We start from the raw sequence: 60,948 nt of genomic DNA on the forward strand, positions 1-60,948 counted from the left end.
CCCTGACACTGATGTCTTTTTTCTTTATGAACTTATTTATGGACATCCAAACAGACTTAGACTCTCAGATCACCCATCTCAATTATTAGCAAAAATATATCTATGTCCTGGTTTCAGCCAAATTATTGCATTGTTTATGCAAATTATACTAATTACAAATGGTTGCATGATTTAGTTATGGCAAGATAATACATTTCTGGATATGGAAATAATAAACATAGACTTTATGTCTATACAGCCATTTCCTGGTTTCAGCTTATTTATTACATAATTTATGCTAATTATGGTGATGTCAAAGGGGTTGCATGATTTAGTTATGATACGGTAATAATGTCTGGACATGTAAACATAGACTTAGAGTCTATGAGAGTATGAGATAATCTCTAAATTGAAAAAGTCAAAAATGCAGCACTTTCTTGATTTCTTAATCTAATTTGGGTTGGAACAAATCAGAGGTGATAGTAGACACCTTTATGAACACATTTGTGAAGAAAGCTATTGGTAAGCATTTATTTTCCAGATTGGTAAAAAATGTGGGTAACTTTGCCTAACTAAGTGGACTCTTGTTATCCGGTTGTAGCAATGCTAATGGGAAAGTTTTTTCAAATAAGCTTTGCTTTAACCATGCCGGCCCTGCAAATGTGTTGAGGTGTCCCTGAGCAAAACGCTGAATCCCTAACTGTACCAGTTAGGGATATACCAGTTGAAGTCACTTGAACAAACATGGCAGACCAGTGGTGTGGTCCTTTAATCTTCACATCTCTGCAATTTATTCCACACAGAGATCAGCATCATGCAAGAAGCATTTAGGGTGAGGTCCAGTGAGGTTGGTATTATTGTACACTAGCAGACACAGAGACTCCATTATAGGCAATGGAGTCTCTCACCCACAGCGCCAAGGTGCCACTGGTCAAGAGCCAATGATGAGCATAAAGTGGGTGTTACTATTGTTTCCTGGCTCTGTGTTCATCCTCCATGTGTCGTCACTCAAGGTCAGACAGAGCATAAAGGGGAGGAGCTTGGATAGGTCACACATGACTGATAGAGATATAACAACGTGATAGAAATATTGTAATGTGTGACAGACCCCCCCCCCCACACACACACACACACACACACACACACACACACGCACACATTATGCATAACATCAGAATATACTGTATACCATATAAATATATATTTCTCCTTTTTTTCTGACGTTGTAGCTCGTTTCTCTTCATCCTTTTTAATTGTATTATTTATAACTTTTTTATTTGTTTCATTTCCACACTATTGAGGTAAGTTCAGAGCACAAGTATGTCACTATACCTGCAATGTTGCTTCTTGCTGTTTGCTGTGCATGTGATAATAAATGCACCACGCACACTGAACCTTCAATGTGGCGTATATGAACGATATGAACAGTGAAGTGTAACGACAAATTGACAGCAATGTATCGCAATAGCTTAAGTAAGTCAGCGCTGTATAAAATCAACAGCTGGAGGTGATATTAATGGGTAACTATGAATGACTGATACTAAACTATTATGTCCCCAATCAATGTCCTGCTGTGACTGGACACACCCCCTGTGAAGCAATAATACATATTGCCTTTCAGCCCGGTTCAGGGGATGGAAAAAGACTTGTACTGTGTCCAAGATAGTGTACCTGTTGTTCAATTCTCCCATTCCTTCCAGTATCATGAGACACTCAGCTGTCAAAGATGGAGCCAAAATTAGTGTTGGCGGACCTCTGTGTGTGTGTGTGTGTGTGTGTGTGTGTGTGTGTGTGTGTGTGTGTGTGTGTGTGTGTGTGTGTGTGTGTGTGTGTGTGTGTGTGTGTGTGTGTGTGTGTGCACGTGTGTGTGTGTGTGTGTGTGTGTGTGCGCGCGCGCGCGCGCGCGTGTGTGTGTGTCAGAAACCCCTCTTACTCAATGTCAAAACACACACACACACACACACACACGCACGCGCACGCACACGCACACGCACACGCACACGCACACGCAGCAGCGGTCTGACTGTTCAGTCAAACAAGGGCTTCAGATCAGCCCAAACCTTGGTGGACTGGGCCAAGATGTCTGCCCTTGATTATAATCCTCACTGAGTGCATTCTACTTACTGAGATTCAAATTAGGCAACGTCTCAACATCTTATACAACAAGTCTTTAGAAATAGTTGTTCAGAGTTCAGAATGAGCATGAAAGAAAGGGGATGGTGGAGCATCTGAAAAGTTTCAATTTCTGACAGTGGTTGGATTTTTTTTTTAAATAATTTGCCATATTGAAAACGCAGACACTTACAGACTTGTGTTGAATTTCAAAACAAAGCTCAATACGTGAATTTGCTTGTACCAACCTCACATGTGTGTGTGTGTTCTTCTGCACCGCTTGCAACATGGTAGCAAACAGCTGCTGAATGAAGAGTATCCCATTTTTAAAGATACTACGTGGTTTAACGTTTCTGCGGCGGCACTGTCTCAGCAACCTGATCGCCCATGAGGATGTGCCTTCTGAGGATGACAGCTGAGAAGTCCGTCGACGCCTTGGTGGGCCCTCATCAGTCAAATCGCTGCCGCCATCGAGGCGTGAGTGGCTGGCCTGCAGCATGACACATGGAAGAGAGCACGGCCTCTGCTAGTCTCTCAGACCACTTCATTACAATTCAAATTCAGTTCATAAGATTATTGTGCCAGTTTAACCACTTTCAACCTATTTTTGGCATTTTGTAACAAATGTTTGGAAATAGCAAAAATAACAGATCTATAAGCTTCACAACACATCACGATGCAACGTGTTGTGAACTTGTAGATCAGCTATTTTTGCTATTTTGTTATTTATTTTAGTTTTTAGTTTTTTTCAATCCATTTCGCAATACGAGGACCATGCAACCAGAGGCTACGGCTATTTGGGGGTCTTTTCATGGAAAGGGTTAAGGGTTAAGGGTTAGGGTGAACCAATGACTCAACTGACCAGGGACCCTGTACAACTGCCAGGTCAGCAATTACATAAGAACTAGTAGTCTGTGCCACAGTATGACTCTCGTGTTAACTAAGCGTGTGCTATTGTATATATCAGTGGTTCTCAACCTGTGGGTCGGGACTCCCTGGTGGGGACCCACACACAGGATTGATTGAGGGGTCCCGAGATGACAATTTAAGGATGACCATTTTAATACCTAATACCTAAAAAAAAAAAAAAAAAAAAGAGAAAAGAAATGAAAAAAGACTGCATCAAAAGTAATCAACTATACCATAAAAACTGTTCAAACATTTTATCCGTGGAACCGAGTCAAACTAAATGTAATGCCTCGATCAGCTCAACTGCAATTCCAAGTGTTTGTCAGGGTGGGGCTGGGGGGTTCGGGTCCCCAGTTCAAGTATGAACCACTGGACCATGCAACCAACCTCAAACACTGTAATGTACTTTTACTTTCCCTGTGCATCCTAGGTCAGGGGTCTTCAACGTTTTCAGGCCAAGGACCCCTAGCTGAGAGAGAGATGAAGCAGGCCCCCCTACTCTATATTGTATAAAATTGTGTTTCAGATTAACGTTTTTTTTTACTTAGTCTGCTCTTTTTTCCCTCTACACCTGTAGCCTCTTTGCCAAAAATAGCCGATCTAAGCTCTCAACGCCTCGCAGCGCGAGGCGTTGAGAGCTTGTAGATCTACTATTTTCGGCTAATGTTCCCCTCAGAAAAGGAATTCTAGGGTTCAAGTGGTTAATGTAAAAAAACTAAATCCCATCACACAAAGATTTGGCGGACCCCCTATAGTAGCTCTGAGGACCCCCTGTTGAAGACCCCTGTCCTAGGTGATCTACTATAAGTTTGTTGTCAAAAGTAAGGTCAGAGTTGTATACTGGCAAGTTGGCATAGAAAGGAAATAGCTGTAACACTGTCCCAGATACAGACTTGTTGAGGCCATAATTCAATTTGAGGGAACGGTTACATTTCATGTACCTCAGCACTACTGCTATAAATATTTGACATTGGTTGATGTTCTTACAATGATCTCCTATTTATTCCCCTGACCTGTAGTTGTTTTCTGTTTGTTAGTTTGTTCATTTTCTTTTCCATTGCGTAAGCTTTTTAAATATATGTTTTTAGAGTTGAGCAGAATAGAGCATTCGTTGTCAACCATTTAAATTTCATGTCAAGGACCCCCACATTAATATTAAGATTTTGTGCCAGTGATCTGTTGTTAAAATGTTCCAAAAATATTCCAAGCTCATGACGCATTGCGACGCATTGTGAGCTTGTAGATCGGACATTTTCAAATTGCCAAATAGTGTTGAAGTGGTTAAAACGATGTTGACGCTATATTAACTAATTGTGCTGGGGACCCCACTTTGAGAACCACTGGAATAGAGAATGAAGAATCACGGCAATCACTTCATGTTATACTTTCCTTGTGACTAGGCTTCAATTCAAACACACTATCTTCATGATCAGGGCATGACAGCATGGCCAACATGTCTTACATTTCAAAACAACTTAACTGCAGGTTCTAGTTATGTCACAGATATTGTAATGATGCAATTCATTATACACATATGTATTGGATGTTACAACGCTATAGGCTAATACAGGCTCTATTACATATTGATGTATGTAGACATTAGAAGAGGGACCGCAGTCTGGTCAACCACAACTACACACACGCACAGGACATACATTTAGGCCAAAGTCAAAGCTATTTATAAGACTGCGACTATGGCCTAAATCACTAATACTTGATTTTTTAGGTCAGATCCTGGGAATATTCCCACACTGTATCTAAATATGTCAAAGAAGGACTTTGTCCATCTCTGAGCTTTGATAAGTGGTACACAAATATCTGGTGAGTATAAAAATGGACCTGTAAGGGTTTTACAGTGTAGCCCATGAGGTTATACCTGTCTCAACAGGATATATTTAATGTATTTTTTGGGTCATGCTGAGGTCTTATTATGCCTGAGGTGGCCTTATGCGACATAAATTGAGCTTCAGAGATGGGCTTGAGATCCTTTTTATTTATGCCGTAAGTAGTGTAGCTCTAGGGTGTTTTATGTATTGTTGTACGGTCTGTATTTGTTGTTATGCATTGTTTGTCTCAGACCAAGGACCACAATGGAAATAAGTCTCACGACTTTGTTGTGTTTATATCCTTGACGCTTCTCTGATAAATCTACACGCTCCAAGCTGTGAGCTTGTAAATCTGCTGTTTTCAAAGCATTTTTACACATTTGGAAACTTGTGAAAGGGAACATTCTGCAAAATGAGTACTTTTACTTTCAGTACTTAAGTATATTTCAATAAAAATACTTTTGTACTTTTACTCAAGCACATTTTGAATACTGGACTTTTTACTGATACTTTAAGTAAAAAATGTGAGTACTTTTTCCACCACTGCATCTAATAAATAAAATAAAATAAAATAAAAACTTTGTCTGGGCTCACATGTTGTGAAAACATAGACTCCACCTAAGCCGAAACAAAAAGACACATTTTCACCACTTTGGTAATGCACTGATGGGATATGGTTATGTGCATCCATATTGATTACTCTCTTACACTCTTCCGCTGTGTTTAGGGGTGAGGAGGACAAGCTGTGTGACACTGATGTCTGTTAATGATTCCACTGGATTGCCCGGAGTTACAAGCTCTTTGCGTGTACATGCTTTACCCTCCAGTCTGATGATGGCATCCCGTGCCGAACATAGCACATCTACTACAAGCACAACACGCTTGCTTGCCAGGCATGGTGAGCTTGTAGATCGACTGTTTTTGTGGTGCGACACCATCATACAAAAGAGTATAAAGTATTCCATCTGTCAGCAATGGATCATAGCCATTATGCAGACAAATATGGGATTTGTTATCCCTCAGAGAATATACTGTATCAAAATATGAGAGGTGAGATCAATTCCCTTTCATGAGAGAACTAAACAACATGCCCCCACATTCCTACAGTATGTGGGTGAACAATCCAACATCTCATTCTCACTAAACCTTCATCATATGCACTATCATTGCTTATGCTTGCATTAAACCGCTCTGCAAAGTCTCCGTTAGTGTACAAATGGACCCGTAAGCGATTTTGCAGTGCAAGCTAGACTTTATAGGGAAATCATCAGAGAGACATCAATCGGCATTATTGATGCAGGATTTGCTGGCCTGTGCTCTCAGACTCAACATGAGCTGTCAATATATTTATCATTATGAGTCCAGAGCACACAGAATACACACCACTGACACCAGCCATTCAGTTATAGACTTGGATTTTGGCTGTGTGACATTGCTTAATGCCAGAGGATCTGGTGATCTGGTATTGAATGATACATAGCTTGTATAATAACATTCACTGATGTATGTGAAATCAAAGACATTCCAAACATCAGAGAAGAATGTGAACTAATTTAATCAATACTTGTCTTGATGGTAATTAAAGGAAAATGTTTATGAATAATTTAGAATGTGAAAGGAGGAAGTCATCTATTTCATCCCAGACTGAGCTTTGTGGCGGTTTCATTGGCAAATGTGGAAAAAGCCCTCGGGCTGCACCCTCTCCATATGTGTACAACCAAATCGCATCGGCTCACTGCCTCCCTACTGGCTGGTCTGATCAATAGAGTACCCCACTGCCTCTCCCACTGGCAGATCCCAGCCAGGGATGGAAACTATCTTCATTCACTGACAAAATGTGTCATAGTGCAAAGAAGACACTTGGTTTCTGAGTGTTTCTGAGTGATTTGACTTTGCACGGAATCTACCCACGCTGGCACTGGTAGCACAACAACAAAACGCTACTATAGATAATTCTGCTTCACTTAACGGTAATGCATTATAGTCAAACATTTTCACAAATAACAAGAATAGCCCTGGTAGAAGCTCACAACATGTTGCATGGCGGCGTGTTGTGAGCTTGTAAGTTGGCCATTTTTGCCATGCGACACGTCGTATCACATAGTATATAAAATATCTTCAGAAAGCCGGGGTTACTGTGGTTAACACCCCTTCTTGACAATGTCAGTCACTGATATAGTCCGAGGGTCTCTGTTGGCTTTCGCAAAAGTGGGGTGAGAGAGGGGTGAATAACAGTAAATGGTGGCTTGAGTTTTGACAGCGAGCAGCTTGGAATTTGGGCCACAGACCCAAAAGGACCAGCACATGTGACTGTAGCTAAAACACTGATTTGGGTATGTGCTCCAACGCTTCGAATGTCATACAGTTTAGTCCAAAACACAACATCCTTGTTAAAAAGAAGGAAAAAAGGAAAAAAACTCATTGTGCAGAGATTGCTTGATGGATTTGGATGCATATAAATGTGGTGTTAATATCGACTCATTCAACTTCGTAAAGTTTCTGAGATTTTGTTTTATTGAAAAAAAACAGAAAAGGACATAAAACTGTCTTCAACAACTGCAATATCCATATAAGGTATCTGCATTATAATTTACAAAACATAAAAAAAAAAAACATCTGTACAATCTTTTGTTGGTGTAGGAAGGTTGGAAGACCATGGTAGAAAAATAAAGACCTATAGACCGGTGTAGCATTACTATGAGAACAAGAGAACAGATTTGACGGATTCATCTTCATCTGTGTAAACCTGCCATCACCATATGAATCATCTGACATCACCAAGCAATATTTCCTCACCAAGAGAAGCAATATAGTGTTCTGGCTTCCACTGAAATGATCATGTAAGCAAGAATTAAGGTTAAGGTGAAACCTGGGGCAACGGAGTGATGCAATTCAGTTTAAAAAATGCCCTGTAAAAAAAAACAAAATAAAGCCCACATCAAATGGATTGTCTCTGTTCAGGATTTTTGCCTGGCAGTGGCACTGAACAAATATTCAGAGGATCTAATGTTATTTTAATAAGACAGCCTGGGCCCATTCAGAAATGACAAACTGCCATCTTCACAAGACCTTTGTGGAGCAACAAGGTTAGTTGCCAAGCCTAAAACACTGAATAGACAGTAGTAGACTATTACTGTAAGTCAAATACAGAACTTGAATGTTTCGACAGCCTACTACTGTTGAACGAGGAAGAGTTTGTCAAATCAACAACAACTAACATATGAGTTATGGTTGTCTCATTTATATACATTTGGCTTTAATTAATAACAAAGCTTCCATTTTTATGGGGATTTTTTTTTCTTTTTAGGAAGAAAGTGCACCATAGCTTTGGATCACACACTTAACAAATCATGCTCATCTACTGTTGGAATAAATAATAACATAGGTTGTATGTACCATCATATTTAAACTGGATACTTTAAAAGACAAATAATACATTTTGGCTCCTAGATTTCATTCTAACCATACAATATGTAACTTAGCAGCACTTGTCATCCACATTCATATCCAGATCAAGGCTTCTCTTCCTGAGACACTGACTGCTGTCACATTATGCCAGTGAACCATATTATTGCACTATAGAACCTGGACACTTGAAGTGCATTCTGTAAATCAAATCATTGCTTATACTCTCTCCTCATATATTGCACCGTGTGCCGGGTCGATACCGAACCTCAGGTTTGCCTCCATTGGGGCTGAAAATTGTGTTAAGGCTCATATTTCAAAAGCTACACTCCTACACAAGGAAAAGATGGTTTAAACAGCATAGTCTACAGTATATGTGCTAAAAATCTTTGCAACAAGACCATTTCTCACATACACACGTGCGCACACACGCACATAATTGCAATACACAAAAAAACATTTACTGTATCAAAGACCAGAGAATTTGCTTTGCTAGGAGACCAGCTCATCAATATGACGTCTGCCTGTATAGTTACTTTTGTTGGGAGTTTAACAAGCAAACTCTTGTAGGCTATGTCAAACAGAGATAGTTTACTTCTGAACGTGGAGCAGGTACGCTTCCTCTGGTTGCCTGCAAGACACAGCATTAAGTTTAAAAAACTGACTAAGATGCACGTTCTTGCATCTGAGAAACGCACGTATACAATATGTGCAGCTGAGTCAAGCCTTGAATTTTAATTTTGTTTGTTTGTCTATCCTCACTTTTGTGGGTTTTTATTTTTTACTTAGAGATCGTTTACTCATGATTAAAGAAAGACTAAATTCTACTTGCATTTGAAAAACAAAACTCTTTTGAGATATGTACCTTTTAATGCAAGTTGAATTTGGCATTCTTTCCTCTTTTAATCTTATGCTATGACTTCTCGTTTTGACTAACCAAAGCTACTATTTCCTTTTGCCGTGTGGTAAATTGAACCCACTGTAGGTTAAACTGGAATAGTAATATCCAATACCTTCTATTCATAACACTCTCATGCTAAAGTGGCCTTTAATTACTCCAGGTAATCACTGAGCTACTTCCAAAATGATGCCGCAAACAGGACGTTTGAATGTTCTAAATTTGATTTGTGCTAGTACATTCATACTGATATCTTATCTCTCTCTTTTAACAGACATTGTTTCTTTGAATGCATGCACTGTACTGTAGCTACTCTATTGACAGAGACGGAAAGCATACTATATATGCACATACTGTGTAAGAGCCATGCTACTTAATCTATCTTTTTCTCACAGCCCCATTAGACAAAGGAGATATGACCTCCCATCGGCTGATTCATCACCATTTATCTTTATCACCATAAATAATAGATCATATTGGTATTTCCGCGTAGCTTTTGTTCCTGAGCTTCTGCATAGAGAATTTCCCACTCTAATCACAGTCGTATAGAAACTGTCATGCGGCAATAACAACAGCAATCAGGAGAAACGTTCACGGTAACAGTAACATACCCTGTGGTAGTATTCAACTCCCTCAAGAGAGCGCACTGTCAAATTTCAGATTCTATTCTCAAGGGCCTTGTCTCTGAGCTCACTGAGTCCTCATGGTCAGAGTCAGATTCCAAGTCTATGTTTGTGTCCTCGGGCATGGCTCTCTCAATTACGCAGTTCTCAATGTCCCGTGCCTCCCTGTTTTCCTCTTCATCAAACTCTTCGTCCAACTCCACTTTCTCCAGAGCCACCTCGTTCTCATAACAGAAAGAGTTCCTCACACTGGAGGCGTTGGACTTTTTCTCAGCTAATTCCCTGGCACTGCAGTGGGGAGTGCTGGGCACCTCGTAGGTATTGTTAAAGCGAGAGTAGTCCACCTTGTAGTAGTTCTTCTCCTCGAAAAGCACAGGCTCAAAGCGGTAACCCCAAAGGATCTCACTGGCCACGTATGAACTCCGACACTGGGTGGTCATGGCCGTAGCCTCGACCATGCCCTCCAGGATCACCACAATCTCAAAATCCGATGTTTCCAGGTCCTGTTTGTTCATCTCATAAAAGGGGCTATCCTCATCGATCTCGTGGATGATAGTAATGGGGGACACCAAGAAGATCCTGTCAACGCCGTTGTCAAAACCCACGTCGATGTCCGCTTGATCCAGGGGGATGAATTCCCCTTCAGGCGTGGTGCGTGACTTCATCAGCTGGGCCCGGACGTGCGCCTCAACCAGGTGGCTCTTCCTCAGGTTCCCCACACGCCACATCAAACACAGTTTGCCGTCCCTCATCGCCACCGTGGCATAGTGGCTAAACACCAGGGTCTCGTTTCTCTTCTTGGGTTTGGCCATCTTGGCCATCACGGCACCAATGATAAAGGCATCAATGATGCAACCCACGATGCTCTGGAAGACCACCATGAAGACTGCAATGGGGCAGTCCTCTGTGACATAGCGGTAACCATAACCGATGGTCGTCTGGGTCTCCACCGAGAAGAGGAAGGCGGCGGTGAAGCTGTCGACGTTGGACACGCACATCTGCGTCTCGTTCCCCAAGTCCCCGTAGGAGAGCGCCACGATCCAGAACATGAAACCGAAGAACAGCCAGGACATCAGGAAGGAAAGGCAGAAGACGAGCAGCATCCAGCGCCAGCGGATGTCCACGCAGGTGGTGAAGATGTCCGCCAAGTACCGCTGGCCCTTCTCGCTCATGTTGATAAACTGCACGTTGCAGTGTCCGTCCTTCAGGACGAAGCGGTTCTGGGGCTGGTGCTGGTGTGTGTGCACCTTATTGACATTGCCATTGCCGTAGCCATTCGGGACGGCAATGGTGGCCAGTTTTATTCTATCCTCCTCTGAGGATACAATGCTGTAACGGTGGCTTCGCACGCTCCCCATTATCTCTGCCTGGGAGGGCTGGGCCGCTTCCGCTTTGGAAAACAGCCTGAGTTTTTGGTAGAAACGTTGGAGAAACAGTTTTGAACGATAGCAGGGACCAAACTCAAGCAGAAAATTTGCAGGACAGGACACAGTCCTTCAGGGGACAGTGGACACTGGACCTGGGCTGCTCCAGGATTATGCACTTTAGGCGAGGGCTGATCAGTCCTCTGTCATGGGTGCTTTGGACCTCATCAGTGAAGTGGGCTGTGGAAATTACAGACAGAAAGAAAGGCTGTGTTAAACTAATTGCCAGAAACCAGAGCAAAGATCAGTGCCATGTGGGTGTGTGGTTACCTGCTGTCTAAATAATGCATTGAACACTCAAGAGATGCCTGCGTAATTCTTGCACATGTAGTTGAAAATACTGTACACAGCACATGGAGAAAATATGCAAAATCTTTTGAAGGTGCATTTGGCTTTCATTATTGGATTCAAAATATCTAACCAAGCACGCTGTCGCTGACAATGTAGGAAATTATGTTTATCCTGCTTAATGTAAGTATTAATTAAAGCAGGCTGTCCATGGGGAACTGAGTCAAATTACAGATCAAGTTCATGTTAATCCAGTCGGAGGCAGGAAAAGGATATGTCTATGCAATGGGTCTTTCTTCTGTAGATGCAAAGAGGATTGAAAACAATAATTACAGTTGCTCTCTATGAAATTCTGCATGTATCCATTATTAAACATTAAGCATATCAAGTATTATGAACATTTTCATACTATTGCACAGTAACACCTGTACACATGCAAAGCCAAATCAAATTCAATATATTATACAACTTGTAATCATTTTCTACAGCTATTTAGAAGGGATGGTCATTATCTATGAAAACGACAGTAACCTTCCATATTGTATGTAAGAGCGCCAAGGACAGCTATAATTATTATAAAGGCTATTGACTTGAAGTGGCCTGAGTACAGGCCATTAAAATACACCACCACAGGCGAGTCTACAATGGGCTGACATAAGGCCAGACATATTCTCCTATACTGCCAAAACAACTGTCTCTATTTTGTCTCTCAACTGTCACAGAGAGAAAGGTCAGGAAGGGAGTTTGAAATGACCGCAAGTCAATTCTGTCATCATGTTAAGTAGGACGCACTGTGAGTACAGATGGAGGGTAGACCCTGTCCTGTTGTCTTGATGTGATGTTTAGAGTTTGGGGGCGGCCGTAGCTTAGTAGTAGGCAGTCTGGTAAACACAAGGTCACCAGTTCGCCTCCCAGCCCCGGTCTATGTGTCAGAGTGTCCCTGCCCTGAGCAAGACACTTAACCCCTAATTGCTCCCCCTTGAGCACTCACCATAACCATCTGAGTATAGCCATCAGCTGGGGGTGAAGCTGAAACTGAATTTCCCCTTCGGGATTATAAGGTATCCAAAATCCAACCCCTCCAAAAGGTACATCTCAAAAAGCACATTTGTGTGGTGTGAATGTTCTAAGTTGACCATATTCTGTTATTTCATTAGGATCTGTTCTAAGAGAAACCAAAAGTCATTTGGCTCGAACATGCATCTTAATCCAGAGGGACATCATCTTTGTTTTTCTCATCTAATGATGTCACAGCTGTAGGTCAACTAGGAATAGTAACTTGCTACACCACTGCTGGGACTGTGGGGCTTCATTCATGCACTTTGTTCATATGTGCAGAGCCTGTCTATTAATAAATATAGCCAGGCTTAACAGCTTTGAATTGCATTCGCAAATGCTTTTATCAAGAACTACAGTACCAGTACTTAAAGATAGATCGGCTATTTTCTAAATATGATATACGAGGAAATGTAAATCAGGCTTAAGTTAATACTAAGTCACACACATTCTCTCCAGAGTGAGGAATAATTGTTGACATTGTTGTTGATGTTGAATTATTATTATCTCTCAGGGGAAATTGATCTAAGACATAGGCCTACCCAGGCTGAAGTTTAGTTAAATGCTATTTGGCCTGATTCATGGAACTAGAATGATCAACGTACTGAAACATGACTGTGGCTGATGATCAACACAACTGCACATCTTTGATGAATCCAGTCATACTAAACCATATAGGATCGTGCATAAGAGCAGTGGTGGAAAGTAACTAATTACATTTACTGAAGTACTGTTATGTACAATTTTGAGGTAGTTTTACTTTACTTGACTATTTCCAAGTTTACTTTGTAGTTACTTTGTAGATTTGAATTATTATTACAAAACATATATTAACCACTTCAGCCCTATTTAAACTTTGGCTATTTGAAAATAGACGATCTACAAGCTCACAACACGTCGCATCGCGACGCGTTGTGAGCTTGTAGATCTACTATTTTCAAAAGATTTTAATACATTTTATACATAGGATACCTTGGACATTCTGCATAATGAGTACTTTTACTTTTGGTACTTTAAGTATATTTGCCAATACTTTTGTACTTTTACTTGTAACAGAGTGTTCCTACATTGCAGAATTGATACTTTTACTTAAGTAAAAAATTGTTTTACTTTTTCCACCACTGCATGAGGGTAAACAACAACATTAGCCCCAAACTCAAGAAATATGTATAGACCCTTGTTCACTAATAGTATTGTATTTATATTTATTTATATGTTTGGGAGGACTTGCACCTATGGCCAGACACCATTTTTTGTGTGTGATCACACATAACATATGTTTCCACTACAGGCCAACGTTTACATAGGCTGCATAGACCTGTGATTGTTTGTTTTGCTTGTGTGCTCATTTACAACTAACAGCTGAGGGAGATGGAAACTGGTTACATAAAGCTGCTCCATTTTTTATTACACAGATCAATAACTCCCAGCAGCCTGTCATCATGACCCATCAAAGCATAATCCTGAATGCTCTATCTATCTATCTAACTATAACTGATGCAGATCATATTTTGTTACAGTTACAGAACATGTTGAGGTGATTTAAAAAAATAAATAGATATGAGATGGAATTGTTGCATGTAATTGTTACTGTGGACCTATAAGCATAAAGTCACCATTACTTAAATTCTGCATGAGGTGCAGGACACTATATAGTTTCTGCACTCTATTGTAACAGGTGCATGATACAGGCTTACAGTCTGTTTTGCATTTTAATTATTAAATAATAATTATAATTATAACACATATTATTATCATAATCATTACAATTGTGTTGTTGTTGTTGTTGTTATATTATTAATTGCAATATTATTATTATCATAATTATTATCATCATTATTATTATTATCATTATTAGGCTATTATTATTATTATTGTTGTTGTTGTTGTTGTTGTAAATTGAGTTTGTAGCCTTTAACTCAGCAGAGACAAATCTCAAAGCACTTCACTAATAAGAAGACATTATTATATTACTATATTTAATGATGAATAATTTTGTGCACCTGCAACAGAAATAGCTTTGTTTTAGAACAGATTTCATATTTATAGTGGCTGAACAATGATTAACAAATAAACAAATACGAACAGGTCGTTTGAACACGAGCATCCATCCATGTCATTAAGCCTACTGTGTAAATTGCATCTTACCTGTAGGTCCTATAGCATTACATCTGCCGTCGCTTTATTGCAATATTTCCCATTCATCAGATAATATCCAAACTGAGTCCCCTGTCTCTCTCATGGTGTTTTGGTCGCACACAGATTAACATCAGACTTTACACATTGTGCAGTAAGTATAAGTAACCATGTGCAGCTACTGTGTGAAACAGATAGGTTGGGTAACTGGGTTGTAAGGGACGCACTTTAAACACACATGTTCCCACCACCGCCCCCTATCGCACTAACCGGCCAATTATAAGCCACACGCACCTCTTGTTTAAAGGGTCTGAGCGGATGACGCGAGAAAGCCAAGCCCATACCTAGCCATGGATCACTCCACGGTCGTCTGTCACGACCGTCATGGATGAACTTTAACCGGGTGTTTGTACTTTCTCCATTTACGGCCCGCACATCTACATGCACTTTCATATTTCAAATATAAAGTGCTGACCCTATGGCCACGGATGTTACAATTCTGTTCGGGTTCACAAAAGTACACATGGCTTCTGTATTGTTCAATAAAAAGCATTTTAATCCAATTGGTGGCCATTTTCTCATAGTTAGTTGAGTTATACTCTATCAGTTATAATATATCAGAGTGCAGTACACCTTCAAACCGATAGGGTCACTGGAGGAAATACGGAGAAAATGACCACTGATCAGATTAAAATGTTTTTTTTATTTAACAATACGGAAGATACAGGTATTTTTTAGGGCCCGTACATAATTTTAGCATCCATGGCCATAGAGTAAGCACTTTATATTTGAAATGTGAACGTTTATGTAGATGTACGGTCTGTGAATGTAAAAAAGGGCAAACACCAGGTTGAAGTTCATCCACGACTGTCATGATATGACAGTCATGTTTCAGGGCTAAGCCCCTACCCTGCTGCTGGAGGATGCGAAACAATAATAGACAGCTAGTGTAATAATGATGTAACTCACTTCAGCCCTATACATTTCGGCCAAAGGAAAATAGCCAGTCTACAAGCTCACAATTCGTTGGAATGGGACGCATATTGTGAGCTTGTAGATCTGCTATTTTCAAAAGATTTTAAACATTTTAGAAAAGATGAGAAACGGGACATTGTGCATAATGAGTACTTTCCTTTTGGTACTTTAAGTACCTTTTGATACCAATACTTTTGTAGCCTACTTTTACTTAAGTCAATTTTGAATTGTAACAGAGTATTTCTACATTGCGGTATTGATACTTTTACTTAAGTAAAACATTTGAGACTTTTTCCACCACTGTTATTAACTATTAAATAGCCTTGCAGTCAGTGTATATCACAACTGGTATTGTGCGGTAACTGACTACCAAGTAGTACTGTATGCAGCTCAGCTGTGAATAATAAGTGAACACAGGGTGGCGATCTAGAGCTAGAACTATTACAGTGAACTGAAGTGGGGTCCTTGTGGGGGTAATTCTAGGTTTCTCAGTGCCAACCAATTTCACTGAATTAACTTGAATTAACTTATTATAATAAAAAAATATTATAATACAGATGATTCACTATTATCAATCGATTTCTCAAGTACAATTATGATATTTAGACATTTTTAAGTTAATCATAACTTACAATATCAGGGTCCTGACTCCCGAGGACAGAATCGAAAATTGAAATGGGGTCCATGACCTAATTAAAGTCAGTTTGGGATACATTTATTAATAAAATAACCTAACAATAACTGTCAATAACAGTGTGACCATGGGCCTGAAACCATGATCATTGACTAAGACTAAGATACACATCAGCTTAACAACATCTAAAAGTAAATAAATAAATGGAAAAATGAAGTGTGGCATATAATTTACCAATGGAACAGGAACAAATAAAATATGCATCAATTACCTGATTCAACATACTGGATAAAGAATAAGGATGGCATATCATTGATCTTTTTGAATATAGAGAGTTGTCAGAATTAAACGCATTTTCTCTACTGATTACTTTCAGTTGCTAGACCTCTTCCCCTACTGCCTCTGTGTAAATGCGTGTTTGTTCAGTAACAGGCGTCTCCCCCTCTCCAGCTTTACTAAACAGAAAATATACTTTCAGGTTAGATACCAATTTCTTCCAATCAGGAGAGAGACCAAGATTGTGAAATGATGTACTGTCTGACAATGATACTGACATGCTGACCATGAAACTGACATGATAGCCTACTGACCATGATACTGACATGATACTGACATGATACTAACCATGATACTGACATGAAACTGACATTATACTGACCATGATACTGACGTGATACTGACCATGATACTGACATGATACTGAAATTATACTGACCATGATACTGACATGATACTGACCATGGTACTGACTTTAGTACTGCCATTATACAGACCAATCCTACAATAAACCACTGACTTTTGGATTTTATGTGTTTAGGGACTATAGGAAGGAGGGAGTCCATATGATTGTGTTGCTCCTGGTGACCCCTAGTCCGGGTCGTAACAATAGACATGACTTCAGAATCTGAAATTCAATCTTTCTATGTTACCCAGTGTTATTAGTGCTTTCGCTTTGTGTTACACACTCTACATACATTTCCCACCAGGAAGTGATATGAACACTTTAATCAAGTTAGGGAAATAAAAAATCAGGGGCACCAAAATAATGTGAAATGGTGTGCAACAGGCTTTGAGGTATTATGTTTTCTCTTGTTTGGATGTGTCAGGTGTTTGTTACCAAATCAGCGGTGACGTGTATATAAACCCTGATGAGCAAAGCCACCAAAGAACTCTCAGAGGAGGCAGAGAAAGCAAGTCGCTGGCTCTGGCTGAGACAACGAGACAAGACAAAATACAACATCAAAATAAGTTGAGCTGCAGGGGGTGTCAGGGAGACGTCCCTGTTCACTGCCCCGCCACCAGGAGATGTTCTGGATAAGGGGCGAAACATCCATGAACGGTGGTCCCCAGCTGATGACCCTGCAGCAAAACTGCACTTTGGTATGCGGTCAGGTTTAGGCCTGGCTCAGGGAAGAGGACGCCCCTGCCATGCATAGTCCACCATGGGCACCGTTGGAGGTGCGACAGGCCCATATCACAACAGTGATCAGCAAATAATGATTAGGCCTCATAGGACCTACTCATAATAAAATAATTAACTCATAATACAGTCTCAAAGGTTAGAAGTGGATTATCCTTCGCCTGAAATGTTTGATGTGTCATCCTGCGACATGAGGGAGATTGGATATATTTAGGAACAACAGTTTCCTTCCGCATACAGTACATACTGTACTGTGCTTGGTTGGAAAATGGAAAGAGAGATGCAGTTGATTGATTAGCTATTAGTTAGTGTGGTTGCCCAACAGGGCAACCAGACTATAGTACTCTATACACTTTATTAGTGTGGTTGCCCAACAGGGCAACCAGACTATAGTACTCTATACACTTTATTTCTTTATTTATTTGTTTCTTTATTTATAGATAAACTTTTTTTCAAACCGCATCTCCTCCCACAGTTTTTATCCCCTAATGTTGTGCCATATATCAAAATGACCGTCTAAATCGGGAATCGTGCGCTTGTATTTTGCTAAGAGATTGGTTAAATAGTTTAATTGATATTGATTTATTAGTGCATTAAATTTCCCCATCCACTTTAATGTAAAAGTGAAAAAAATCACATTCAAGTATTTTTTCCTCAGAAACCGTAAGAGCTAGAGTTACTACATTTGGAGGAAAGGTTCATAATATTGTCCGAAATTATTATAAAAATAATTAAACCAATCGGCCTCATGGTGGCGCTATAACAGCCCCCTTTACGTTTTGGCCTATAACTTTTGAACCGTAGGTCGTAAAATCAAAATTTCTTTTTCCCTGGATTCCTTGGGTCACGACGCATCTCCCCATATAGGCCACGCCCATTTGCGTCAGGATAGATTTTTTGATATTGATTTATTTGTGCATTAAATTTCCCCATCCACTTTAATGGGAATTGCAAAAACTCCCATTCAAGTATTTTTTTCTCGGAAACCGTAAGGGCTAGAGTTACTACATTTGGAGGAAAGGTTCATAATATTGTCCGAAATTATTATAAAAATAATTAAACCAATCGGCCTCATGGTGGCGCTATAACAGCCCCCTTTACGTTTTGGCCTATAACTTTTGAACCGTAGGTCGTAAAATCAAAATTTCTTTTTCCCTGGATTCCTTGGGTCACGACGCATCTCCCCATATAGGCCACGCCCATTTGCGTCAGGATAGATTTTTTGATATTGATTTATTAGTGCATTAAATTTCCCCATCCACTTTAATGGGAATTGCAAAAACTCCCATTCAAGTATTTTTTTCTCGGAAACCGTAAGGGCTACAGTTACAAAACTTGGAGGGGAGGTTAATAGTTTTTTAAAAAATTATTAAGAAAATAATCACACCAGTCGGCCACATGGTGGCGCTATAACAGCCCCCTTTACCTTTTGGCCTATAACTCTTGAACCGTATGTCGTAAAATCAAAATTTCGTTTGATGCAAAAACATGATTTTTGGGGGATCAATCCTCTCAAAATGAAACGCAGGCGATCTCAGGAGTGACGTGACGATGTAATTGGCGCAGTCTCCGACGGTATTCCTCCCGGCGTATTACTGGAGTCCCGACCGCGTCGGCGCAACCACACTCTGCAATTTCCCCGGAATTGCGACGCGTCTAGTTTATTAGTGTGGTTGCCCAACAGGGCAACCAGACTATAGTACTCTATACACTTTATTTCCATCTTTATAGATAAACTTTTTTCAAACCGCATCTCCTCCCACAGTTTTCATCCCCCAATGTTGTGCCATATGTCAAAATGACCGTCTAAATCGGGAATCGTGTGCTTGTATTTTGCTAAGACATTGGTTCAATACTTTAATTGATATTAATTTATTAGTGCCATTAAATGTCCCCATCCACTTTAATGGAAAAGTGCAAAAACTCAAATTCAAGTATTTTTTTCTCAGAAACCTTAACAGCTAGAGTTATCAGATTTGGAGGGATAATTCATAATTAAGTCCCAAATTATTTAACAAAATATCACACCATTCGGCCTCATGGTGGCGCTATAACAGCCCCCTTTACGTTTTGGCCTATAACTCTTGAACCGTAGGTCCGAAAATCAAAATTTCTTTTCACCTGGATTCCTTGGGTCACTACGCATCTCCCCATATAGGCCACGCCCATTTGCGTCAGGATAGATTTTTTGATATTGATTTATTTGTGCATTAAATTTCCCCATCCACTTTAATGGTAATTGCAAAAACTCCCATTCAAGTATTTTTTTCTCGGAAACCGTACGGGCTACAGTTACAAGATTTGGAGGGGAGGTTAATAGTTTTTTGCGAAATTATTATGAAAATAATCACACCAGTCGGCCACATGGTGGCGCTATAACAGCCCACTTTACCTTTTGGCCTATAACTCTTGAACCGTAGGTCGTAAAATCAAAATTTCTTTTCACCTGGATTCCTTGGGTCCCGACGCATCTCCCCATATAGGCCTCGCCCATTTGCGTCAGGATAGATTTTCCGCCATTTTGAATTTTCTTCAAAACACACTTTTTGCTCCTTTTCCTTCAATTTTTTTCCAAATCTCACACAAATCGGTACACGTGATCTATGGACCCATGCGATAAACCTATCCAAGCGGAATTTTGATAGTCCGTACCGTCCGTCCGTAAATGGCTTCCAAAGTTAGCGGGAGGGGCCCGTTTGACCAAAAATGCCATAAATCACGAACAAAACGTCCGGTCAATCCCAAATTTGAATCACATGTCGAGGGTGGTATACTAAACCAATCCCCAAAAGCATTTCTACTTTGATCCATAGGGGGCGCCACGAATGCTCGAAATGTAACCGTTTGATGCAAAAACATGATTTTTGGGGGATCAATCCTCTCAAAATGAAACGCAGGCGATCTCAGGAGTGACGTGACGATGTAATTGGCGCAGTCTCCGACGGTATTCCTCCCGGCGTATTACTGGAGTCCCGACCGCGTCGGCGCAACCACACTTTGCAATTGCCAATTGCGACGCGTCTAGTTAGTGTGGTTGCCCAACAGGGCAACCAGACTATTGTTATTGATAAACTGAGATAAACAATATTTCAAACCGCATCTCCTCCCACAGTTTTCATCCCCCAATGTTGTGCCATATGTCAAAATGACCGTCTAAATCGGGAATCGTGTGCTTGTATTTTGCTAAGAGATTGGTTCAATACTTTAATTGATATTAATTTATTAGTGCCATTAAATGTCCCCATCCACTTTAATGGAAAAGTGCTAAAACTCAAATTCAAGTATTTTTTTCTCAGAAACCTTAACAGCTAGAGTTATCAGATTTGGAGGGATAATTCATAATTAAGTCCCAAATTATTTAACAAAATATCACACCATTCGGCCTCATGGTGGCGCTATAACAGCCCCCTTTACGTTTTGGCCTATAACTCTTGAACCGTAGGTCCGAAAATCAAAATTTCTTTTCACCTGGATTCCTTGGGTCACTACGCATCTCCCCATATAGGCCACGCCCATTTGCGTCAGGATAGATTTTTTGATATTGATTTATTTGTGCATTAAATTTCCCCATCCACTTTAATGGTAATTGCAAAAACTCCCATTCAAGTATTTTTTTCTCGGAAACCGTACGGGCTACAGTTACAAGATTTGGAGGGGAGGTTAATAGTTTTTTGCGAAATTATTATGAAAATAATCACACCAGTCGGCCACATGGTGGCGCTATAACAGCCCACTTTACCTTTTGGCCTATAACTCTTGAACCGTAGGTCGTAAAATCAAAATTTCTTTTCACCTGGATTCCTTGGGTCCCGACGCATCTCCCCATATAGGCCTCGCCCATTTGCGTCAGGATAGATTTTCCGCCATTTTGAATTTTCTTCAAAACACACTTTTTGCTCCTTTTCCTTCAAATTTGGTCCAAATCTCACACAAATCGGTACACATGACCTATGGACCCATGCGATAAACCTATCCAAGCGGAATTTTGATAGTCCGTACCGTCCGTCCGTAAATGGCTTCCAAAGTTAGCGGGAGGGGCCCGTTTGACCAAAAATGCCATAAATCACGAACAAGACGTCCGGTCAATCCCAAATTTGAATCACATGTCGAGGGTGGTATACTAAACCAATCCCCAAAAGCATTTCTACTTTGATCCATAGGGGGCGCCACGAATGCTCGAAATGTAACCGTTTGATGCAAAAACATGCTTTTTGGGGGATCAATCCTCTCAAAATGAAACGCAGGCGATCTCAGGAGTGACGTCACGATGTAATTGGCGCAGTCTCCGACGGTATTCCTCCCGGCGTATTACTGGAGTCCCGACCGCGTCGGCGCAACCACACTCTGCAATTTCCCCGGAATTGCGACGCGTCTAGTTTCCATCTTTATAGATAAACTTTTTTCAAACCGCATCTCCTCCCACAGTTTTCATCCCCCAATGTTGTGCCATATGTCAAAATGACCGTCTAAATCGGGAATCGTGTGCTTGTATTTTGCTAAGAGATTGGTTGAATAGTTTAATTGATATTAATTTATTAGTGCCATTAAATGTCCCCATCCACTTTAATGGAAAAGTGCAAAAACTCAAATTCAAGTATTTTTTTCTCAGAAACCTTAACAGCTAGAGTTATCAGATTTGGAGGGATAATTCATAATTAAGTCCCAAATTATTTAACAAAATATCACACCATTCGGCCTCATGGTGGCGCTATAACAGCCCCCTTTACGTTTTGGCCTATAACTCTTGAACCGTAGGTCCGAAAATCAAAATTTCTTTTCACCTGGATTCCTTGGGTCACTACGCATCTCCCCATATAGGCCACGCCCATTTGCGTCAGGATAGATTTTTTGATATTGATTTATTTGTGCATTAAATTTCCCCATCCACTTTAATGGTAATTGCAAAAACTCCCATTCAAGTATTTTTTTCTCGGAAACCGTACGGGCTACAGTTACAAGATTTGGAGGGGAGGTTAATAGTTTTTTGCGAAATTATTATGAAAAGAATCACACCAGTCGGCCACATGGTGGCGCTATAACAGCCCACTTTACCTTTTGGCCTATAACTCTTGAACCGTAGGTCGTAAAATCAAAATTTCTTTTCACCTGGATTCTTTGGTTCCCGACGCATCTCCCCATATAGGCCACGCCCATTTGCGTCAGGATAGATTTTCCGCCATTTTGAATTTTCTTCAAAACACACTTTTTGCTCCTTTTCCTACAATTTTTTTCCAAATCTCACACAAATCGGTACACATGATCTCTGAGCCCATGCGGTAAACATATCCAAACGGCATTTTCATAGTCCTTACCGTTCGTCCGTCAATGGCTTCCAAAGTTAGCGGGAGGGGCCCGTTTGACCAAAAATGCCAGAAATCACGAAAGAAACGTCCGGTCAATCCCAAATTCAAATCACATGTCGAGGGTGGTTTACTCAACAAATTCCCAAAAGCATTTCCACTTTGACCCATAGGGGGCGCCACAAATGCGCAAAATGTAACCGTTTGATGCAAAAACATTATTTCGGGGTGGATCGATCCTTTCAAAATGAAACGCAAGCGATCTCATGACAGACGTGACAATGTAATTGGCGCAGCCTCCGACGTTATTCCTCCCGGCCTATTCCTCGAGTCCCAGCGGCCGCGACCCGCGACCGGCGTCGGCGCAACCACACTCTGCAATTTCCCCGGAATTGCGACGCGTCTAGTTATTAACTGTTAGTGATTCCTGCATGAGGCAGAAGAAGAGATGATAAAATTATTATCTAACGCTACCCAAACAACTATTATTGATTAATTTCCACTGTACCAGCACACATGGGTTAGCAGTAGAGGAGGTATGCGGCCGCTTGAGAACCGGAAGGTTCCCAGTTCGATCCCGGGCTACCCCAGAGTAAGTGTCGAAGTGTCCTTGAGCAAGACAACTCCTAATTGCTCCCGATGAGCAGTTTGGTACCTTACATGGTTTCCTCCGTCATCGGTGTATTTGTGTGTGGATGGGTGAATGTAATGCACAAATCATTGTAAAGCACCTTGGATAAAGACGTTATATAAATGCACCATTTACCATTTTATCACTACAGAAAAAGGACGTCAATATAAATATGTTTTGAATTTAAGTACAGTCTCACACCTATACAGTAAGTGACATGAATTCAAGGAATGTTATTGATTCAAATACAACATTAAAACCATAGGCAAGATAATGTCTATACAAAGCATGTGTTATAATGTTATAAAAAAGCATAATAAATATGTACAGCATTTGTAGGAGTGCAATTGCAAAACCCAATTACACTACAACACCACTTAGGTAGTCTAAGAGGGTCTGAATCACAAGTCACCATATCTGGGTTTTGCCAACTAAAAAGTCAGGTACTGTAAGCCTCTGATTGGATGGGCTGTGTTTGGTCCGTGGTTGGTCAATTCCTACAGTATGTCTGTCACACATTTTTCTTTTGTCTTACGGGGACGTTCCTTAACAACTTTTCAATGTGTGTGCCCCAGATGTTAAATATCTTTACTATATTAGATACGTTAGATCCTTTGAGACGAGTTTCTTAGAAACGCAGCGCAATGTGCAATATGTGGAAATGGATGTTCCCTACAGGCAGGCTTCTTGAATAACCACCTCAGTGATACCATTCATCTGTCTGCTGTCTGTGGGTTTCTGGACTGGTGGAAACAAGCGTTGCTGTGATGATCGGATGCGCGCTGCTGGTTGTCTCCCTCTGTCGTACTCCTCTGCGCTGAGCATGGGCACTTGCACCCATGTGGTCTGGTTGAACAAAGCATAGTCCACCTTGTAGTGCCTGCTCCCCAGTTTCAGCATGTCCTCAAACCGCTGGCCCCAGAGTATGTCTGCAGGGCTGTAGGAGCAGCGTGTTTGATGCAGCATCCCTGTAGAGTCTCCAGTGTAGGTAAACGACATCACCAGTTCAAAGTCTTCCTCCAGCAGGTCGTCAGGGCCCACACTGTAGAGGGGGCTCCCAGGCTCCAGCCTGTGGATGATGGTGGCTGGTGTTGCCAAGATGATGTCCCTGCCCCCGATGTCCAGATCCTGGTAGGACATTCGGACGAACCCCGCGGGGTGTTTCACATGGCGGATTAGCTGGGCCCTGGCGATGCCCTCCAGAATGTGATTGCCTCGGAAGTCCCCGAGGCGCCAGGAGAGACAAAGGGTTCCGTCCCGCAGGTTGACCACCGCATACCTGCTGAAACCCACGGTCTGCGCTCTCTTCCGCGCAGATGCCATTTTAGCCATAGCAATGCCAATTATGATGGTGTCAATAAAGACACTCAGTATATCCTGAATGGTCACGACTATAATTGCAACCATGCAGGCTTCAGTCATGTAGCGGCTGCCGTAGCCAATAGTCGCCTGGGTCTCCATTGAAAACAGGAAGGCCGCGGTGAAGCTGCGTACATTTTGCACACAAGGCGAGTTGTCGGGATCTTCTGTGTCTTTGTGCACATAGGCAATAAGCCAGTAAAGGAGGCCAAAGAAGAGCCAAGAGAGAATGTATGAGAGGGTGAAAATGAGCAGCATGACCCTCCAGCGGATCTCCACAAGAGTGGTGAAGATGTCCATCAGGTATGGACTCCACTCCCCTGGAGCTTTCCTGAACTCCACAGGAAACCTGCCATCTTTCTGCATGAAGCGCAGCCCACGGCGCTTCTTATCATTATGGCTGCTCAGTGTGTGGACTGTGGTTTGGTATGTACTAATGACGATCTGCTCCTCTCTGTCTGGACTCATTTTGACCAGGGCTACGATTCACCGTCCTGTAGAAAGACAAGGTCCCATAGAATACCATCAGTTTATACGACAAAAATACGACTGGAAAATAAATGCAACACAGAAACTTGAGAGAGCCGGTGCATTTTTACACTCTCAATGTACATTGACACAGATTTAATTTTACTGCGAAATGTACTTCAGGATGAGCTTTTCCTTCAAAGACATGGTGAATAAACAATGTAAATATATACATAATACATGACAAATGCAGATGGACTGGAGGGATACCAAGGAGCCTCAATTACAAGGGAGTAGGATGTAAATGGTTCTCCTTGTGTCTGTTGAAGTGAAACCTTCATGTTTAGGTAAACAATGGTTATTGCCTGAGGCATCTTGCCTGAGGCAATAACCATCAGATGGTTTAAGCAATACTTGGTTCTGGGTGTTAAAGCGGTCCTTCACCTGCAAAGATTGGCTGATTATTTACCAAACGCTCTGTTACAAAGTGGAAGCCGACCTGAACAGAAACTGCATTCTACACAGTAAAATCCTCAGTTAAATCCAGAGAGTGTACATTAGCTACATATCTGTAGTCTTTTACGGAGTACTAGTTCTTTTGATGTCTGTCTATTGCGCAAATAAAACAATTTAGTGGAATGTATTCCACAAACTCCCTGAAAGACTAATATTCCATTGATTCATCAACAGCTACTCTTTCATATCCATTTTCAATTTTGTTTCAAGTTTTTGGTGGTATCCTCATAGGATACACTGTTATAATCTGTACACAGAAAACAGCTTCTTTTCAACATCAAAATGACATCTTCTTCTTTTTCATTACTTCACAGAGAGTGGATGTTTAATGAAACAGCCCTGAATCACACACCTTGTCCAAGTATTGATTCTTCTTTACCCACCAGCTCTTTGTTTGGACATGACAGAATACATACTAAAATATTAACCAAGGATTTAGGACTGGGAAATCTAGTTCACCCCTGGAAAGACCCTCATTTCATCTTGATGGCTTGTGTCACATCTTCACGGGTGGGTCAAGGCTGTCCCAGATACAATGCAGAACACTGACCAAACAAGGAAAAAGGCCAGATTTACCAAAAAGATTTTTATACAGTTCAAGGACATAGGACTTAGAATCCATCATATTGTGAAATGTGACGAGGATAAACAAACCTGCAAAGGGGAAAAAAACCTATCAACAATTGTAAAGGAAAAACGCCTGCTTACATCTCCTGGCATATGGCTCTGTTCACCTATGCCTCTGTTATTATGAATATATTTGTCGCTTAATTAAGCACAACCCCTGACCTCACTGTGGTGTATTAAGCTCTTTCTCTTCATGAGAGTAAATAATTATCTTGCAACCACCTCTACCAGCTTTCTCCTTTAAATGTTACCTCTAACGTCAATCTTTAACCTTGCCACGTTCCCTACTTGTGAACAGTAGAGGAAGACAATACATCTCAGACAAGACATTTTTATCACATTCTTACTGTCACAAACACTAATCTTGAAGGTTTACTGCATTTCTCCAAGGGATGTAGACTTCTCTTGGACTCAGTTCAGTTACTTACAGATTTATACACTATACCAATAGGAAGCCGCGCTTTTATCATGCGTCTTTATTGCCTAATTGAGTCACCTGAGAACATGTAGCCAATGCTTATCTTTGATTTATGATAAATTACGTCTGAGAAGAGCTGATTTTACACCTTCTGTGTTGCAACTGTTTATCCCTGCACATCAAAGCCACTGGATATATATTTTAGGTTGATTGCACCATGTTGTGCAATATTGCATTTCAACTTCATTTGTTTGAAAACACAAACAATTGAACATCAAGAAGCTGAATTCAAAGCAAATTAAAATTCAAGCACATTTCTACATGGCTTCTGGTGATACAGCAATGAACACAATGTGCGCATAACACAAACATTTTAAAGACACAGAATGCGAACATCCGGGAAAATGTTTAAGTGCTTCATATTATGCATGCCCAAAAAGATTGCAACCTGTCTGCAGAATTATAATTTCATGTCACAGTGCATTTACTGCAGTGTTTACTGCAGTTATAGTTTAGTCCTTAGTGTTCATTTAACTGCAGTTTTTGTACTCTCAGAGTTACAGGGTCCATTTTTACACTCAGACCTACATTAACTCTCGGGAATTGTAGATTTGTCATAATGATAATGAAGGAATTGGTGAGTTTGTTTATCCATAAAAAATCTCAATTAATGATTATTGAATCTACGATTTTGTGAAACATTACAATATTCAACATAAAACATCTATACAATTCTAATTAGAGAGAGTGAATTATTATAGTTTTATATTTTAACGACTGTCAGCATTTCCCCCCATGTTTTAGTTGTTGCTGAGAAGTATAACAGCTGTAACCCAGTAATTCAAAAACAACAACATTAACTTCTTTATTCAACTTACTTCCAGCACAGATGATCGTGACAGTTGGACACCACATGCGCACACCGAGTCTGCCAAGCATTTGCCTATGTGTTTGGCATAGCGAGTCACTAACTTAAATCCTAACTCCATTCCAGAGTGTGACCCTGTAGGGGGCAGGCCTGGCCGGGAGGCAAAGTCCCATGTCATTATGATATTACGGCAATCATTCCCCTCTAAAATCCAATGCCATATCAAGAAGAATTTATGGCCTTTTATACCTCAAAGGTCCCTTCTGCCAGACGCATAAAATCTCCCCTCACTGTTTGTTTTGGGGATAATGAGTAAAAAAACATGTAACTTTTAAGTTCTACAGAATGCCAGAGATCAAATAGGTACTTCGAGTATGTCAGTCTGTACTACTATGTCTTGTATGTCCAGCTAATATTTATGTCTTTGGTCACTATGTAGGCTTTGTGAGCCTTTATCCCATGACACAGTTAACCTTTGCTTCATCAAGCAAAGAGGATGCCATTGACATTGGAATCCTCTTTGTCTCAAGTCATTTGACCTGATAAATACTTCATCTGATAAGAGACAGGGAAGAGACATCACAATTGATCGGCTGAGCTGCGCTAACTTTTTATTGGAGTTATAACAGCGTCCAAAGCAATGGCAAGGAGATCGATTACACCAAAACAACCATATAACCCTGACATCCAGAGCCCTGGTTTATGTAGTATGACCATTCCTCTTCCTTTTGAAATGGATCTTACATTTTTCAATATTGTATAAGTGGAGAAGGGGGACATGAGATAAGAGACATTCCTCCAACAGATAACCTAGAAGGAGTGGGTCATTCCTCTGTCATTAACAGGAAACAGCAGCTGAGTGACAAAGCAAAAACAAAGACGGAAGCTTTACTACAGTACATCCAGTGCCTGTTACTCTGCAACAGGAAGCAGTGGGTTCCCAAACTTTTCCATGCTGTGACTCACCTGTGGATGCACTTTTGGCCCAGGACCCACCAAAACGTATGTGCCGTAAAATAAGCTATACATTATTATGACCATGTCAACAAAGTGAGATAATAAACATGTATATTTTAATCAAAACAGCATTCCCCCTTTCAATCTTCAATTGTACTTTTAATTTAATATGTGCATTTTGGTATATGTATGTGTGTTTGTGTGTATATGTATCTTATTATTATGCCCCCTTTTTGGCCTTGTGGGAGGTGGGTGGTTTGGAGGGAATGTGGTGGTCTGGAGGGTAGTTGTTTCTGTTGTTGGAAAATGTAATTTATTACATTTACATGTGTATACTCTTTGAATACATTGTCTTTAAAAGAGAGAGAGAGAGACAAGCATGTCAAGATCATGCTAACAATCATGCAAATTATAACATTTGAAATGATAAAGTGCTGTTAAAATAGTGCATGGAAATATATTTAAAATAGAAAACTAGTGGCATAGGCCTATTGTAGCCATTGTCCATAAAGGTAGTTTGAGATTACTTTACTTGCATTTCACTTCTTGTACCTGTATGAGAAGTGACAAATAAACCTTCTAGATTCTTGAGATAATACAACATCAATGTGTCAGTCTAGTACAGTAGGAAGTTGTGTTCTGGAAAGCATAAGGCTGTGTACACAGTAAAATCCTCAGGACACTTCCAGAGTTAAATTAACACTCAGGCATTTTGCTCTGTATGTCCTTCAAAGGTTCCCCAAAGTTACACAGACTAATACTATTGTGAAATGGCATGTGTTTCACGGTAAGGGCATGTTCACGGTAAAGTTTAACCTGTTTCTAAATGGGCAATGGGGCAACACTGTTCTCATTCACCAGCAAAATGATCTCACATTATCAAAGTGTGTGTGTATATATATATAGAGAGAGATATCTGTTGGGTTTGAACATTGGAAGATTTAAATAAAAATTGTCACGCTCTGCCCCTCAGCCCTTGGACCTTGACTGCTCTTATAAGGTTTTGGACTTATTAGGACTGTTCTACAGTTCATTTGTTCTGTATTTGTCTTGTATTTCTGTTCTGTTTGGTTTTCTGTTACTCTGTTGTTGCCTTGGTTTTGTGTATGTTATTTTGTAGTATTGTTTCCTGTCTGCCTACTAGTTACTGTTCCCTGCCTTGTCTTACCAGTCCTTGTGAATTGCCAGTGTTTCCACCTGTGTCCTCTTAGTCCCCCAGCCTAGTACCCCAGTGTTGATTGTCAGTTGAGTGCACCTGTGTCCTGTTACTACCTGTAGACCATCTGTGCAAGTATGATCTAAAAACAATCAGCAGGTAGAAAATGACAGAGGATTTTCTTGGAACTTCCCTTTCAGGATAGGTGTTTTTTTGGCTATGTGGTGAGTCACCTCATGGATCAATTTCATGACTTTTGCAGTAAAAGCAAAACTTGGGACAATCCATTTTATGAAGGGGACATCCTAAAGATATGAAAAAACAATGTCCCGTTTTGTTATACCCCGGGGAGGGGTATCTCAAAAACGAAGGCTCTTTTTGAGGGTTTGTTCCTGCACTATACCCCTGTGTCTATATTTATGCCCCTGCTTGTTCAGTTCCTTGTCAGGTCTTCGTTTGATGTTAGTGAATGTATGTGCTGTACTTAGGCTGAAAGCCATCCGTATTTTTTGTTCTTGTTTTGCCTGCCCCATTTTATGGGTTGCTGGCATAAATGAATTGTCACTAACAATTTAATTGAGCAGAATGACATAATCTGGAACTAGAACATTTAACTTTGTGCCAGGGAAGTCAAATGACAATAAGGCCACAACCAGCTGTCACAACAGAGGCTTTGAACAGAAGGCAGTGCCATTCGGAGCCCACAGAGAAACCTCAGGCGAAGGGCTTTGTCACGCAAGTGGTCTGCCTCAGTTAAATAAACCCATAGCTCTATTGTTGGTTCGAGCGTGTTCTCCTGCACGGGCGGGGGCGGGGGCTACTGTCCTTTTGTGATGCAGTGTAGCATAGCCACCTGTAATGACAAATAAACACATGTAAATACGCATGCACTGGTAATTTGGACTGTTTACACAAGCTTATGGTCGGGGACACGTTCAAAACTCATTAAAGACCTTCACTTTAGGAATCATATGACAGCCAACCCCCATTGTCTTAAGCCGCTATTATCCTGCAGGGCGCAACTCTTAATCCATGCACGTTGTGAATGTGAACATGTGTGCACTATGAGCATACGTCACTGACAAGCCTTTTTAAGAGCAGACAGGGATGCTGTAAAGGTGCACACAGGCACATCAGCCACACATCTGCAGCCACTTACCTGTGCAGTTGAATCACTGGATTCAGAACTTACTTTGCAACAGGAAAACTTGAATGCTGACTTGAAACAAGAATGCTGAGACGTCTGGTGAAAGGCGTATTCTTGCTGATTATATCAATAGCAGGTAAATGTAACTTGAATCAAAATTTGTGGAATCTTTTCTATGACACAATGTCTAAACATGACTTAGAGCTGCTGTTGCTCAATGCTGTGAAAATGTGAGAAAAAAAGATTAATTACAGAACACATGAGTCTATGGAATGCAACTTACATTTTTTTGTGGTTCCAGCATTTGGACATGCCTCTTCAAAATGTACAAAACGCCGTTGTCTGGCTGAAATGTTGATGGCCAATAGCCACATGTCTCAGCCACAGTCAGATAACTGCAGGCAAATAATACAAGTGCCAATGATAAGATACCAAACTTTATCTGTGGTAAGTATTGCTTCATATTAATAATGCATTTGTTTTACTGCTTTCACAACCCGCAACACAAAAAAGTAGCTGTAGCTGAGTTTATATGACTACTAACATTCCAAACAGGCTTCCCCGTGCATTTAGCTGAGAAATGCACACAAACAATGTGATTTGATTTTACAAAGAGATCCCACAAACTATGTACTGTGTTTAGGCCTTAATTTTGCCTAATGTTTTTTTGTTTGTTCTTTAATTCAACAGAATACTAAAACGCGCCGCTTACATAGTCGCCTGGAAGCCACAATGGTATGGTGCTGTGCTTTACAATAATGTCAAAGGGAGTAATTAAAGTATATGTCACGATATTATAACCAGTCTAATCCTGATTCTAAACCACAGATATGGACTGACCCTGAACTGAAATGGAGCCAAAATGACTACCCATATGATTCGGTGGTCCTGCCAGTGAGTAAAATCTGGACCCCAGAACTCCATGTAACTAATGGGTAAGTCTTTAAAAATCTGTTTTCTTTTTTATTCTTTTTTTTTGTTCTTTTCTTTGTTTTTATTTTAGTTCACTTTCTTGTTTTAAAAAAAGTATCAATCAATTCCTACTCATCATGCACTTTGTGAAGTGAAGTTGAAACAGCTAGGTTTATTTTCTGTCTCTATAGAGTGAGTACAACTATGTTACATGCTTCGCGGGATCTGCTGGTACACAGTAACGGCTCTGTAAAGCACGAAGTTATCATCAACACAGAGGTGGAATGCGATATAAACATGTTCAAGTACCCGTTTGCTGGAGATGCCTGCCCTGTTGCCATCCAAGCATGGGCTGAAAACGGTACGTTCACCTTTTAGTGTCTACTGTAGGCCGATATTATAGGGTTTGCACCTTAGCTCAATGATTCTCAACATTTTTCATTTCAAGGATCCCCAGTTTAATATGCATGTTTTGATACCATTTAAAAAAAATCTCTGGTACCTGTCCAGCAACTGTCCTTTTATTCAGATACCTGATGAAGTCAGTTTTAAAAAGGTTGAGAACCACTGCCTTAGATCAAACCATTTTCAGCATTATTATGACTTCTGAACCCTGGGAATAAACACCAGATTAAAACAAGGCTATGATTTATTAGGATGTGGCATGAAGCTGAAGTTGAGTCCTTCTTCACTCAGAACTAGTGAAGAAGATAATGGAGAGTGGAAGACTACAGGAGCACGTCTGTTATATCAAGGCGATGAAGCCGATATGAAAAGTTATATCCTGGTAAGTTGACAGTATATTTGCTAAGGCCAAAGATCAATCATATCTTATGTTAAACGTAACATACTTTTTATATCTGCCTTAGCATTAGGGAAATATACCAATACCCTATGATAGGGTATTGGTTTAAGAGTCAATTGCTCATGTGGTTTTCTTATCCTAAACCTAAACAAAAGAGTAGGGCCTATGGACATGTACTGCTATCCATACTATTTCTGTGAATAAAATATCATTTTAACCACTTAAACCCTATACTTATATTGTTATATATACCTAGTTGACTGGAGTCCCCCAGGGGTCTATACTATGCCCCCCCCCCTTAACCAATATATTTAATATACAGTACCAATCTGTATGGCAGAGTATATTAATACAATATAACTAACACAACTGCAGTGGTTGGAGGTGGTCCCCATGCTCTTCTATTGAGACATAGATCATGTGGTCGGTTAGGACCACTACTGGTTGACAAGAGGTATTTCATGAAACTTAATATAGTGAAAATAGCAGATCTACAAACTCACAACGCATTGGGGTGCGACGTGTTGTGAGCTTGTAGATCGGCTATTTTCACTGTTGAAATACGGCTTAAGCCAGGGGTGTCTGTATGGCCCCCTTTTTCAAAGGGGGCCATATTTGAAAATATGAAAATATGACTCCTGTCATACTGCACCTGTTTACAGGGTTGTCAAATGTAAGCCACTCATCTGTGCTGTGAACAAAATACAAATTATGCAAAACTTTTTTTTTTTTGCATGAACAGCATTGCTATTATATTAACATACATTGTCTTTTGTTGAAATGGCAGTGTAGCCAGTGAACTAGGTGTGAAACGTTCTCTACAAAAATAAAATAAAAATGGCCTTTCTCTCACATCTTGAGAATGAGACAACACAAGGAATGGGCAGTTATACATCCTTACAAATTCTACTGAGCAATAATAGCCTACTACAGTATCTGACCCGGTTAATTTCAAAACACTCACAAATGTTATTGTATGAATTTCACATACTGGTGGGCCATAAATAATATTTTTTTAGGAAAGAGGCGATGGTCCATATAAGATTTGCCTTCGTGGCCCGGCCGGTTGGCGTAACCGTCTGGGCACCTAGGCTGGTGCGTGTCTCGGGTTCGTCAATTCATAATGTAGGCCTACTTCTCCCCTTCCTAGAAATGTAGTGGAGTCAAAAGTATAATATTGTCTTTGAAATGTAGTGGAGTGAAAGGCATAAGTATTAAAAAATACTCAAGTAAAGTACAGATACTCAAAAAATGTACTTAAGTACAGTACTCAAGTAAAATGTTCTTTGTTTACTGTCCACCACTAAAAAACAGTCTGTGTGTCAACCTTATTTTCCAGGTGTCCTTGAGTACCAAGCCCTCCAATACCATTATAACACTAATGCTGCCCAGCCTTCTCATCATCTTGGCTGATATGGTGAGCTTTGCTCTGCCGCTGGGAGGTGGCGAACGCAACTCTTTCAAGGTCACTCTGGTGCTCAGCTACGTCATGTTTCTCCTCATCCTCACAGACCTGCTACCTGGAGACAGCGAATGCAGTCCCGTCATCCGTCAGTTGCCTCAATGACATGTCACAACATACCACATACATACCATACATGCAGTGGTGGAAAAAGGACAAAATGTTTTTTTACTTAAGTAAAAGTATCAATACTGCATTGTAGAAATACTCTGTTACAAGTAAAAGTCCGGTAATCAAAATTTACTTGAGTGAAAGTACAAAGGTATTGGCATGAAAATATACTTAAAGAACCAAAAGTAAAAGTACTCTATTATGCAGAATGTCCCGTATCACAAGGTACCATGTGTATAAAATGTATTAAAATCTTTTGAAAATAGCAGATCTACAAGCTCACAATGCAGCGTTGTGAGCTTGTAGATCGGCTATTTTCAAATGGCCAATGTTTAGATAGGGCTGAAGTTGTTAATGTATATTTTGTAATAATTCAAATCTACAAAGTAATTAGAAAGTATTGAAAATTGGAAATACTTAAGTAAAGTAAAACTACCTTAATGTTTTACTTACTAGTAAATGTAATTTGTTACTTTCCACCACTGCATACATGCCCACACAAAACCTCATGTATAAACATCTTGAATCAGTTTCCATCTGAAACGTCGGTATCTCGGAAACCAATACTAACCATCTGGCCTCAATCCACAGGATATCACTTCTGTACTTGCTTGGTCTTCTTGGTGCTGAGCATGCTGGCATCCATGCTGTTGACACGAGTATCCAAGGATGGCCAACTCTTTACCCTCCCCTGGTCCAAAAGATCTGTCCCAGAAAATGTGGATCAAAATCAGGAGGAAGTGGATGAGGGTAAGAAAGAATTTAATTGTAAAAGTGTGGATTTAAAATGTTCTTTTGTGATAAATAATGTATTTATATAGAAAGGAAAATTAAATAGCACATGGGAATATAACAATTCACCATGAAATGACAATGGGAAAAAAAAAATTGATGAGACCTATAATCAAAGAAATACATTAATAAAGAAATGACATAAAAAGGTGCTATATCAAGCCAAGGGAAAACACACACATGCACAAATACTCACACAGGGACCAATACTTGTATTTTCAAATTTCATACACACTACATTATGTCTTTTGCTTCCTTTCCTGACAGAAAACATATGTTGTGTAAATGATTATATTCCAATTATGTGTGACCTCTATCATTTCACTTCTAAAAGAATCCAAACCTCAGATCATTGAAGTCACTGAATTGAACGGCCCTGGGCAGCGTCAAGTCCTCGAGAAGGTGCTCATCTTCCTGGAGGCTCAGGCTGCACGAGATGGAGAGTCTGAGAAACACCAGAACACTGCCAACAAGATGGACAAGATCTGTTTGTGTATCTATTTATGTTTATTCGCTATCTACTTGGCTTGCATGATTTACATGTTTACAGGCTACACAGAATGTGAATCTAACCACTTTGGTTTTTGGGATGATGATGACTGAAGCATAAAGAATACAATTCAATGAAATGCATCAAAGAGGTATAGGCTTTAATAATTATGTAACCCTGAAAAGAAATAGAAAAGCTGTTATAGCTGTCAGAATATATACTGTACATGGCTTCAGTTCACGTTGTTGTATCCGTTTGATGTGTGACTGGATTCTAAAAGGCCATAGCTTGACTCCTTTATTTAAGTGCAGTCCAATGAATCTTCTAATTTTTTCCACCTGCTCTGGGCTTTACTGTATATTTCTTAATTAATTAATTAATTAAACAAAAGTTATTTAATCATTTACCCCTGAATGAGATACTTTCAATGTAGCCCAATACGGTTATGAACTTTTACCCTTCTGAAAAGGAGAATAACCCAGAACATCCACACAACATGATCTGATCCCTCCTACTAGACAAGATAGAACTGGATGAGAGAAAAGCCAGGACCACGTCTGCAGCAGTCATTTCTGCATACTTGTTTGGTGTTTGTTTTCTTAGCCTGTGTAAAACGTTGCCACCTCTGTGGCTGGGGGTTCATCCCACACTCCAAGGCAAAGGTAGATGGTTCAAACAAATGTATTGAAGTGAGTGGCAAGAGCAGATGGACATGCTGTCATGATGACAGAGGCTCTCCCTGGCCTTGAGTGTGTGTCAAAAGCATAGAAATGGTAATCTAGGATCATAGGTAAACCAAGAACCTATTATCAGTCTAATATGTACATTGAAACTATACACACACACTATAGGATGCCAGTTCAACAATGACCTGGCATCTGTCTAAATAACATGCTATCTAACATTACATTTTAGCCTTTGCATAAGTCTGCAGGGTCGTTGAGGCTAGAACAAGTGCTACTGCAAGTGCTACGGGCTAAGGTGGAGTCTGAAGAGGTGAGTCTTCCGATTACGGCAGAAGATTGGGAGTGAGTCTGCAGTTCTAATTACAATGAGTGAGGCATTGTGAATAGTGAGTCATTGTGAATACAGTTGGAAAATGTGGTACTTTAACATGAGGTGGAGCTTGTAGATCGGCTATTTCGCTGTTTTGGAAAACTATAGGCCGATAATGTTGGGAACGCATGTATACCTGGAGTAAGTGCATATCATAGGGCTTGGTGTGGCCATTCTAAAACGTCAGCAGGCTATATGAAGTGATATTGATGGCATCAAGGTTCTCCAATATATGGGCATAAAAGGAAAGGACACAGACAGACAGGGAGCAATTAAACCAAATTGAGGGAACATAACATTTTGTGGGTTCAAATGTAGTAAATTGTGGCATCAATAGCCTACAATGAAAGAAGTTATGTCAATCCTGGGATACACACAGGAAAAGCGCGGCTCCAATGTAGAACTCGGACTTCATGTGGTCATCCTGTGATGCCAGACATCTACAGCATGACGTCAGTCATCTATGACGTTCACCATATGACTCAAACTTTTGGCAAGGTTTTAGCCCGATCAGAGTGACTTTGACTTCGATTATAGAATTATTATATTTCAGAAAGTATAAAATATATATGAAAGAGTGTATTTCCGTGAATGAATATAACCATAACTAACAAAGATCAGACACAACTTAAACACTGCACTATGTCAAAACGACAAATTTTATAGAATTTCCCTGGAACTCATAAAAGACCACTTGTGAGTCCTGGCTGGAGTCCTGGGACTCATTACAATGAAAACCAAGCAACAGCACTGGACCCTGAGTGAGTCACAGACATTCCTCCATTCTAAATAGTAGCCTAGATTTTATCCATTGGAATATGGAATGTGTTCCAGGGGCCACAAGAAACTCCCCAGGGGACGGATTTGGCCCGTGGGCCACCAGTTGAATATATTGAATAACTTGAAATAGGCCTACTGCCCAACATAGTGAAAGCCCTGACAAGCACTACACATTCAGACAAGTTAGATTCTTGGTCCACTTCTATTCAATTTATAGATGCTTCCACTCAAGTCCATCATTCAACAATATAACATATCCTATCAGTCCTGTGCTGATGATACATAACACAACTATACATTTCTGTCTCTGCTAGAAGTCTTAGCCCAGTGAATGACCTGGTCCAATGCATCTCAGACATCAAAGACTGGATGACCAACAATTTCTTAAAGTTAAATGATGACAAAAGTGAGATTTTATTAGTAGGTCCTAAGGATTGAAGACATCAGATTAATTCCCTGTTATTTCCCTTGTCAGTAAAATCCTGTGAGCATGTTAAAAACATGGGTGTGATTTTAGATGATGAGCTCAACTTCCAGAAGCACATCACTTACTGTACATTTCCAAGACTGCCTTTTATCATCTAAGGAACATCTCTAAAGTTAGATGCTTCCTGTCTCAATCAGACTCTGAAAAATTGGTTCATGCTTTTATTTCTAGACTAGATTATTGTAATGCTCTCTTTGCTGGACTGACAAACCAGGTGTTACATAAATTCCAGCTTGTTCAGAATGCTGCTGCTAGAGTTTTAACAAGAAGCAAGAAATTTGAACATATTACTCCTGTTTTATTTGCATTTTCTTGTCTTTATTGTAATTTTTGAAGCACATTGAGCCTACGCTTGTCGTATGAAATGTGCTATAAATAAATGTGGCTTGACTTGACAAACTGTCTCACTAGAAGATTTAAAAAAGAACGCACATGTGACGACATGGCACATGAGCTATTGCAACAGATAACATACACAAACAATTGTAGAAAATCCCTACTAGGTCTGGATAACATTTCTGGGCTAAAATACCAGCTCAGCACACAGGCACGCTCCGAAGCGACGCTGCCATCTAGTGTTACCTAATACTACACTATAGACTGCATGAAACCTCTCTCGAGGCTCTGGTGTTGTTTAACAACTGTTATCTTTAAAAGAAACAACAAACATAAAACTTAAATATAGAATTAAGTCAATTAAGATATGCTATTTGTGTCTGACCAAAGCAGAAATATAGGAAAACCATACGCCTTTTACTGATTGTATTACAATAGGCTATTATTATTAATACTACTACTACTACTACAACAACAACAGATATTTACATAAATGTGATAACAATGCCAGTTCTGATTATATTCTGAAAATATATTATCCAATTATCATCATATATATTTTTATTCTACATGCACATTATAAGAGATTATATTATATTTCTGGGAAAACATGTTATTAATAACTATACTTTTGTTTTCTTTCTATTTCCAAATAGCCAATAGGCTAGGTTTAAAGTGCATGGTTAAACTGAATGTGATGCTATATTAACTAATTTTGCTAGGGCCCCCTGGGAACACCCTCAAGGACCCACTTTGAGAACCACTGGCCAATAATAGGCCTATGCAAATTGGAAAATATAAATAAACACGACCTTATAGGCCTACACAGCTTTAAGGCTGAGCCTGTTAACACAAACCAGGCTAAATATGCAGAAACATAACATTGTGATTGTGTAGGAAAACAGAGGGAATTTTGCCCACCAGGTGCACTTGAACCCTTGAACTCGATGTACATTGACACGGCTGCCATCAAGTGGTTCAACAGTGTAATAGAAAATGTATCCCATAGCCCAGAGGGGCAGTCATAAGATAAGAATTGTTTCTGAGATAATTAGAAATAATTAGAAATAAAGAAACTAGTATTAGTAGCCAATGGCATATACTGTATAATGTTCATTCTTGTTTGCATATGATAGCTGTTGTGCTATCATATGCAAATTGTCCTTCCTCTTATTTTTTAACTCTATGGTCCTTCCTCTACATGCACTTTCATGTGTTTTTTTATGAGTTCAGATTTGTAGTTTGTTTTTATCTGTTTTAACTGTGAGTTACTTGTTTTTAATTTGCTTTTATGAAAAAGCACTTTGGAACAACAGCTGTTGTTTTTAAGTGTGCTATATAAAGAAGGATGACTTGACTTGACAACCGACTAACAAACTAACTAGCCAACCACAGTGCAAGGAAATGAGTATTGCATTTATTTAACTCTTATATTTGTGTCAAACTACTCACACAAGTAGCTTAATTTATTAGCAAATACCATACATCCTCAGAGTAAATTAGCTATACCCTTACACCCTCAAAGTAAATGAGCTAATACCCTTACATCCTCAGAGTAAATTAGCTAATACCCTTTTACACCCTCAGAGTAAATGAGCTAATACCCTTACACCCTCAGAGTAAATTAGCCAACACCCTCAGAGCATAGAGAGAGGGAAGCCACTTGCTTATCAGGAACAAAGTAATCATTAAGGAACTATTAGTTTTTTCCACACAATTCACAGCAGCATCCCACACATTGTAGAGTCAACATTCTTTCTCTTGCACTCTTAGGTCCTCTTATGGTTGTCACATGGAGAGTAAAGAAAATTGTACTATTACATGAGTTAAGAATAGTGGATTTTATCAGTCGATTTTCGGCTGCTATGCAGCCTTCAAATCCAGTCCCATATTGCACTGATCATAGCAATGGTCACCGAGTTATGGTCATTTGATGTGTAAAACACTAGTGTAGCGCCCTGATGCTAGACAGGAGGGTGTGGAGGGCGATCCCGAGTTAGTGTTGGCTAGTCCTCTGAACAGTGGGTGTGACCTCTTAACAGTGTTTGTGCCCAGTTTGATGCGGATTGGAGCAATGGTGTGCCTGTGGCCCCTGGGGGGCCCTGACGCAGCCTCAGGGGGCCACACATAGCCCATGCTGTTGCTATTCTCATGGCAGACCCCTGAACAGTGTTTGTGCCAAGTTTGGTGCGGATTGGAGCAATGGTGCGCCTCGCAAGTGCGCCTACACATGTTATGTGTATGACGTCCACCGTCGGTCCACTGTCGTTCCGCCCAACCACCCTCTCTATGCAGTTTTAATATAAAGGATAGCACATTTCATATGACAAGTGCAGACGCATAGGCCTGCACTACCCATTTAAAAAGTTGGGCACCAAGGTTTTTGCCATGTTTCTCAAGTTTATCTTTCCACCACTCACACCTTACTGTGGTAACTTTGGGGTTTGTTTCACAATTCTATTATGAAATTGTAAAAAAAAAATGTAAAAAGAACCCCAAAGTTACTCACGGCCTGGAAGGCAACAGGACAGATCATTTGCTTCCGAATAAACTGGACTGAGAAATGTGACAATTACTTTCACTGAGAGAAATTCCATTGAAATTAAGGTAAAAGCTGTTGAACTGAACCAACCAGTGAATCATGAAAGAGGAGATAGTCATCATCCGTTTTTACGTCTGGAGACGTCTCCAGACGTCTCCAGACGTATGTAGTGTTTCCCACCTCACCAGCACATTAGATTTTTTTAAACACATTTTTGTACTCTAAAATGAAAAATATAAAGTTAAATAATTTAAACTTTAAAAGTAGCAACAGACGTCATGATTTCAATACATTGTACTGTGCTAAACTGTCAGCTAAAATACTATTAAGTTATACTACGCGACAAAGGTAGAAAGGCTAGATTTTTTTCCCACATGATTTATCATTATAATTTACAATCAAGAGTCAAGGTTTATGACAGGTTTATTTCAAACAATAATTCTTCCAGAGATGTAACTTTGCTCATGTGGCTGTAGCAGGCAAGACTAATAAAGGCAAGACACCAATAACTAAAAAGAAAACTACTACTACTAAAAATACTACTACTAATAATATGCTAATACATTAAAAAAAAAAATAGGTTGACTGTGAAGCTACATTCTTTTGCACATATATTAAAGCGTAAACTGATAGCAAAAAGCAGGTTCATGATGCCTGGATGATTACTACATTTAAAAAAATATATAAGGTAGTTGTACTCTTCTTGCATTCAAAGAATGCTACATTTTCTGCATTTATCCAAAGTGCCTGTGTATGATTCTTTACGATGTCCATCACATTCACATATTTACACACCGATGGCAGAAGCAACCATGCAAGGCACCAACCTGCTTATCGGGAACAGTTCGGGGTTCAGTGTCTTGCTCAAGCACACTTCAACACAAAGCCAGGAGGAACTGGGGTTCGAACCGGGAGCCTTCCCTGCCCGGCCGCTCTCCCTCCTGAGCCAGTGAATGCCATGTGTAGCTTATACACAATGCCATAGATTGAACAATAGTAATATTTGTCAACTGATTGTACCTGCTTATCAAGAAAAATAAAACAGATTATCTTCAAAACAAAAACTACTTTTTACAAAACAGCTTTCTACAATATCAAAACTGTTAAATCTACATTTTGCTCATGAAGCTTCATGACATTACATACACCTCAAAGAGACTGGCAACTGAGTGCATACGATAGAAGATTCCAAAAGGAAGTCCAATGTTGACAACCGCTGACCATAAGGTGAATTTGTAGAAATTGGTTTCAACGTCATGGTCAAACTGGGGGCGAGCGCCAAAGGCAGGCATGATCCAGAGCTGTTGATCAAAACAAAAGCATTTGCTTTAAACAATATATTTGTTATGTTGTGAATCTTACAACGGTGAATTTAAAGTTAGCGAGGCAAAGTGAGAGAGACGGTACTCACGATAATGTTGGAAAGCAGCAGAAAGGCACAGACTTCCTTCAGTACTCGTCTCTTCCAGGTCAGCTTGTGTTTGTGTTCAGGGGCGTGTGCAGTGTGGGAATGGGCGTGTGCAGTGTGGGAATGGGCGTGTGCAGTATGGGAATGGCCATGCAGACTGTGAGCTGTGAGGGCTGGGCATGGCGTGGTCTTGGTGTCCATGTCCGAACCTTCAATGTTGTTCAGCACATAAGGATTTGAAAATACAGTGACAGGCTGTGGCTCATGGAAGGGCTCCCGGTGAAGGCCCTCGATGAGGAAGAAGTTCTGCAGGCCGAGCTCTATCACAGTCAGTATAGCCCAGGCCAGGTTGAGACCATTCAAGTAGCCTTTGGCTCCTGTTCCCACCACAGCTACAATAGTGAAGTAACTGATGATGAACTGTCCCAGAGACGTTCCGACCAGCAGGCTCACATCCAGGCTGCGCGTGGGGTTCTTGTCTGATATGTGTTCCCTATGGTCCAGCCTGTAGACAGCGCAGCCAACCACAATCGCGGCAGACATCATAATCATTATCACTATATTATATACAAAGTGCATTATCAGTGCATTGTCTCTCCTGTCAGCGTCGTCCTGTTCCACTTCTACCTCATACACTACAAAGGTGGCCAGGCCTGCTATTAGCATAAGGACCCCTGCGACAGGCCCAACACATGTGTCCTTCACACGGAACTTGGCATGGTGAGTGCTGTGCTCCTCTGTGAGGCGACCAACGTTCTTCCACATGACGTAGGCCATGCAGGATGCAAAGAGACAGTACTCGATGTTGAAGGGGTACAGGTAGTAGTAGGCCTTCTTGAAGATCTTACATGCAGAGTAGCTGCACTTGCACTTGTCGTCTCCGTAGCCCGCTAAAAGATGCAACAGCATTTATTGTATTAGGTCACAGTTGACTATATTCAGTGGCAGTTTTGTTGATGTTTGTTTTTTTATTCTTACCTCTGTCTATGTACATTTTTCGAGAAGTGATTTTAGAGGTGTTTGGATAATCTGGATAGTCTGTATGGTGCACAGACTCCTCTGTGACTGCTGTCATCCACAGGACTAAATTTGTCCCCAGCATCAGCATCAGCCCACAGCTAGAAAAAAAAGAGAGAGACAAGAGTTAGTAATGATGGGAGGAGAACACACACACACACACACACACACACACACACACACACACACACACACACACACACACACACACACACACACACACACACACACACACACACACACACACACACACACACACACACACACACACACACACACACACACACACACACACACACACACACTCAAAAGCAAATATTGGGGATTGATAATTACAAAAAATCATGGCATGTTTGCATTGCAAAAACTAAAATATTGCTTTGAAAACCTGGTGTATGCCACAATGTCAAGTGTTATCAGACCATAGGCATGTTTATGAGGACTGTGAATCATCCAATGGTCAGTTTTACCGTGTTAAGTTCCATTGCAGCTGCACACAGTCCTTGGCATGGATCCACAGGAAGTATGTCTGAAGGGTGATTGCATAAACAATTATATCAACTTTCAAATTGTATCAGACAAACCACTTTGTTTTCTATTCTATCCTTATTGTGATGTTGACTGTGTATGACATATTTACCTGGACAAGAATGAACACAACTTGCACTACAGGAAAGGCCACTTTGACTGCAGAATCACAATGGAGGTAGCCAACGTAATTGGCTATCTTAAAAATGTCCATTAGGAGACCGAGGACACCAAATAGCACAAGTCCAGCTGGAAAGAAAATAAAGAGAAAAGAAGAAAAAAGATAGACTTAGAAAATGTAATAAATATGGATGGTCATATCAGCTCAAAATAGACTGTCATCAACATATTGAGGCTTTCCTATTAATACTGAAGATTCCTTACCCCTTAGCCATACAGGTCCAGAATGGCCATCCTTGAAAAGAATAGCATGACTTTTCCGAGACGTATAGAAGGTATAGTAAAGCATCCAGATGATAGTGAGGATCATGAGAATGATGAGGAAGATTTGCATATCAACGGCGCTGACGGTGACAGACTTGTAGGCAGTCCCGCTGACCAAGGCACATCCCAGGATCAAAATGTTGAGAAAAATGATCCCAGACAGCAGCCAGCCCCAGTTGCGGCCCCGCTCTTTCACAACCCCGCTGGAGGAGAGAGCGAGGTTGGGTTCACTCGCGCTCTCCACTTGACCCCCTTCATTGATGTCATTGTCATTGGACTCTTCCTCCTCTGGGTCCCTGTCTTTGGTCATGGCCCTGCATGGTTCACAAGGATCACCAGTGGTCAGACATTCACATTCATTCATATATCCAGGGTTCACACACATGATGTCTCCCTTCTGAGATCTTTTTCAGAAAATGAGCTCTTTGCTGTTTCTGGCTGTATTTAAGAGATATACGGGTTCAACGACTACTCCCACTTTTAGGCTCCTTCTAAATTAACATACTGCCCCAGTGACACCTCACCATGAACCTAGAATTAGTTTCTCCCCTCATCAGTGCTTAAACAGTGCTGTAATCAGTGTGGAAAAACACAAAGTCAAAGCTCTATTGTTTGCATGCTTCAGAGTTATTTCCCTTGGGGACATTCAGAAGGACAAGTCCACTCTATTATCTGATGTAAAAAATAGATAAATAGAATAAATAACAGGCCTGGCAAGTTGGCTGTTGATTAGCATATATCCTCATGAAAATAAGTCATGTAGGCTAGTTACTGTATAGCATAATGCAATGAGAATTTGAGAAAATAATTACCTTATTCATCAATTTGTCACTATACGTAAAGAATAAGTATCTTAAGCCTACCTGATGTGGTGCAATCCTGAGAGGTGGTCTGAGCCTTCATGGCTTTTATATCCACCCACTGCCTCTGTGGTTTACATGGGAGTTTGTGTACAAAGAGCAATAAATGTCAATAAATCTGTTATGAACAGAACAACACCATATTATTACCACACACAGAGTGTTTTGCACAAAATATCCATGCAAAGTTCAAAAGACTTTTTCCAGGGAACACCTTTTTTATGGGACAACCAAAATACCAGAAACCGGTTCTTTTTCAAAGAGACAGCAACTTTTTGATATTATACAATACATATTTAATGTCATTCTGTCAAAATAGATTTTTTATCTGCCATGTACAAAATAATCCTCATGAAAGTTTCTAACAACAGATTGACTGCCATGTGAGTTGTTATATAAAATAATATTAGTTTCCATTTGTTCAAACACGTTAGAATAGAATAGAACAGAATACTTTATTGGCAACAGTTAAAAGCACTGTATCACCAATTAAAAGCGCCAAAATGGATTTTGCCATTACACATTTTGTAGATTGCATTTGTTATTTTGCTATGTGCACGCCTATACATGTGATTACAGCAATGCGTGGCTGTGGCTCAAATGTAAAAGTGCTTGAAATTCTCTAAATGGGTGGAACAAACTCAACTGGCTTATAAGGATAAGGATAATTATTATCTTATCTTATTATCTTTTTAATATAGTGCTTGAAGGGAATACTTATAATACTTTAATGCTATTCAAAATGTTAAATGCCTAAGGTATCACTTAGGACACGGCCCCACCGCACTTTTCATTTTACCTCTGGGGCGGAATCTGCCAATGCTTTGTCAATGCAAATAAGTGGATTCTTGGAAAAAATGCGCAAGACCATGAATCCAGGCATTTGCATTGACAAAGCATTGGCAGATTCCGCCTCAGAGGTAAAATAAAAGTGCGGTGGGGCCGTGCCCTTAAGGCTCTAAAGTTTGTGTCTTACATTATTTTCAATAGGGAAGCATGTTTGCCATTTTAGTTAATATGAGTTCATATGTACTTAAACTGATGTAATTATCTTTATTTCAGATCAGGGCTTTATTTCTTCAGTAGGGTGAGGCTTGGAGTTAGGAGAGCCACTATTTCCCATTCCCTGTGTTTTATCCCAGACCCTTTTTTTTGGTCCCAGCAGAGCCCAGAGACATAAAAGTGTCACAGACACTTATATGGGGCCATCATTGCAAAGCAAATACTTTAATAAGTCTTATCAGCAAATAAGAGTGCTTTACAAGAAGAAATGGTGATATTGTATTCACAGGAATAGTGCAATAAGGACCTAGTGCTGCTGAAATAATTAAACTGGCAGTTGCCTAAAGGTTAGAGGACCATCCCTTGTGGGAGATTTAACCACTGTTTGACCCCGGGAACAACATGAAAATCTGTGTGTGTGTGTGTGTGTGTGTGTGTGTGTGTGTGTGTCAGGTGTGTGTGTGTGTGTGTGTGTGTGTGTGTGCGTGCGTGCGTGCGTGCGTGCGTGCGTGCGTGCGTGCGTGCGTGCGTGCGTGCGTGAGAGGGGGGGAATGAGCAACACTCACCCCTCCCTGCACTTGAGCATGTCGCTGAACGCCCAACTACTCCACTGAAGCTGCATGCTCAGTGTGAGATTGATTGATGTTTTTGTTGACAAATGATACTTATGACCACATATGTGTAAATATCTGTCAAAAGGATAAAACACAAAAAAGCTTTAGAACTTATTTCCATTGTGATCCTCAATGGAAATGTGCGTGTGTAAACTCAACTGAGTGCCATGTGTTTGGTTGAACCTCCTACAACTCAACTAATTGATGGTTAAGTATAACTGCTATACAGACAGCTCTTAATGGAGGACTTGAGTTAACAATGGAGCTTTAAGGCGTACAGGTAACCCATTAATGAGATTTATGTAACTGTGAATGTGAAGCTTGTCATTAGACAAAATGTCCCAGGGCCCATTGAAAAAGAGTTGTGACCCTGGTTAAATAAAGGCTTTAAAAAAGTCACATGACAGGGTGAGATATAGTCTGACTGAGATATTGTTAAAGTGACTAGTTTTCCGTTATCCTTAATACGTTTTATTGTAGTTGTAGTTAAAGTCAGAACATGTAGAATATAAACACTTGATGATCTAATGGGCTACTTTAAATGCAAAATAAAATGATGGATTCAGACTCATGAATATTGCAGTATAACCTAAGCCAAAATAGCATACTAATATGTCCTAAACTTTACTGGATCTTCTGACAACAGGAAATGTAGGCTATAGGTCCTAGGCTATGGGTACGCTATATGTCAGGTGTTTTAACCCATTAAGATGAAGACCTGAGGGACCGATCCTGCAAATGCCTTCTAAATCAGTGGTTCTCACACTTTCAAGATTTTTCAAAAATAGCAGATGTACAAGCTTGTAGATCTGCTATTTTTGAAAAGCCAAAGCAAAAATCAAAAATGACGTAGTTTCTTTCCCGGTTTTAATGGGTTACAAACGTTTTTTATGTCATGCATTGACCCCCAAATTGATTTTCATTAGGCCATGGATGGACCCCCATATCAAATTATTATGAACTAGAGTTTCGGGGGGCTACGCCCCCCTCAACCCCAGCCGCGCACGGGGCCCAGCGTGGCCGTGTGTGTATTGGGGGACCCAAATCGCCGGAGTGAAACTGTGGAAAAGTTTTTTTGAAAAAGGAAAAAATTTGAAGAAATAATATTTGTTATGTTTCAGGGGGTCGACAGGGGGTCCGCGGACCCCCTGATGGTCCACTGACCCCCTGTGGAGTGTTGGGACGCGCGGGGACACCCCTGGAACATTGCGGACCATTTCGGTGTTTTTGTTTTTTTCATGAAGGTGCTTGCTTGTTTCTGGCGCAGGCTGTGCAAACCTGGCAACCGAGCGCATGCTGCCGCACGTTTAAGTGGCGTAGCGTCATGAGGGTCAGTGGGGCCGTGGCTCGGTCAGTGAAGACCCTGTAGTGTGGATGATATGTGGCATAGAGGGGCAGATTGTAAATCCACAGAGGAAACATCCGTGGGCTACCATTGGTTCAGCGATGTGTGCGGTCACCCTGCGGCCCCTCCTCCTCCACCAATGTGCAGTATTGAGAGCCCTGACGTCACAACAATTGGAGCGATGGGCACTGCACTGTGGTTGGTTAGGGTACACCTAGGGCCCAGGTAGAACCCAGTTAAAGCCTGCATGGGCAAACCCAGTTAGGACCCGCCTTGGTCCCACATAAACATGGCTAGTTGGGGCCCACCTAAGGGCCAGGTAGAAGCTACTTATAGCCTGCATGGGCATCGCAGTTGGGACTGAAGTGGATGCCGCTGACATGGGGTCCATATGGTTTAGCCCACCTTGAAACCATATGGGAACTACGCTGGCATGCTGGCTGTAATGCAAACGCTGCATCATACCTGCAGTGTGTAGTTTGATGTTGTGTGTGTAGCAGATATACCTGCAGTGTGTAGATCAATGTCCATAGGAAAGTCAATGCCCAGCAGTGTTTTTTTTCCCCAGCAGAGTTTCTAGTGTCTCTGTGTCTCTCTGGAAGAGGTTGCACATGAACTCTGCAGCCGCACTGAGGCGCTCCAACACAAACACTCTGACATTAAGCTGCTTCACACAACAAACATGAGCACCACGCTGCTGTTTGTCCAAAAGACACAATATGTCCTCTCCCACCGACGTCATGTGTTCATTTATCGACAGCCGTACAGACTCCTTTTGACACATTTTACGTCGTTTATCCAGCTCTCACTGACTCTCCACATCGGGCTGTTATTTTGCTGCGATCAAGTCAACGATGTGAGAGATTAGCTATCACAGACGGACGGACAGGGGGTGAAACATAGTGTTGCGCCATGCCTTTCGGGCTGGCGGAGACAATAAAAAACCGAAAGTAAAGGAAATTGCCATTTCTGCAACAGAAGTAGTCAATAAACTATGCTATGAAAACATGGGCCACATTGGCAAAGAATGTAAGAAAGAGGCAATCATGTAGAAAATAGCCGATCTCCAAGCTTACAAAGCCTCTCAACGTGAGGCGTTTCGAGCTTGTAGATCGGCTATTTTCACAATATTTACTTGTGGAACGGAGTCAAACAGAATGGGGGGGTCCCAGATCAAGTACGTGTATTTGGGGGGGGGGGGGGGGGGGGGGGGGGCGGCGTGAAAGGGTTGATAAACACTGCTCTAATCAGAGCGAAATTATCTGAAATTACTACATGACCATAATGCAGCCTAACATGCGTTGCACGGGGCGGTCCTGCCATTACGTTAGTTACTGTAGTTGCTGTGGAGCTACATAGTTCTCCAGAAGACACACACAAACATACACCATCTACAATGGACGAACTGAGCAGCAATATAGACATTCACCACACGAACGTGCATTGTTGACAAAGTGATTGCACAGCCGCTGCAGGCATGACAACCAGGTTAGCGTTAGCGACATGGCAGCTATCACAGCGCCCTGTCCGTCGTGCTGCAACTGCCTGTGATGGCTACAGCAGTAACAGCAAGCTGTCTGCGATGCCATTGTCTGGAGACTGCTCTTAGCGTGACACGACCAATGAGAGTGAGCGCTGTAGTTGTTGCTAAGATACGGTGGCGTCTCTGCCCCATAGCTTGTAGATCTCTCACACATGATTGGCGTAGGCTGCGTTGCCAGGTCTGACTTTGTGTCTAAGCAATGGTCGGCTTATTTTTGCGCGCCTTTGGGCTCGTTTGCATTGTGCGCATGGCAGCGCTTGTTTAGCGTACGTCAGCGCGACGTGGCAACGGACGTGGCAACGTGAAAGGTGATTGGCTGGTGAAAAGAAACACCCGACGTTACACCAGAAATGGTGCCTGGAGAAAATGGTGACCAAAAAAAAAGTTTGGGAAAAAACCCCCGCAGCGGCTGCGTGCTGTTGTGGTGATGAGGTCGTGCGCACGGTAAACGGTACGAAGCTGGCTCCCCTTCCGTTTTGTCCGACATTTGGTGAGTAGAATTAATTATGTTGCGCGGTGGAGAAGGTGTAGTTAGCAGTGAGATGTCCCCTACGCGAGGCGTAAATTCAGCGCGGCCGCCGTGGCGAGTCAGTTGCCGACATGTGGTCTGGCGGTGCGTTGTTTAGTCGATAACAGAGCTGTGGGGTGTCGCACCTAGGGTGCGGAAGTCGCTCGCCATTTATATAGTTAGATAGAAAGAAGGACTCTTTAGCTAGGCCAGGGGTTTTCAACAGGTGGACCGTGAAGGTATTGCATGTGGTCCCTGACGATGCATTTAATAATGTGGGAAAGTGAAGATTTCTTATTTATTTTCTTCCACGGAACAGTGGACTAAATTACTTGGTGACCTATGATGACGCGTCAATGTTAAGCTACTGGGAAGTCGGAGGTCATGAAATTCCACAGAAAGGGAAATTCTCAAGAAGGGGAAGTGTACTCGATTGCCTGAATGAGGAAATGTGCCCATATAATCGCATGTGTCACCCTGCTCACTCATACATAAGAAACAAATCAGTATATCAGTTAACATGAGTTTAATGGAAGGTTGGATAAAGTAAATGAATGGAATAAGGGTAACCGTGCATGGGGTTAGGAATAGATCAGTGTTTCTCAACCTTTTTTTGAGCTCTGGACCACTCACATTTCAGTTAAATAATGCCTGGGCTTCATGTAATTGGTTGCACATAATATCGTGTAACGAATGAAATCAAGCCCTTAACAGTTACATTTTTATATCTTATCTCAGATACCATGTGTAAATATGTAGATAACTTGTTTGGGTTTTTCGTTCTCTTGTTTGATATCCTTTCCCCCTTGCCCCCCCCCACCCTTTCTTTTTATGGAAATAACAATATGATGGGAACTATGCAGGAAAACTAATTTCACCCACTTTTTTTAAACTTCTGTAAACCTGTGATGTGACAATAAAGCTGATTCTGATTCTGATTCTGAACAGTCATTATTTAATTTCAAGCTTTTTTTCCCACACCACGCCTATTCATTCTTTCTTACATTTGATGGAAATATTATTTTTAACACATTTTAATACATTTAACAAAAAGTATTTTATTTATTTATTTACATTTTAAAACATTTCCCCATGGACCACCTGCAGGCCTAATTATGCCATGGATCACTAGTAGTCTTGTGGACCATTGCTTGAGAATCAGTGGGATGTATACAGTATAGACATGGGATGCATAGCAAGTGTTACCAAAGCACTAATCTTAGTCTTAAGCACATATCCCCACCCAACACAACACTGGTCCCCAGGTTGATTCTTAGTCAGGGTAGTGGTCCCTGGTTCCCAATCAGTTGAAAACCCCTGGGCTTGGCAACAAAGGAAGACATTTCTGTGGGTTGGTAACTACTATACTGAAAAGGAAATCTGTCTGAGGGTGTTTTGCACTGTCTCTCTCACATTATGTTGTAGTTACCAACTACAAGGAAGGCTATACTGCCTTGTTTTGTCCATTTTGGTGGAGTGACCTTTATAAGCCCTCATGCGCAATTGTTCCGAAGGCTATTTTATGAACAGTATTGTAAAAAAAAAACAAAAAAAAAACAATGATGTTATTGTGTGAAAAAAATCATCTAAGCTTTAAAACGAAGGTTGAATATATAGGCTATATATTTCCTTGAAGTTAATTCATATTTTTCTAACCTCCCAAAGCCTTGCTAGTGTTTGTTTGCAGTGGTGGACAGTTACGTAAATGTACTTAAGTACTGTATTTACAATTTTAAGGTACTTTTACTTTACTGGGGTTTCCAATTTTGTATACTTTTACTTTTACTCCACTACATCTCAGAGTCAAGTATTGTACTTTTTACTCCACTACAATTATTAGAAAACTAACTTACTAGTTACTTTGTAGATTTGGATTATTATTACAAAACATACATTAACCACTCTTCAGCCCTATTTAAACTTTGGCTATTTGAAAATAGCCGATCTACAAGCTCACTAACGCCTTGCATGGCAATGCATTGTGAACTTGTAGATCCTCTATTTTCAATGGGACATTCTGCATAATGGTTTTACTTTTGGTACTTTAAGTATATTTTGATGCCAATACTTTTGTACTTTTATAGAAGTACATTTTTAATTCTGGACTTTTACTTGTTGTAACAGAGTATTTCTACATTATAGTATTGATACTTTTACTTAAATAAAACGTGTGAGTACTTTTACCACCTGTTTGTTTGTTTGTTTGTTTGTTTGTTTGTTTGTATCGTTGAGTTTCACGGGTTGATTTGTCCACGGGGAGCACCATTGTCTATCCCCAGTGCGCATCTTCGGTGTCCCCAATCCCCATGGATACCGACGACGCGCTCTGCAACCAACTATCTGTGGACGCGCTTGTTGTGGTGGAGCTGGAGCAGCAGCAGCGGTGGCGGTGGTGGAGCTAGTCAGCCTTTCAGACGGTCGGACGGTCAGTAGCCGCTACGCTACATGGCTGGATGAAGATGACCGGACGGAATGGGACCATTAAGTCAGTACCATGAATGACAGGTACCACAAAGCGGCCCGGGATGGCTACCTGGACCTGCTCAGAGAGGCGACGCGGAGAGATCTGAACGCGCTGGACGAGGATGGAATGACACCGACGCTATGGGCCGCCTACCACGGCAACCTGGAGGCTCTGCGGCTGATCGTTGGCAGGGGGTGGGTACAAGTACGACTTGATGAGGTCTATAATTAAAATAATCATGCAATGAATGCGCGAACGGGAAGTAGCAAGGCTTTAACGTGGGTGTGAATATATATTTTTTTATTTAGTGCAATCAGAAACGTCGCCTATGCTATTTGTAACGATACACCACAGTCAATGTAGGTCACCCTTTCCCAAGGTGATGATGTGTCACACTCACACAGTGTCAGTGAGTTCGCAGTTGGCGTCAAATGTGTCTGTCTTACGTGACGGGCGTGACAAGAACACAGACAGACACAACATTACTGACATTTGGTGCCAGGGTCAGTGAGGTGGCGAAATGGGGAGTGTCCCTCAAAATTGTGCTTAGGGTATGTATGGTGGTGGATTATGCAACCTGTGGTTGAAAAAGTACTCACATTTTTTTTTACTTTAGTAAAAGTATCAATACTGCAATGTAGATATACTCTGTAAGTGGAAGTCCCGTATTCAAAATGTTCTTGAGTAAAAGTACAAAAGTATTGCCATCAATCAAAATACTTAAAGTACCAAAAGTATTCATTGTGCAGAATGTCCCATTTCACAAGTTTTCAAATGTCTAAAATGTGTAAAAGTCTTTTGAAAATAGCAGATCTACAAGCTTTGTTTTTCAAGTAAGCATACGTACTGTAAGTATGGAAAGTTAAGGGGAGGTTGGGAACCCTCAAAAGCCATTTCATCTATTTTCTGGCTGACCTGGTTTGCCTGCCAGCCAGAAAAATGGACCTCATTATGAATAGGCTTAATTGAGTAAAGCTTTTGGAGTGACTCATTATAACAGTGTTGCCCTGTGTGTGTGTGTGTGTGTGTGTGTGTGTGTGTGTGTGTGTGTGTGTGTGTGGGTGGGTGTGCGGGTGTGCGTGCAATGTGCATGCAACCATGCCATTGTGTTGTTATCGCACACAGAAGTTCAGAACATATTCTTCCACAGTGCCATGAATGCAGCAGATGTAGGCCTACAGTAGCCTATACATACAGTATACGCAGTGGTGGAAGAAGTAGCCTACTCAAAAAGCCTACTCTTTTTGCAAGTAAAAGGCCGGTTTTCAAAATTTTACTTGAGTAAAAGTTCAAAGGAATTGCATGAAATATATACTTGAAGTACTAAATAAAAGTACAAACATTTGTCAAAATTAGACAACTTTCCAAAATAACATATCTATAAACCTCACAATGCATCATGCATTGTGAGCTTGTAGATCGTCTATTTTCAAATAGCCAAAATAGGGCTTAAGTGGTTTTGTATTAATAAACGAAATCTGCAAAGTACGTAGTAACTAAAGCTGTCAAATAAGTGTAGTGGAGTAACAAGTACAACATTTGCTTCTGAGATATAGTGGAGTAGAGGTATATACGTAAAGCATAAAAAATTGAAATACGTAAAGTTAAGGAAGAAATACGGAAAGTAAAAGTACCTCAAAGTTGTACTTAAGTACAGACTAAATTTACTTTGTTACTTTCCACCACTGCCTATAGGTTGTTGAGATGTCTGTTGTGCATCAGTGGCCTGTGTTTACTTTAAGACCCTCATTTCCCACGAAATAAAAGTAAATAAAGCATCAAATACAAGGACACAGTATTCTTTTTGCGTAAATCTTGAACTGTCCCTCCGTAAATAAAGCCTGACTGGCATGTGGTGCTAACTGTAAACATTAATAGATCATGTCATAATGTTTCAGGGGCCAACCCCAGGGAAATAATGACAAGACAAGTTTAAGGCCACATGAGAACTTGTTGGAGACAACATATACAATGCTGCACTTGGCAGATATATTGCATCACATATAGAACGGAAACATCAGTCTGTCAAAGGAATTACAAATGAAACAACAGAATGTTATTGGAGAGGCATGCGTGCAGAGCAGAGCTACTGTGTACTGTTCTCAGTGACATTTATGATATAGATAAAGCCCCACTATATAAATGATGTCACCTGATGAAGGCAAGTAAACTAAACACTTAACTGTCACTGTGTGTCCAGCACCAGCAATGAACTGGATGTGCGCAACCTATATTGTTCCCAACTAGATAAAGCCATAGGAGTCATGAACTTGTGGTAAAAAGTGTTGAGTATGAGTTTACTATGCGATGTAGTTTAAAAAGAAAAGGAAATTGAAACATAACTTTAAAGTTTATGCTAAGTAAGCTTCTGTTATGCACATGCACCCGAGCGTCCCTATTCTGGGTGCGAACATTGGGTGAAAATAGCAGATCTACAAGCTCACAACACGTCGCAACATGATGCGTTGTGAGCTTGTCGAGCTTCCATTTTTGGCAAAGAGATTTGTTGTAGAGGGGAAAAGAAGCGGACCAATTTTAGAGCCCTAGGACCCTGATCAATTTATTAAAATAATTTAAAAAAGGTTTATGGAGTTTAAGGGTGATTTTGAACTTATAATGTTTCGATTTAATTTAAGTATTTTAAACCTTCATGTGATTTGATTTTAGTTTATCCTCTGCATTTAACCCATCCTCAGGAGCACTGAGCAGCCAGGGACCAATTACAGCATGTCTATTGGTGTGACAGGACACCGAATTCACAACACAAACACCGGGACATCATGCAAACCCCCCCTCCCCCTCCCAGTGGTGCCACCGTGGCGCCACTGTGTCTTATTGATAGTGTTATCCCGTTGATTCACAGCCATAAATGCTGATAATTGCTGATAATTGTTATTTACAAAGTGCTCATATTTCACAGATTGAACACACAGAATGACTCGTACAGCACACTGTATAATCCATCACCATAGCAAACTTTCATAATATTTCTCTGGGCCAAAAGGTACATGGTTTATGCTTGCATGTAGATGATACATGATACACAGAGCATTAATTGGGTATTAGTGTGATGGAACTTAAGTATTTGGTGCTTGGTGCTTGGTACTTGGTGAGAGAACAAAGCCTTACTACTAAATGCTGTTTAGTATATTTATTTCATACAACGGCAACATGACAACAATTAGAAGTATAGAAAATGTATCTGAATTGAGTGTTCAGTATATCCACCTCCCTCAAGGGGATTATGAGACTGATGACAGTCTGAAAGTTGTTGAAGGCTAAATACAGACTTCTGATAAGCTACAATGGATGCAAATGTAACCAAATGGGCCCGATTGTAGTGTTTTGGCTACCGGCCCAGTGCAGGCCAAAGGTCCCAACTTCCAAGGGTTGAAATCAGGGTCGGCAGGTGAGAGGGTGCTAATCGTTGCTCTGGTGGGGCTAGCATGGCACACGTTCCCTGTGAAAACCCCACAGTGTTATCCATTAATAATATATCATGGGCTTCTGTAATGGCTTCACCTGAAGCCCATAAAATATTGAATAGTCTCTACACGGCTCCATTGGAGTACTGATGCTATGTAGGTATATGACACGTTCATCTTCTGCTCATAAATTTAGAAGCAGAAATACAGATGATTTCTGAAAGGAAAAAAAATTATAGGCCTATAAACTTTGCTAACTTTTGCTTTCCTAATGATAAGCTGCAATAATGTTACACATTATCCAACAAATAATATATATATCATATTCATTGCATAACCTGTTATATAATACTTTATAACCTCTACATTTTAAACTGTAGCCTACAATTTACAGTTGCAGTAGACACTGTAAATCAGTGGAATAGCATTATTCCACAATTCTAATGCAATGTGGAACAGTAGGCTAATTACAACAATTTGGAAGCAAAGAAACTCTAGGCTTGCATAGATAATCTCATATTCTGTCACAGAAATGTGAAAATGATCCACACCCTTCTCTCCTTAATACCAGCTACATACAGTGTGCTATGACATTACTGGGAATTCATCATGACATCACCACTTATGTACGGTTCGGTTGTGCTTCTGAGTCATGCCTAATTTATGCGCTGTTGTACAGTACGTCGGTGTCGCGCACCGGCAATAGCTGATCTACAAGCTCACAATGCGTCGTGATGCGACGCGGTGTGAGCTTGTAGATCAGCTATGTTTTGGCACGTGACACCGGTGTACGACCAAGTATAACCACCACTGAAAATGGATACAGGTAGTGTAGTTGGCAGAGCTGACAATCCTGTGGTCATATTACAGGCCAGCAGCAACACTAAAAGAGGTAACCCTTAGGTCATGGGCTGTTGGCCAACAGTGAATGTGAATAAATGTATGTGGGATCCAAATAACAACAGTTAACAATAATGCCCATTGTAAGGTATGATTCAACTAGCCATTCTGTCCATCAGCAGTTCTGTGCCATTTAGAGTGATTTGTGCCTTCTGACTTCTGTATTTTCCTGATGCATGAAAGCAATTTAGTGATTACGGTACTGTTACTGATTTGTTTCTTATTAATCAAGCTGGGAATAAAACAATGGGTGATGTGTGATGCTATATTTATCTAGATAGAGGACACAAATACTGTAATCCCTATAGTGGCTCATGTTGCACCGAGCTAACACTTAGCCTTTGGAACGGGTATCACTGGAGTAAGTGTCTAACTGTCTATGGATCAATGATTTGTGATGGGTTTGCCTTTCACACAGTCTGAAACAAGATTCAAATATGTGCTTAATTTACATGTATTCTACATTTGTTGTATGACTATTAAATAAGTCTGCAGACATGGTTTCTCTCTCCCCCCCTCCCTTCAGAATCAAAAAATGTTGTTTGACCTCTGCTTCCTTATGTCACACAGAGGGAGCCCTGACAAGTGTGACATATGGGGGAACACACCACTCCACCTGGCTGCTGCCAATGGACATCAGAACTGCCTGTCCTTCCTGGTGTCTTTCGGTGCCAACATATGGTGCCTGGACAACGACTACCACACGCCGTTGGACATGGCCGCCACCAAGAACCACATGGACTGCGTCCGCTACCTGGACAACATTGCGGCAAAGCAGAGCGCCCTGAACCCCAAGCTCATCAGCAAGCTGAAGGACCGGGCGTTCCGCGAAGCCGAGCGGCGAATCAAAGAGTGTGTCAAGCTGCAGAGGAAGCACCAAAAGCGCATGGAGCGCCAGTTCCACAAGGAGACGACCGAGGCCTCCGTATCGGACGCCATGAGCTACTCCAGCTACACCAGCAGCTCTGTGAGCCGCAAGCTGCAGCATCTCAATGCCGCCACGATGAACGTGCCATATTCTCAGGTCAGTATTATTGCTGGAATCCACCTCTCTTTAAAATTGTAAAACTTTCATTTTTATGCCTCCGCCAGCTGACAGCCGTGTCCACAGGCATAATGTTTTTGGGTTGTCCGTATGTACGTCTGTTCATTCCAACCTTGTCAAAGCAATGTCTCAGGGACGCCTTCAGGCAATTTCATGACATTTGGCACAAATGTCCACTTAGCCTCTAGGGTAGTCTCGCATAGCCAGACACTATTCCACAATCTCAGAATATTTGAGAATTGTGGGAGGCAACAGTCTGGCCACGCAAGACTACCTCAAGGATGAACTGATTAGCAATAAGTGGTCAAAGGTAATGGTCACTTTGACCTAATATAACACGTTTAACACGTTTCAACAGGGCCTATTTTGGGCATGTCGTTATAGGCGACATTTTTTTTAACATTTAAAAAATGTCTGGACTGAAGGATGAACTGATTAGCAGTAGTAGGTGGTAAATGGTCAGAGGTCCAGGTTACTTTGAACTAACATTTTCAAAAATAGCTTAAACTGCAGATCTACAAGCTCATGTGTGGCATCGCGACACTTTGTGAGCTTGTAGATCGTCTATTTCTGCTATTCGTCATACGACATAGTATTTATGGCTTAAGTGGTTATATTTCTTTGAAGTCTTCATTACATACTATGATGAGTCTGGACAGACACGCATGTAAACGGCAACTGGATGGCAGAGGCATACAGCCACAATGCAGTATTTGTAGTTCCACATCCAGTCATTTTGCTCGTGACTCATTGCTGTGTCGTTCCTCTCGTGTCAGACTCTTCATGCCACAAACAGGGGGAAGACCAAGATACAGAAGAAGCTGGAAAAGAGGAAGCAAGGTGGCGCTGGCGACGGAACGTTTAAGATCTATGAAGACGGAAGGAAGAGTGTGCGCTCGCTCTCTGGCCTCCAGCTGGGCAACGACGTCATGTTCCTAAAGCAAGGCACTTATGTCAACCCGAAGGACGGCCGCGGCCGCCGGAACGTCCGCGACATGTTCTCCAGGGACAACGACGACGCCATATCCCGTGCCATGAGCGAGCCAGACCTCCACGGACCCACGGATGTGGAATACTCTGAGATCAGCACCGACTCAGGCCATGACTCTTTGTTCAACCGGCCGGGTCTGGGCACCATGGTTTTTCGGAGGAACTATGTGAGCGGAGGGTTGTTTGGAATTGGTTCCAAGAATGGATCCAGTGTGGTGGACACGGATCAGCCCGGCGGTAACGTGCGATTACGCAGCAGGCTACAGCACCTCCCTAGCATGGATGAAGACAGCATCGGCAGCGCACACAGCCTGCAGGAGAGGAACGTGCAGGAGTTGCCCTGGGACGAGGTGGACCTGGGGCTGGATGGGGATGACGAACCCGAGACAAGCCCCTTGGAGGTCTTCCTTGCCACCCAGAGCATGACGGAGTTCCTCTCCATCTTCAGAAGGGAGAAGATAGACCTCGAGGCTTTGCTACTGTGCTCAGACGAGGATCTCAAGAGCATCCACATCCCCCTAGGACCCAGGAAGAAGATTCTGGACGCCTGTCAAAGACGTCTGGAGACTCTTGAGGACCCAGACTGCATAGAAGATACAGAACTGTGAGTTATAATGATTTTTAATTATAATTTTCTGAAAGAAAAAAAAACAACATGAAGAGAAATGTTCTCTTAAAAAAGACACAGTTGGTACTCTATTGCCTAATTTATGCTACAAGCCTACAACGTGTCCACGATGTGTTGTCAGCTTGTAGATTGTCTATTTTGGTATAAATCAGGCTTATCTCTGCCGTAAAACAAGATTTTGAAGGTACATGGTACATGTAAAACTGCATATACGTACATTCATATGGTGACTCTTTAATATCCTTCTATTCTCACAAACCTCTTACCTGTCCTTTACTCTACAGATGATGTTAGTTGATGGTCCTGCTGGGCGCTTATCACTACCTTGCTGTGGAGCGAATGTAATGGACACCTCCATGACTTGCTGTATACCTTCCCTGGTAATGCTGTGGTAAGCCAGGGAGAAAGGATGTTCTTAATGGAAACCAGAAGAAGCCTGAGCTAAATTCTTTGCAGGATTCTTGTCCTCCTAGAATAGACTAGGCTAGTTAGACTCGTTGTACTGTATTGTCTCAATCGTAGCATCATAGAATTTAGGGTGCACTGCACTGCTCTGCATGAATGCATGCATGCATGAATGAATGAACTGAATGCATATTGTGAGAGTTCAATGTAGCGGTGCAGGGTATATGTATGCCATGTGGCGTAATTAACATAGATTTTGGGGTCTGTGTCCCTTTAAACATTTGCCCCTGTGGGGTACCACCCCTTGTGCCTGTGTTCCTTGTGCCAGTGCATTTGCTAAAATTTGTTTAGTTTTTTAAAATAATTTATTGATACATTGTTTAACAATGAGCTCAACAATTGCTTCTGTCAAACATTCTAGGAAATAGCTTTGACCTGGCATTCTACCAATATCCATTTATTTTGACTTCTACTCTGTACATGTTTACATACAGTAAGCCAGGTCAAAGGAAGCTTGGCTCGCTGTCAAACTTGGCCAATTTTATGTAGAGACACTGAGAAAATGTCTTGAATTCTCTTTGGGTGAATGTACAGTACTTACAATGTGAAATATATAGTTTTACAATACATGAAATATGGCATGTGAAAGTTCTGTATTGTGCCTGTCCAGTTCATACCCAATAGGGTTTTATATGACATTTTTCAATGTCACCTTGTGTCACTCTTTGCCTTATCAATGTGTCAGTTTAGATGATAATCACAAGTTATATTTGAAAAAGTAAAATGCTAAATAAAGAATATTTTCAAAGTGAACCTTTTGCTTAATGCATTTTAAATCAAATGCTGTATTTTATTAGAATAATACTTAATTTTATGGAAAAGGACGTTTCTCGTCCCTAAAGTAACCAAATGTGCCT

General features: G+C 40.9%; 5 protein-coding genes across 5 annotated transcripts; 2 read left to right on the forward strand and 3 right to left on the reverse strand.

Moving 5' to 3' along the window:
- Nucleotides 1-7,317: 7,317 nt before the first annotated feature.
- On the reverse strand, nucleotides 7,318-14,840 carry LOC311054953 (inward rectifier potassium channel 2-like). The gene is made up of 2 exons (XM_084070992.1): nucleotides 14,669-14,840; nucleotides 7,318-11,356 (listed from the first exon to the last, which is right to left on the reverse strand). Exon 2 carries the CDS (start codon nucleotides 11,108-11,110, stop codon nucleotides 9,779-9,781), a length of 1,332 nt encoding a protein of 443 aa, XP_083927118.1. The 5' UTR covers nucleotides 11,111-11,356; nucleotides 14,669-14,840; the 3' UTR covers nucleotides 7,318-9,778.
- Nucleotides 14,841-24,288: 9,448 nt separating this feature from the next.
- Nucleotides 24,289-25,443, reverse strand: LOC311054742 (inward rectifier potassium channel 16-like; the record flags this gene model as incomplete). Its single annotated transcript, XM_084070747.1, has 1 exon — nucleotides 24,289-25,443. One exon carries the CDS (start codon nucleotides 25,441-25,443, stop codon nucleotides 24,289-24,291), a length of 1,155 nt encoding a protein of 384 aa, XP_083926873.1.
- A 5,687-nt stretch (nucleotides 25,444-31,130) lies between these two features.
- On the forward strand, nucleotides 31,131-35,921 carry LOC311055030 (5-hydroxytryptamine receptor 3A-like). The gene is made up of 9 exons (XM_084071101.1): nucleotides 31,131-31,268; nucleotides 31,434-31,579; nucleotides 31,823-31,867; nucleotides 31,961-32,067; nucleotides 32,236-32,405; nucleotides 32,701-32,831; nucleotides 34,189-34,399; nucleotides 35,014-35,172; nucleotides 35,549-35,921. Exons 1-9 carry the CDS (start codon nucleotides 31,217-31,219, stop codon nucleotides 35,815-35,817), a joined length of 1,290 nt encoding a protein of 429 aa, XP_083927227.1. The 5' UTR covers nucleotides 31,131-31,216; the 3' UTR covers nucleotides 35,818-35,921.
- Nucleotides 35,922-41,326: 5,405 nt separating this feature from the next.
- On the reverse strand, nucleotides 41,327-44,687 carry otop2 (otopetrin 2; the record flags this gene model as incomplete). The annotated part of the gene is made up of 6 exons (XM_084072255.1): nucleotides 41,327-42,206; nucleotides 42,317-43,203; nucleotides 43,292-43,431; nucleotides 43,801-43,859; nucleotides 43,971-44,107; nucleotides 44,243-44,687. The coding sequence occupies 6 exons, from the start codon at nucleotides 44,685-44,687 to the stop codon at nucleotides 42,036-42,038; spliced, it is 1,839 nt and encodes a 612-aa protein (XP_083928381.1). The 3' UTR covers nucleotides 41,327-42,035.
- A 7,878-nt stretch (nucleotides 44,688-52,565) lies between these two features.
- ush1ga (Usher syndrome 1Ga (autosomal recessive)) lies at nucleotides 52,566-60,696 on the forward strand. The gene is made up of 4 exons (XM_084071396.1): nucleotides 52,566-52,832; nucleotides 57,534-57,987; nucleotides 58,785-59,602; nucleotides 59,911-60,696. The coding sequence occupies exons 1-4, from the start codon at nucleotides 52,669-52,671 to the stop codon at nucleotides 59,912-59,914; spliced, it is 1,440 nt and encodes a 479-aa protein (XP_083927522.1). The 5' UTR covers nucleotides 52,566-52,668; the 3' UTR covers nucleotides 59,915-60,696.
- The last annotated feature ends 252 nt before the right edge of the window (nucleotides 60,697-60,948 follow it).

Source organism: Gymnoscopelus microlampas (assembly GCF_963454915.1).
Source record: "Gymnoscopelus microlampas genome assembly, chromosome: 11".
In the NCBI taxonomy this organism is placed as follows: Eukaryota; Metazoa; Chordata; class Actinopteri; order Myctophiformes; family Myctophidae; genus Gymnoscopelus; species Gymnoscopelus microlampas.

What these genes read in the sequence shown, in the direction of transcription:
- LOC311055030 (XM_084071101.1), top strand. Translation starts at nt 31,217, where the DNA reads ATGCTGAGACGTCTGGTGAAAGGCGTATTCTTGCTGATTATATCAATA. An exon ending in ATATGAAAAGTTATATCCTG is followed by an intron (nt 32,832 to 34,188) that starts GTAAGTTGACAG and finishes CTTATTTTCCAG; the next exon opens with GTGTCCTTGAGTACCAAGCC. An exon ending in CGAATGCAGTCCCGTCATCC is followed by an intron (nt 34,400 to 35,013) that starts GTCAGTTGCCTC and finishes CTCAATCCACAG; the next exon opens with GATATCACTTCTGTACTTGC.
- LOC311054953 (XM_084070992.1), bottom strand. Translation starts at nt 11,110, where the DNA reads ATGGGGAGCGTGCGAAGCCACCGTTACAGCATTGTATCCTCAGAGGAG.
- ush1ga (XM_084071396.1), top strand. Translation starts at nt 52,669, where the DNA reads ATGAATGACAGGTACCACAAAGCGGCCCGGGATGGCTACCTGGACCTG. An exon ending in CGGCTGATCGTTGGCAGGGG is followed by an intron (nt 52,833 to 57,533) that starts GTGGGTACAAGT and finishes TATGTCACACAG; the next exon opens with AGGGAGCCCTGACAAGTGTG. An exon ending in TGAACGTGCCATATTCTCAG is followed by an intron (nt 57,988 to 58,784) that starts GTCAGTATTATT and finishes CTCTCGTGTCAG; the next exon opens with ACTCTTCATGCCACAAACAG.